This window comes from Nycticebus coucang, chromosome 7, assembly GCF_027406575.1.
Source record: "Nycticebus coucang isolate mNycCou1 chromosome 7, mNycCou1.pri, whole genome shotgun sequence".
NCBI classification, from domain to species: Eukaryota; Metazoa; Chordata; class Mammalia; order Primates; family Lorisidae; genus Nycticebus; species Nycticebus coucang.
Window position 1 is genome coordinate 114,066,115 of NC_069786.1, and position 72,089 is coordinate 114,138,203.

Here is a 72,089-nt window from a genome sequence, read left to right on the forward strand (position 1 = left end):
TCTCCTTGGCTTGCAGATGTCCAGTTCATATCTTTCTATCCCTTTCATGTGGTTGTCCCTCTGTGCACACATATACCTTTGGTGTTACTCTGCATGTCCAAATTTCTTCTTCTTATAAGAACTTCAGTCCAAGTGAATTACAGCCTATCCTAACATCCTTATTTTAACATAATCACCCCTTTCAAGCCTTTCTCACCAAATGCAGTCACATTCTGAAGTACTGGGGGTTAGGGCTTCACCTGTGAATTTGAGGGGGACACAATTCAGTGCATAACAGAGCCCCACCGGAAAACATTGGAAGAATTAAATAAAAGTTCAGGAGAATTGATAAGAAATTAGTAAGGTAGCCTGATACAAAAGAAATGTAACAAAATTAGAGCTGTAATTCATCTGAGTAACGACCTATTGAAGAATACAATGGGGAAAAGTTAACTATTCATTCTACATTTGTAGAAGTGTTTCTACACTGGGTAGAGAGTAAAGGTGTCTGGTGACTCAGGGCTTCATTTGGTTACCTGGGAATAGAAAGAACACAGTTTGCAGCCAGAGTCTCATGTCCCCAATCCTCCAACCACAGGCTCAAATTCTGAGTGTGCTGCTGTTGGATGAGACATAAATGGCCCATCATTTCTCTGTGTCTCCATTCCTTTCTCAGCTAGTATATACATTCTCAAAAACCTTCTCGTCCTGTCTGCAGCGCTCCAACATAGGCATATTAACACAGGCAGTATTATCCCCCTGAAAGAACTTTCCCCCCTGCCAACCACATCTCAGGCACAGAAGACAGTCCATTTATATCATTAAAAGGCTCATTTGGGAAATTTCCTTCAAACAAAGAGACTCTATGCTAAAGGACTGTTGATGTTTCCATTTATTGCCAGATAGAAATTGCTTGCAGCTTGAAGAAATTTTCAAAAAGTTAATTATAGAAACAATGCATAATAAAAGTCAAACAATATAGATAAATCAAAAGTCTTCTTTGTTCACCACTTAATTTCCCTCTGCTCCCCAGAGATGATCACTGTCAACAGCTTGGTGCAAATATTTCTAAAAATTTACAAAGTGTGTATGTGTGTATGTACACACATACATCCTTACATATATAATGTATATTCACTCACCTTATCTCTAAATATAAAAAGTTTTATCCTCTTAAATTAAATTGGTATCATAATGTATGTATTATTTTGCTTCTTTTGACCCTAATAATATGACTTGAAAAGCTATCCATATCAATACACAGGTGTATGTGTGTGTGTGTGTGTGTGTGTATATATATATAGTTGTATATTTATAAATATACAACTATATATATATATATAGTTGTATATTTATATATATACAACTATATATATATAAAACTACTTTCAAACTTCCACAGAATATATAATGGTAGAGATATATTTACTCTAATGACTAATCCCCTAGGGGTGTGTTGCAATGGAGAGGAGCACATTAGAGTTCATAGCAGTCCCATTTTTACTAATTAACTATGTTAGGTGTCTCATTAGCTTTAAATGCTGCCATGGATACTTCTTGTGCAGAGGTGCAGGACTTTCTCTGAAACAGATGCTATTTTAGTCGGTTTGTGCTGCTATAATAAAATACCTGATACTGGATAAGTCATAAACAACAAATATTTATTTCTCACCATTCTAGAGGCTGGGAAGTCCAAATCAAAGCACCAGTTCTGGTGTCCAGTGAGGGTTAGTCTCTGTTTTCAAGATGGCACTTTGAATGCTACAGCCTCTGGATGGGATGAGTACTGTATCTATGCAGGGGAGAGGCAGAAGGGTAAAAAGGGGCCTATCTAGTTTCCACCAGTCCCTTTATAAGGCACTAATTCTACCCATGAGAGATCTTTTGTAGCCTAATTACTTCCCGAAGTCCTCACTTCTTAATACTGCAGCATTGGAGATTAAGTTCCAACATGAATTTTGGAGGGGACACAAACATTCAAACCAAAGCAGATCCCTACATGTAAAATTTCTGAGTCCAAGGGTTTGCCCATTTGCAAACTCTTTAATTCTTCAATTATTGAACTTGAAAATTTATTGTTATTATTTTTTGTAGAGACAGAGTCACTTTATCACCCTTGGTAGAGTGCTGTGGTGTCACACAGCTCACAGCAACTTCCAACTCCTGGGTTTTGGCGATTCTCATGCCTCAGCCTCCCGAGTAACTGGGACTACAACACCCAGCTATTTTTTTGTTGCAGTTTGGCCAGGGCTGAGTTTGATATTTTTTAGTTTCAATTATTATCCATCAAGGTTTGAAAACCTTAGAGGCTGAGTTTCTTTCTGGCCAGCCCTGACAACAGCCCCATGCTTCCTCGCACAGTTTACGGGAACCCATGGGACTTGTTGGACACCATGCTTAGTTTGTCAGATTTTCTTCTTCCGATCAGACCTCAGAGCCATAATCTAGTTGCCCACTCATGTTTAAAATCTAGTTTTTCTTGGAGGCGGAGCAAGATGGCAGCCGAGTAACAGCTTCCTTGCATCTGGGCACCGTGAGTCTGGGGAGATAGGACTCCAGGCATCTCTGGCTGGTGGGATCGGCCTATCATCACCCCTGAGAGGATACAGGGAATCAGCGAGAGACTTCTGGACCCCAAGAGGAGGACTAAAACAGTGGAAAACCGGCAAGTGGTTGTGTGTGTTCAATCCGTCTAAACCCGCGCGCAACTTCCACAGGCACGAGAACTTAAAGAGCAAGAGGAAGTGAAAGGAAAATTAGGGCAAGGAAACAGATAAAAGAAATCACTCATGAGGAAGAATCAGCAGAAAACTCCAGGCAACATGAAGAACCAGTCCAGAACAACCCCGCCAAGGGACCATGAGGTAGCTACTGCAGAGGATTCCACCTATACAGAAATGTTAGGAATGACAGAAAGGGAATTTAGAATACACATGTTGAAAACAATGAAAGAAATGATGGAAACAATGAAGGAAACTGCTAATAAACTGGAAAATAACCCAAAGGAAATTCAAAAACAGAATCAAGTAAGAGATGAACGATATGAAGAATATAAAAAGGATATAGCAGAGCTGAAGGAAATGAAACAGTCAATCAAGGAACTTAAAGATGCAATGGAAAGTATCAGCAACAGGTTAGACCATGCAGAAGAAAGAATTTCAGAGGTAGAAGACAAAGTTTTTGAGAAAACTCAGATAGTAAAAGAGGCAGAAAAGAAGAGAGAGAGAGCAGAACGTTCACTGTCAGAATTATGGGACTTTATGAAGCGTTCCAACATACGAGTTATAGGAATTCCAGAAGGGAAAGAAGAATGCCCCAGAGGAATGGAAGCCATACTAGAGAATATTATAAAAGAAAATTTCCCAAATATCACCAAAGATTCTGACACACTGCTTTCAGAGGGCTATCGGACCCCAGGTCGCCTCAACTCTAACCGAGCTTCTCCAAGACACATCGTGATGAACCTGTCCAAAGTCAAGACAAAAGAAAAGATTCTGCAAGCTGCCAGGAGTAAGCGCCAGTTGACCTACAGTGGCAAATCCATCAGAGTGACCTCGGACTTCTCTAATGAAACTTTCCAAGCAAGAAGACAATGGTCATCTACCTTTAATCTACTTAAACAGAACAATTTCCAGCCCAGAATTCTGTACCCTGCTAAGCTAAGCTTCAAAATTGACGGAGAAATCAAATCATTTACGGATATACAAACATGAGGAAATTCGCCACAACAAGACCAGCTCTACAGGAAATACTTCAACCTGTTCTGCACACTGACCACCACAATGGATCGGCAGCAAAGTAAGAACTCAGAAATTAAAGGACAGAACCAAACCTCCACACTGATGCAAAAGATAAAACTAAGCAATGGACTCTCACAAAATAAGATGAATAGAATACTACCACACTTATCAATTATCTCAATAAATGTTAATGGCTTGAATTCCCCACTGAAGAGACATAGATTGGTTGACTGGATTAAAAAACACAAGCCATCCATTTGCTGCCTTCAAGAAACACACCTGGCTTCAAAAGACAAATTAAAGCTCCGAGTCAAGGGTTGGAAGACAATTTTTCAGGCAAATGGAATTCAGAAGAAAAGAGGAGTTGCAATCTTATTTTCAGATACATGTGGATTTAAAGCAACTAAAGTCAAAAAAGACAAGATGGTCACTTTATATTGGTCAAGGGAAAAATACAACAAGAAGACATTTCAATTCTAAATATCTATGCACCCAATTTAAATGCTCCCAGATTCTTGAAACAGACCTTACTCAGTCTGAGCAATATGATATCTGAAAATACCATAATAACAGGGGACCTTAACACTCCTCTTACAGAGCTGGACAGATCCTCTAAACAGAAATTAAACAAGGATATAAGAGATTTAAATGAGACCCTAGAACAACTGTGCTTGATAGACGCATATAGAACACTCCACCCCAAAGATAAAGAATATACATTCTTCTCATCACCCCATGGAACATTCTCCAAAATTGATCATATCCTGGGACACAAAACAAATATCAACAGAATCAAAAGAATTGAAATTCTACCTTGTGTCTTCTCAGACCATAAGGCACTAAAGGTGGAACTCAACTCTAACAAAAATGCTCAACCCCACCCAAAGGCATGGAAATTAAACACTCTTCTGTTGAATAACAGATGGGTGCAGGAAGAAATAAAACAGGAAATCATTAACTTCCTTGAGTATAACAACAATGAAGACACAAGCTACCAAAACCTGTGGGATACTGCAAAAGCCGTTTTGAGAGGAAAATTCATCGCTTTAGATGCCTACATTCGAAAAACAGAAAGAGAGCACATCAACAATCTCACAAGAGATCTTATGGAATTGGAAAAAGAAGAACAATCTAAGCCTAAACTCAGTAGGAGAAAAGAAATATCCAAAATCAAATCAGAGATCAATGAAATTGAAAAAAAAAGAATCATTCAGAAAATTAATGAAAGAAGGAGTTGGTTTTTTGAAAAAATAAATAAAATAGATAAACCATTGGCCAGACTAACGAGGAATAGAAAAGTAAAATCTCTAGTAACCTCAATCAGAAATGATAAAGGGGAAATAACAATTGATCCCACAGAGATACAAGAGATCATCTCTGAATACTACCAGAAACTCTATGCCCTGAAATTTGACAATGTGAAAGAAATGGATCAATATTTGGAATCACACCCTCTCCCTAGACTCAGCCAGGAAGAAATAGAGCTCCCGAACAGACCAATTTTAAGCACTGAGATCAAAGAAACAATAAAAAATCTTCCAACCAAAAAATGCCCTGGTCCAGACGGCTTCACTCCAGAATTCTATCAAACCTTCAAGGAAGAGCTTATTCCTGTACTGCAGAAATTATTCCAAAAACTTGAGGAAGAAGGAATCTTCCCCAACACATTCTATGAAGCAAACATCACCCTGATACCAAAACCAGGAAAAGACCCAAACAAAAAGGAGAATTTCAGACCAATCTCACTCATGAATATAGATGCAAAAATTCTCAACAAAATCCTAGCCAATAGATTACAGCTTATTATCAAAAAAGTCATTCATCATGATCAAGTAGGCTTCATCCCAGGGATGCAAGGCTGGTTTAACATACGCAAGTCTATAAACGTTATCCACCATATTAACAGAGGCAAAAATAGAGATCACATGATCCTCTCAATAGATGCAGAAAAAGCATTTGATAAAATCCAGCATCCTTTTCTAATTAGAACACTGAAGAGTATAGGCATAGGTGCACATTTCTAAAACTGATTGAAGCTATCTATGACAAACCCACAGCCAATATTTTACTGAATGGAGTAAAACTGAAAGCTTTTCCTCTTAGAACTGGAACCAGGTAAGGTTGTCCTCTGTCACCTTTACTATTCAACGTAGTGCTGGAAGTTCTAGCCAATACAATTAGGCAAGACAAGGAAATAAAGGGAATCCAAATGGGAGCAGAGGAGGTCAAACTCTCCCTCTTTGCTGATGACATGATCTTATACTTAGAGAACCCCAAAGACTCAACCACAAGACTACTAGAAGTCATCAAAAAATACAGTAATGTTTCAGGATATAAAATCAATGTCCACAAGTCAGTAGCCTTTGTGTACACCAATAACAGTCAAGATGAGAAGCTAATTAAGGACACAACTCCCTGCACCATAGTTTCAAAGAAAATGAAATACCTAGGAGTATACCTAACGAAGGAGGTGAAGGACCTCTATAAAGAAAACTATGAAATCCTCAGAAAGGAAATAGCAGAGGATATTAACAAATGGAAGAACATACCATGCTCATGGATGGGAAGAATCAACATTGTTAAAATGTCTATACTTCCCAAAGCAATCTACCTATTCAATGCCATTCCTATCAAAATACCAACATCGTACTTTCAAGATTTGGAAAAAATGATTCTGCATTTTGTATGGAACCGGAAAAAACCCCGTATAGCTAAGGCAGTTCTCTGTAACAAAAATAAAGCTGGGGGCATCAACATACCAGATTTTAGTCTGTACTACTAAGCCATAGTGCTCAAGCCAGCATGGTACTGGCACAAAAATAGAGACATAGACACTTGGAATCGAATTGAAAACCAAGAAATGAGACTAACATTTTACAACCACCTAATCTTTGATAAACCAAACAAGAACATACGTTGGGGAAAGCCTCCCTATTCAATAAATGGTGTTGGGAGAACTGGATGTCTACATGTAAAAGACTGAAACTGGACCCACACCTTTCCCCACTCACAAAAATTGATTCAAGATGGATAAAGGACTTAAACTTAAGGCATGAAACAATAAAAATCCTCAAAGAAAGCATAGGAAAAATACTGGAAGATATTGGCCTGGGGAAAGACTTCATGAAGAAGACTGCCATGGCAATTGCAACAACAACAAAAATAAACAAATGGGACTTCATTAAACTGAAAAGCTTCTGTACAGCTAAGGAGACAATAACGAAAGCAAAGAGACAACCTACACAATGGGAAAGGATATTTGCATATTTTGAATGAGACAAATCTTGATAACTAGGATCTATAGAGAACTCAAATTAATCCACATGAAAAAAGCCAACAATTCCTTATATCAATGGGCAAGAGACATGAATAGAACTTTCTCTAAAGACGACAGACGAATGGCTAACAAACACGAATGGCTAACAAACACAGAAAATGTTCATCATCTCTATATATTAGAGAAATGCAAATCAAAACAACCCTGAGATATCATCTAACCCCGGTGAGAATGGCCCACATCTCAAAATCTCAAAACTGCAGATGCTGGCGTGGATGTGGAGAGAAGGGAACACTTTGACACTGCTGGTGGGACTGCAAACTAGTACAACCTTTCTGGAAGGAAGTATGGAGAAACCTCAAAGCACTCAAGCTAGACCTCCCATTTGATCCTGCAATCCCATTACTGGGCATCTACCCAGAAGGAAAGAAATCCTTTTATCATAAGGACACTTGTACTAGACTGTTTATTGCAGCTCAATTTACAATCACCAAAATGTGGAAACAGCCTAAATGCCCACCAACCCAGGAATGGATTAACAAGCTGTGGTATATGTATACCATGGAATACTATTCAGCCATTAAAAAAAATGGAGACTTTACATCCTTCGTATTAACCTGGATGGACGTGGAAGACATTATTCTTAGTAAAGCATCACAAGAATGGAGAAGCATGAATCCTATGTACTCAATTTTGATATGAGGACAATTAATGACAATTATGGTTATGGGGGGGGAAACAGAAAGAGGGAAGGAGGGAGGTGGGTGGGGCCTTGGTGTGTGTTACACTTTATGGGGACAAGACATGATTGCAAGAGGGACTTTACCTAACAATTGCAATCAGTGTAACCTGGCTTATTGTACCCTCAGTGAATCCCCAACAATAAAAAAAAAAAAAATCTAGTTTTTCTTGATGACAAATCAATCTCATGCTACAGATATGGCTCTCAATTTTCAGATTAGAGCTCAAAATCTTAGTATGCAGTTTCTATGTTGGAGAACTATTTATAGGCACAGAGCTTAGTACAACTTAACACACGGCAGAATTAAAAGTGTTAGGTTTATGTTTCACTCTTTGGCTAAAATTCCGCTACCTCTCTTAGACCTGAGTTTGGAGGATGTCAAGTGCTTTCCAGTGGTGTTCTAGGTGCACACCTTCCCAATTCAGGTTCTGTTTTTTTCTGCCAGCGGCTCTAAGTTACTGCTGGCTGGTTGCTTACTCTGTCAGTTACTTTATCAAAGTTGTCTGTGTTCCTGTCTTCCCCAGAATTACCACCCTGGAGCAAATCTCTCAAGTTCACTCTCTCAGCTCAGATTAGCTTTCAGATTAGGTTTGAAAGATACCCCTTACTTTTTGAAAGCAGAATCTCTTTATTTTGCTCTAACAGCCATACATTTTCTTTTCTTTTCTTTTCTTTTTCTTGCTCCCACCAGCACTCTAGGGCAGACTGCAGTCCTCTTCAGGTCTGATCAGCTTTCTCAAAGGCAACTTTATAGTTATAAGGTGACTATATTTGCAGTGGCAGCCACTCTACACTCCATGAAAAAATTGAGCATGTAATTGAGAAGGAATATATAATTAATACATTTGTGTATTAACCATATATTTATTATGTATTCAGGTATGGTGGTGGATGTTGGTAAGGTAAGGTCAGTGACAAATAAATGAACAAACCACAACCACAACCCCCAGCTTCAAAAAGCTTACAGTCAGAGAATTACATAAGAACAAAATTGTGAATGTGAAAAGTGATATTAAAGGCCAGGGGTGATGGCTCATCCTGTAATCCTAGCACTCTGGGAGGCCAAGGTGGGAGGATTCCTTGAGCTCAGGAGTTCAAGACCAGCCTGAGCAAGAATTGAGACCCTTTTTTTACTAAAAGTGGAAAAATTATTCAGGCATAGTGGCAGGCATCTGTAGTCCCAGCTACTTGGAAGGGTGAGGCAGAAGGATTGCTGGAACTCAGGAACTTGAGGTTGTGAGCTAGGCTGAGGCCATTGCATTCTACCTAGGGCAACAGAGTGAGACTCTGTCTAAAAAACATAATGATGTTAAAGAGCATACACATGTGTGCATTAAGAGTGTAGAAGAGAATCTGACCTCTCTCACACCCCTCGGTGGAGGGATGGTTGTGGTGGCAAAGCCAGGATGACTTCCCTTACAGTACCCCCATGCACGGTTCCTTTTTATTCTGATATTTTGTTTGGTCAGAACTGTAACTGGTTCCATAAGCACTTTTTTTTTTTTTTTGCAGTTTTTGGCCGGGGGCTGGGTTTGAACCTACCACTTCTGGTATATGGGGCCGGCGCTCTACCCCTTTGAGCCACAGGTACCACCCCCAAGAATACATTTTTAAAATAATTTTTTGTAGTTCTCTTATGTTTCAGGTTCCCAGACCAATAAGAGTCATTGCCCAGAACTTTTCAACTTTCTTTTATTATTATTATTATTTTTTTTTTATTAAATCATAGCTGTGTACATTAATGCAATCATGGGGCACCATACACTGGTTTTATAGACCATTTGACATATTTTCATCACACTGGTTAACATAGCCTTTCTGGCATTATTGTGTTAAGACATTTATATTCTACATTTAGTAAGTTTCACATGTACCCTTGTAAGATGCACCGTAACTTTCTATGGCGCTGACGCATTCCCTTTTGAGTTTTTTCCCAGGAAGGTAGGAACCTTCTTGCAGCCATGAGATAACTACTGAGCCTCACACCACCTATGTGTTCAGAAGAGACAAACATGCCACCACAGATAGTGCCTGAGGACCCACTGAGCTTGCGCACAGGCTGAAAGAACAACCAATATTAACCCCTACTTCATTTTAATATGAAAATTCCTGTCCTGGGAGGGACTTATCCAGGGAAATATGTGTACTGGCATGATTCCTCACTGTGCTTGCGTGGGCTGCTGTCCACCCCAAACAATAATGGTGTTCACTCCCTCATGCGTTATTCATTCTCACCTCCATAAAAGCCCCCTGACCCTGTTGGTCATGGGGGTGGATTTGAGGCGGTCTGTGTCTCCCTCTTGCAGCAGATGCATCTTCTACAATAAACCCTTTCTTCTTGACTATCCTCCTTGTCTCAGTAATTGGCTTTTTGTGTACAAGCATGACCCTCCGCCCTTGTGAGTTCATAAGAGAACTAGGGTTTTTTGCATCTCCCAAACTCTGGTTCAGTGCCTTTCCCCTTTATCACCTGACCTTGGCCCTCATTTTCCAATCTAAACATGCAAGGCTGGTCTAGAAAAGTCTACAGTCCTTTCTAACTTCTTTCTAACTTCATTCTCTTCTCCCTCCTAGTGGAAGATGCAGGAGCACTTGCCAGCAGCATCAACTCTACCCCTCTGCCCATGTAGTCAACACATTTTTGTTAAACAACTATTATGTGCCAGGTACTCTAGTGGGAACACAGTGGAGTGTGAGACATCACACTATCTGTCCTCATGGGATATTCAGGCCTGGAGAGGCAGTTTGGGTCAATGGAGCCCTCTTCTATCTTCTTTGGCCAAATGGTGACATTTAGAATTTAGGTGTGTGAAATGAGCAAAACTGGGAACTCCTGGTGTATACCTGAGGGACCCAGGACAATGTTTTTCACCTGTCAGGTACCTTCACTTGGTGAACACCTATTTCTTTCGTGTTGCTGTTTATGTCCTACTCACCTTAGAGGTGTACAACCTGAAGGACACAAAGGGTGCCAGGGCCACTCTTTTGACATTAGCACCAGTGTGTGGCATTGATGGCCTTTTACTCCACAGACATTTCTGGACCATGGGTGCCATCCTGGGTGACTGTGGGAAACTATAAATACAGAATAGACATTCCATAACCTGATTCAGTGGGGAGGATACTATCCTGAGAGGCCTTGTGATGAGCAACATTGATGAGACAGAGCTGGTGATGGCTCATCTTCAGGGAAATCAGCTCTCTTAGGGCCATGAGACTCTAACAGCTGTAGCATTACTACATCCATGGGGAATGAGGACTTCTAGAAGGGAAGCATAAGCCCAGGGAGCCAGAAGCTGTGAGGTAAAAAAGCCCACTCTCTTCTGCTAGGGTTGATTAGGAAAAGGTCCTTGGAGCTGTGCTTTAAAACTTGGGAAAAGTTTCAAAAAGAGAGGTGATAGTTAGAAATGCAGGAGTCTCTTTCAAAAGGAGAACTTTCCCTTGATCTTTAGGGTCATTACCTTTTAGTGAAACCATGCAAAGTCAAGTCGATCTCTAGAAGTGCAGGTGCTCTCTGGCATCTGAGAGCTTTAGGGTCTCACCCCTGTATCCTCCAGCTGCTCAGTAGGGGTGAGAGCAGTCTGTGTTGCCTGCTGGCACAGGAGTGTCCTCCGAGCTCTGTGATGTTTTGAGTTCCTGTGTTCTCATTGAGGAAACTGAGGCATGGAAAAAATGGGCCCACTTTAAGCACAAAAAGTTTTAAAAATGGAATTTAATTAGTTAAAATGCAATCTAAAGGAAATGAGAAGGAGACATCTCTCCTTTGTTCAAGTCTCTGCTCTTTCCCCACACCTGTCTCCACCTCACAGGGTGTCTCCACCCACAGGCCCTACAATGTGCCAGACTGGGCCTCGGGCCAGACTTTCTTAGATGAAATCGAGGCTGCCAGATTGCCCCGCCCGGTTCCCCTACCCCACCCCCCGCCCTGTTCCCCCAGCCTGAGGCCCCACCCTCCCTTCTCCTGGGAGACACAAAGGGCTTCTGTGACTCAAGCACGCTCACAATCCTCTCCTTTCTAGCAACACAGAGTGAGGCCCTGGGGTGTGTCTCTTGGTGGTAACCTTTGGCCGCCTTGCTGTGTAGTGAGTGGAGTGGAGGTTGCCCCTCCTCAGCCCCTGGGGCAGCTCTCTAGACACGGGACACATGCACTTACTTTACTCACAATAGACCATTTTGCAGAGATTTCAGAGGACCCTGTTTGGTTCCAGCTAAGGTTGAGGGGAGTTTTACACATGGACCCTCTGCACATCTTCATACTGATCCTAGAAGATGTTTTTAATTCAATTTTACAGAGCATGTCACAGAACCCAGAGAAGCTAGGTAACTTGCTCAAGGTTACATGAACTGTTAAGCTATTATGATAAGATTTTAGTCTAGAGCGGGCTGTTGTGGAAGCCCTTTGGTCTTTGTTAGAATTTGTTACTTAAGGTCTGAATCAGCTGGCCCTGCCTCTGCCAGGTCAAGAGAGATTAGACATATCATCCGTCTGTTGCCTCTGCTTGTTTTCCACCCCCAAGCATCCTGTGTCTGCTATCAAAATTCCTGTTCACTTTGGACACTGATGGGGATTATTGTGGGGACAGCCAGACTAGGGTAAGGAGGTGAGTGGCACAGAACAGAGCTCGAACTTTGGCCGCTGTCACTAAACTCAGTTCATCTTGAGCGTGTCTTTCCCAATCTCAAGGCTTCACTCCCCCCACAAGCAAGTCAAAGATGCATGGCTGAAGAGTTGAGTGCACAGACACGGAACATGGCCTGCTTCAACCCCCAACTCTGTCGCTCACTAACCATTGACCTTGGGAAAATTGAACTTTCTGTGCCTCAGTTTCTCATTGGTAAAACAGAGATCATAATAGCATCTACCTTATGAGATTGTGATGAAAGTGGAAGAAGTTTTTATGCATAACGTTAAGAGAGTATCTGGCACAGGTGGTTTACAATTTTTGCTATTATTTCTGGATTAAAATTTCTGAATTCTATTATTTTCAAGTAAATATAGGGAAAATAACAGTTGGAATTTAAAGTTGAGTACTACTCCCTTGATAAGTTTTTTTCTACTTTTTGCCTGTGCATGTACATGTGTGTGAATTGGCAGGTGGAGATACAAGATCATAGGGAGCATTAGAAGTTATCACTCTCTCTGTATGTGTAAGACATAAGACTTCCCAATATAGTGAAAAGAATAAACATTTTTAAATTTTTATGTATTAGATGCTCATAAGCCAACCTGCTTTGAGTCTATGCATTAGGAGCTAAAAATTGTCCCAGAAGAAAGTGTGTATGTATATATATCTATATATATCTATCTATATATCTATATACTTATACAGTGGTAGGCAAATTTTCCCCAAATATCCAGCAAGGATGACTATGAGACCAGTAAGAATAATAGAACAGAATACAGCAACCACCTTCTAAAGACAAAGATTAAACTATCAAGACAGAAAGAGAGAGAAAGCAAATTGGAAAGGTGAGGGTAACCATGGATTTTGTTCGCACAAGGTCTGGCAGGAGACATTGCTCCGAGTGGCAGGAATGGGAAGCATGGGGGATGGGGTTTCTGAACTGTGAAAATCCAGGGATGCCCAGGCCAGCTCTGTTCAATAATAATACATATTATGTGAGTCTCAGACGTAATTTCAAATTTTCTTAGTGGCCACTTCTTAAAAAGCTAAAAGAGACATGTAAAAATTAATTTTAATTATTTTATTTAAGCTAACCTATCTAAAATATTAGTTTAACACAAGGAGTGTAAAAAATGAGATATTTTACATTCTTTTTTTCAGACTAAGTCTTTGAAAGCTGGTATGTATGTCACAGTGAGAGCACATCTTGGCTCAAACTAGTCATATTTCACCTGCTTGGTGGCTCCGCGTGGCCAGTGGCCCCCATACCAGAAAGCAAAGACCTAAATTAACCCTTAGGAGTGCAAATTGCCTGCATCTGGCGGAGCATGCACGTCTTGCTTCCCGGACATCCAGAGTGGCAGGAGTGGAAGGAGGGAAGAGGGTAACCGTGCTTAGGAGTTAGGCAGAGAGATATGCAGGGCCCTAAGGTTAGGGACTCCTCCACCCATCCCGACTTCACATCATTGTACTCTTGGACATGTCAGCCTTCATCTCAGATGCTCCCAGAGAGTCTGTGGCTCCCAGGCACAGTCACTTTTGTTGAGGCACGACTATAAAGCTTGCACGTTGGCAGGTGGGCCTGGCCATCCTTCCGGCATCAGCTCTGCAGCACCGTGCTCTGACACTCTCCTTGCTGTCCTCCTCCTACCATGATACAAACTTTCTATATGGGGGAAAACATAGTGTTGAGAATGAAGGCATCTTCTGGTTCTGGCAGTGAAAGTAGAATACAAGGTCTGACAATTAAGTTCACAAACTCATCCTGGGAAAAGTGTTTGGAAGGGTGGACTTAGGCGCTGGCATCAGTGCACAGCTTCCCAAGGGGAGTATTTCAAAGGTGACCATAGTGATGTTAAGTAATGAGGTATGTAGCACTTTTTCTAGGATGAGTTCATAAACTTAATAGTCTGACCTTGTATATGTTATGTATTCTATGTACATTCTTTGTGCTAAGATATCCATTTTATAGGAAAAACTGTGTTATAAGTGTGTTCGCAGATTTAGGGATTCAAGAACACAGCTGCTGCGCGCTCAGTTTTTACCCTCTGTTTTGTAGGAAAGTGTCTTCTCGAATCTGCTGTGGACAGCATCGAGCCTTCTTTGGTAATAGTCTCTGGATTTTACTTTCAGAACCAGCCCTGTCCACTGCAAGGCAAGGTTGACCATCATTTTCTTGGGACTAAAGTTTTAGGGGAGTGATGTAAGAATGGAAAACAATCAGAGTCATTTCAGTCAGAAGAGTGCCCTTGAGGTCCTATCTGATGCCTACCTGGTGCCCATTTTGAAGTCCAGTTATCCAGCTTTTCCTTCTATTCCCTGAGTTTTTCCAGGTCCTTCCAGTAGATTTCATTCCCTGCTACCTTCCCCTCACCCTGACCCAAGTTAGCTGGAATCTGTTTCTGTTTGTCTCAACCAAATGCAAACGATGCACATTCTGAGCAGCAGGTGGGGTGTGATATGGCTTGTGCTTTGTTGTCTGAGGGAGCAGGTGGAAAAGGAAAATGCGGAGGGTTAAATGCTCAAACCAGAGATCCCTCCCAAGCCTCTGGTGGTGGCCAGGGGGTAGAAGCCTCAATGTTTGCAAAGCACTTTCTCATCTCCTCTCTCACTTCCTGGCCCTCTTCATACTTTGGATTCTGCTTTCTGTGCTTGGAGGAGAAGTTAGAGGGATGCCGGCCATGAGGCTGCGTGTCTTTCATCTCATCCTTTAGAGTCCCAGGACCTTTTCTTAAGAATTAAAAGGGACCTTAGAGAGATCACCTCTTCTCTCACTTCTTTCTTATGGTCTCAGCTCCTGATAAGGGTAGTAAATTGTGGTGGAAGTTTGGATGGAGCTGGGGCCTGCTCTTTGGTATTTGATACACATCCTTGTTGCTCACTGTGTGGTCCTGGGATCAGCAGCAGCAGTACCAGCTTCTCAGAAATACTTACTTTCTCAGGACCCTGGACCTACAGACTCAGAATCCCCATCTTACCAGTATCCCTGGGTGAGTCTATGCACGCCCAAGTTTCAGAAGTGCCATGTACACCTGCTGCACTTCTGCTCATCTGTGTTCCTGAAGGAATCAGTAGTTCACTAAGTGAAGGTCCAGCTTTCAGTCCTGCTGATGGCTGTGTCCCTGCTGCAGCTCTTTCATTTTAAATCACTTTTGAGGATGATCCCTGATTGTGAAATTGGATCCCTTTGTCTTTTTAGTAAAACCACCTCTGTGTAGACCTGAGGACTTTATAGCTAATTAATTATAGAGCTGGCTTCCTGTTGCTAAGGGGAAAAAATTGCTCATAGTAATTGATGAGTTTCACTACCCTATGCTTGATCCTTTTCCACCAACATCCATACTCAGATTTTATTTTTTATTACATATTAAGAGGTGGATTCATCAATTTGTTTCTCAAGATGCAACAGCTGTTTGTGTGTTCTGATGTGATCCTATGTCCCTCATGGGTGTAAATGACTTGCTCCTGCTTCCAACAGTCTAGTTGGGGAGATATTATCACCCTCAACTCTTGCATAGGAGAGAAAAGCAGGCCCCAGGGAGATGTGGGTACTTTTTGATCTCTGGACCTGGCCTAAGCAAAAGGGCCTGGAGAGGTTGAGGTCACAATGGTGGTCTGGGGCTAGCTATCTGCAGAGCAGGCAGGTACCATGGTGGGGGGTCTGTCCACAGGTGGAGAGGACCACATGTGGTGTTACATCTTGGGCCTCAGGTCTGGGATTCAGGGTCATGCATAATCAGGATCAGAGAGGCATAATGAGAGCAGAGAGAGAAATGAGAGGGCATACAACTTACTGAAGGCCTAGAATTCATAGCGTTTTAAGTTTTTACAAGCACCCCGTGAGGTAGATTTGATGACTGTTATTCTGTACATATGGAAGATGAAGCTAATGGAGGTTATAAAATTCACCTCAGATCACACAGTTAGCAGAGTGGGCATTCAGGCTCAAGGCCAATGGTGCCAGTGCCCACCTGTTTTGTCCTGTGCCCTACTGGCTACCTAATGTTCTGTCCCTTCTGATTGAGCTCAGGCTTGGTAGCAGTGATGGTGGAGTTGTACCCTTGAGGGAGATGACATGGTCCCAGTGGGAAGAGAGGAGGTATACAGAAGCTGGGAATCAAACAGAACTAATAGGGCTGATCAAAGTCATACACTAAGAATTGTCGGCACTGATGGAATCCAGATACTTGGATTTTGATTCTGGACTCGCTCTTGTACCATGATGCAGGGGGACTGTTATCATCTGCACCATTCAAGGGGTACTGAGCTCTGATGGCAGGAATGACGGTAGGGCTCAGCTTGAGGAGAGACTCATGGTTAGAATGATGAAAGGTTGGAGGGAGAGAGAGGCTTGGTGGGGCCAGACACAAGGAGAGGCAGTCTCCGTTGAAGTGAAATAGCTGGTTCCCACACTCTTATAAACCAGGAATTGAGAGGCTGCCCCTTTGGGTGTCCCTAGGGTAGGGCTGGTAGTGACTGCTCAGATTAGAAGTCAGCAAGTGAGATAGTTTCCAGCCGCTGCTGTTCTCTGGTCTCACAAGACCGAACCTGGCCAAGCCCCAGGCCATGTCTGGTGTGTACCAACCACCCCAGAGCACAGGGTCCCCTCCCAGCTGCCATTTCTGGGCCTTCACTACCTCGCCACAGCTCTGAGCATTTCTCCCGAACTTCCTGTTTGCCTACAGTCTCACAGATGCAGCTGGTCCCACCCAGGGTCATGTGGAAGCAGTCTTGCGGGATAGGTGGGAGCTGGCTTTGCTCTCCACCCACATGTGGGTCATCTGGGCCTCACCACTCCCATTGGGCCCTGAAGCCAGGGGAGCTGAGGCCCTCTATCCAAGTCAGCTCATTTGAAGGTCAAGGTGACCCAAAGGGGCTGAAGGCCAAGACTCTTAATTTTTCTTTTTTTCACTTTCCAAAAAATCCACACAAATGATGGCTTCAGGACATCGTGTTCCAGAAAAAAACTGTGGAGGGGAACAAAGTTTTCCTTGGTCAGGGAGATGGAGGGATAAAAAGTGTACCAGGAGTGAAGTCTTCAAGTCTTTGGAATGAGCATCACCACAGTCAGAACACTACGTGCACCTGGCAGGGGCTGGAAAAAGGGACCAAACAAATGTCCCTGGGGTGGGGTGGGGGGCACTAAGTCAATGCTAATACTGGAAAGTTTCCAACATGTGGGCCTGGAAAATATTTGCACTGTAAAACAGAGTTTCTGGGCAGCTGCCATTCCTTCACAGCCTAGAGGGCAAAGACTGAGGCCACTGGATTTTGTCCGCTCTGACTAGTCTGGGCTCTTCACCATGACCTGTCCTAATAAGTAATAGATTCTTTCTGTGTTTAGACAATTGTGAAAATACAATAACTTTGTCTTAGAACAGTATATGGCATTGGTTTGGAGGTAGTGCAGTTATGCAAAAGATGTGAAGAGGTTTTTCCAGATGAGGGCTCAGGACCCCTGGGCACTCAGCTTTGAGCCCCTTTCCTGGCTCTGCTTTGCCGCCCTGCCATGTGCTCCTGAAGGGACTTAGGCCTGTGACATCTCATGGAGGAAACAAGCAGAGTGCTAAAGTCCAGGGAAAGAAGAAATTTTTCCCACGAAGCTGTACTAGCTCTAACCATTGGATTTTTAGAGCTATTCTCTGACATTGATGTCCTGAGAGGTGCCCTCTGGTGTCCTGTGTCTCCTGGGACCCCTTATCTGCTGGCTTCTGATTGAGTTTGGCCAATGAGAACAGTAGAAGCAGGAGATGAGAGAAATGTCAGGGTGTTTTTTTCCCGCCTCTGAGACAGACAGTATCCGTGGTCCTCCTAAGTACATATGGTTTTACCAGGAGGTCCATTCCCCACCACCCTTCTTCATACTCATTCTGGGTCCTGTACTGCTGTTTGGTTCTTTAAACTGTCTTAGACTTAAGGGTCTGATGCCACTGTTACTCGGCTTTAGGTGTCCCTCCTTTGTAGATATTTCCGTGGATAAAGTCTCTTCATTTGGACCATCTGTGGGGCTCTGTTTTCCTGCAAGCTCCTGATGGAGCACCTTGGTGAAATGACTTGGGTTTTTAGGTTGGAGAGATCTGAGAAATGAATGTTCCTTTTAGAGTCTGACCCACAGGGACCCCTTTTCCAGGCTGGCACTCTGGTCATAAGGAGTCTCCTGGGAGAAGTAGATGTTGCACTCTTTGTATCGCTCCTGTTCTGGTTTGCTCCTGACTATTGAGTTTGTCTACAGCGGTCTTTGTGCACATTGGCAATCTGCATGGGGCGGGGTGCACAGTGCAAAGGGGTGAGTTGTGACAAGAGAATTTGAAAGCTCAGGGCACATGTTTGTAGCCAGAAGTACAGGGCAGTGAGCTCTGCAGAGGCGGGGGCGTGGGAAGATGGGGCTGGAGGCTGAGAAGGGATCCAGCCTACCTACAAGCAATTGGGATAGATGTTGAGGTGAGGGTGGAAGTCCAAGCAAGAAGCCCCCTCAGGCTCTGCGGCAGAGGCTACCCCTTACTAGGGCAGCTCAGCCTGGCAGGTGGGATACAAAGGCCTGGCCATTTTGACCCCACGTAGGGTGCTTGAATTGGCTATACTTCCTGATGGACCAGACAGTGCTTTGTTTGATTCTGTACAATCCTGCAGCCTGCCCATTTCCTTCAAGTACTGGCTTCTGAGAAACACCTTGCATTCACACACTACCTCCCGTCTCTGCTTCCTGAGAAGCCGACCTACGAGGGTAAGCTTAGAAGGACTCATAGCAAGAGCCGCAAAAGATCCACATGAAAGTTACAAGTTTTATTTTTTGGATTTATTTTATGGATTTTGTGTGTTGCAAGGAGCTTTCAGATTTTCTTTGAGTAGAGGCAGAGAAAGTCTGGGAGGCAGAAGAAGTCCAGGGGGCAGATCTGGCCACTGCCCATCAGCTAGAGCTGTGTTCAGTCACGCTATGGGGAGGATTATTTGGGACTCATTGGAGAAACAGGGACGAACAGAAGGAATATCCAGTAGGTGAAGTAGGCATTGTCCTTATCCTCATTTTACAAAGGAGGAAACTGACAGTGATGAGGGAAACTGAAATTCTGTTCCAAGATGAATTTGAACGATCTGTATAGCTGATGGGGAGATGATTTTTCACATGAATTTGAAAAATGGTTCTGAAGAAGTGTATACATTCCTTAGGGTTGTGATTGAGGACCAAGCACCTTGATGAAACGACCTGGGTTTTTAGCTGAGAAATGAATTTTTTAGAATCTGACCCACAGGGATACCCCTTGTCAACAGTTCCTGTCCTGACATCTACGCACCCGTATGGGACTCAAACTGTGCCCTCCTCTCACACAGTCTTACTGGAAACTATGTCCAACCTCAAGGCCCCTCATTTCTTCTTGCATGTATTCCTTCCTGCTTCCTTCCTGGTTCCCTCCCCAGAAAGCTTTTTGTGTGTCTCAGTTCTATCCTGGTGCTTCTACTGAAGCAATAGGAATAGGAAGCACTTAAAATATGACCCCCCCCCCCAAGTGGGTGAATGCTGAGATGGTATCTAAACCATATTACAATGGCCAAAGTCAATCAAGAATTTGAGCCAGTGCTATAGAAATGACCAGTAAAGAACTTCCAGGCACACCAGACCAAGGTTCATTTATGACATCCATTTATGACATCAGAATTGTCAGAGTTGTGATGATCTGACTTATCCTTTCAACAAGGCCGGAGGAGTCAAGGACAAGACTGGAAAAGTCAGAGTGACAGGGTAATCTCTGCATCCCTAAACTTCTTGACAAGAGGCTTTTGCCATCCTTTGGCGCATTAATTGGCACTGATTTTCCCTGTGATAACCTAAATATGGTGATTTAGGCCTGTTTTTAATGATTTTATGTGGTGATCGCCGAAACAGGCAAGAGAAATGAGTTTGCAAAATTTTAGTTTGCAAAATTTTATTGAGATGTTGGGGAGAAACAGCCAACATATACATTCCTCATTTCATCGCGACTGGCATTTTGTCCGCACCCCATAGGCTCTCCTCTGGCTTTGGTCTGTTGCGTTCTCCTTGGCAGTCCCCCTTCTGTTCTCTTGCTGCTGCCTGGTGCTGTTCAAGGTCCACCAGGGCAGAGCCCACTGGTGGGTCACAAGTGGGAGCGGTAATTGCGATTGGCTGTGGGAAGACAGGTTCGCAACAGGGATACGCGTTAGAAAACACCTATCCATAAATAGCCTGGCCCCGGTCTGAACTTAGTCCCTGGCAAGAATCTCAGGCTGAGATTTCAGGGTTGTAGGAGGGCTGCCTCCAGGAGGTGCGTGCCTGGGGCAATGTGCCCCTGTTTGCCCACTCGCTACCTCATCCCTCACTCACCATCATCGCCCCTTTTCCTACTTTTCAGGCTGCCCTTCCGGTATTTTCTCTTGCTGCCACCTCTCTTGACTCCCTTGTGAGGAGATCGGTTCTTGCCCCTCCTCATGCCATGACTCTTAAATTTGCGGCTGGTCGTCATTGTAATTTCTGCCAAAATGAGGGGCTTTGCAGGGCCCGGAGGCCGGGAGTCAGGGTATTTAAGGCCTTGGCCATTGTGAGGGTGAAGGGTGTGGTCCAGCAGGTGGGTAAGTCCCTATTGTGCTGTCACTGGCCTTTGCTGCACTTTGGTCATATATGTGAAATGGCCCTTCATGGCAGCTCAAGGCCTGCATTTGAGTTTGAGGTCCTTTTATGTGAAGTGAGGCTTTCCAGACAGGTGCTCTGGAGCAACTAACATCTCAGCCCTGTGTCAGGCACTGAGGGAGTCCAAGAAACCACCAAACTTTGTCTCCTGCCTGTAGGAAATTTGATCATCAAATGTGTGCATGAGTGCTCAGTCTCCCAGCATCCAGAGGTGACAATGTATTTCTATAAGGACTTGACCCTAGGAAATCCAATGCAGTATGATCACAACAGAAATACTACTTCTCTTTCATCTAACTCAGGGTTTCTCAATTTCAGACTCCCTCAATGCCTGACACCATGGACTGGGCAACTTTCAGTGGGTTCTGTGCCTCCTAGGATGTTGGCAGCACCCTTGGCTTCTATGTCTTAGATGCCCCCACAGCTGTGAAAACTCAAAATATTTCTAGACATTGCTACCTGTCCCTTTGTGACTCTGGGGGAGTGTGGGGGCAAAATCATACTGGCTGAGAACCATTGACCTAGCCATTTTTAAAAATTCAGTCATAGATATTGATCATAGTTTGTGCCATGTACTTGGGTGGTGGGAAAATAGTGGATAATAACAGATATAGGTACTGTGCTCATGGAAGTTTCTGCCCAGCAGGGGACAAAGCTGTTAATCAGGTGTCTACTACCTACACATCAATGAATATGTACTTGGAGGTTCATTTTGGGTTGAGGGGGGCAGAGAGCCTCCCAACATGCGGCAGGATAAGATTAAAGAGAAGCAGGTTAAAGCACACTCACATACCTTGGGAAGCCTTAAAAAGTATCAAGGTAATGGTACCATGAGAGCAGGGGGCAATGGCTAGATTGGGAGGTTGTGCGAGTAGCAGTGGCTCAGCAGAGAAGATTTCATAATAGCTTAGACCTGGGCCAGGGAGGGTGTTGGCTGAGATAGAGAGGAGACTTGGGAATTGATCTGGGGACAAAGCAGATAGTGTTAAAGGTGTGCTCCTGCTTTTCTGTTAAAGCAGCTATGTAGGTGCTGTTACCACACGGGGACAAAGAGCAGGCGTGGGGATTTTGGTGATAATGCATTTAGAATATGATGGTCTGAAGAGCCTTTGAAGTTTCCATATAGAGGAACTAAATGATTGTTGAATGTCTGGGTCTGGAGGTCTTGTCATCCCACCTTTTCCTTATTTATACCTCATATAGGATGCTTTGAAACACATTTAAGCAGAACTGTCCTTCTCTCTTGCTCCACTGCCATTATCCTCATTCAAGAACTGAGCACTTTGCATGCAGGAGGTTGTTAGCAAAGGCTGGTCGACTGGAAGAGAGAATATCATTCAAGCCTCACTCCCTGTATTTGTGATGTCTGTAGATAAGATGACAAATCATGTTTTGAAACCTAGATTCCTTCAGTGGCGACTATAAATGACAATTTTCATTTTTCTGTTTCTTGGCAGGTCTCTCTGGAGACAAATGAGAAGCTCTGGCAAACAGGCTGCTGATTTGCCTCTGTTGTGTCAGGACCCCTCTGTTCACTCCAGCCTATCTGTACCTCTTATGACAAAGCCGTGCCATAGCCGGGTGTCTATGAACACAGGAATTTAGAACACGGGTTCAGCCCTGAATATTCCCTGGCTGTTAAACAGTCCTCCACAGGATGGATGCCCAATACATATTTGTGGAATACATTTGCTTAATAAATAAAAATACCTTTTATTTTTTTGAATTATCCTATTCCTCCCCATTTTGTCCCACATCTCTGAGGGAGCCTTCCCCAACTCATCAAATTTTCATTGTCCATTGAAATTTCCTCAAAGTCCATGGTCCCTGTGGGTTGGTTGAAGACAGCCAACCCTAATTGTGTGAAACCCTGTCTTGTGTCTGAATTGCCATGTCCTGTGTGTTAGGTTGGTCTAGCCAGGATGTGTTTTGGGCTTTAGCTCCTTTATTTCATACATAAACAGGTTGACCTAGGGATCTTTGAGCTGACCTGACTTTGGGATCGTCTCCTTGCAGTTAGGGACCGGATCTTTTATTTCTACTGCTTTTTCCATGGGGACTAGCATCATGTGCCGTAGGTGGTCAGTAAATATTGGTTCAGTCTAGCTGCTTTGGGTATGTCATGAGGATAGGCAGTCCAACACTCTTAGAGTCACTTTGAACAAGTGGGAGCTTTTCTAGGTGGAGAAAGGAGAAAAGGACGTTGTCTCCAGATCAGGCCCCCTGGGGCTCCGTGCTGCCCTTCTACGTCTGACTCTGCAGCTAAAATTTTTACAGGGGAACTGGCCTCTTTGCTTTGAGAGGCATTTTCTGGATGGTCCTAAAGACTGGATACTATTTCTCTCTTGACTCCTTCCCACCCCCAAAAGACCTCTTCTGCCAAGGAGAAGCTGAGCTCACAGGGAAGAAGGGAGCCAGACTTGAGAAGTGATGAAGAAAAAACAAAAAAGCTCCCTCTGTGTAGGGTTGAGGGAGCAACTCTGGCTCCACACACCTGTGCTGAGAAACTGGAGCAGCAGAAAACCCCGTAGTGGCAGCAGCGGCCGTGGGGGTTCACAGGCCAGTCACAGTGGGGCTGGTGGGGAGTTTTGGGTTGGCTGGTGTGTCATACTCCTGGAATGAGGGCAGAGCAGGGTAGAGCATTGGCCATGCTGCCTGTCTCTATTTCTCTTTCCACATCTGCCTCAGCATCGCCTGAGGCAAGAACCATTTAGCTAGAGCAGTGAGCTCACTTCTGACCTTCTCAGGGCCCAGAGTAAGCTCTTCCTTGAGAAGAGTTAACCCAGTCTGCTGGCTGCCTGTGTCCTTCCCCTTTGTTCCTGCTATCTTTGCACAGAGAGGACACATGAGCTACTTCAAGTAACTCAGCATGGCAGCATCAGGGACAGCCCAACAGACCTTACATTCTAGCTTCCGTAGGGGAAGCTTTTGTTCCTCCTGATGGAAAAAAAGTGGCACGTGGAGAGAGAGAACTAAATTCTTGGCCTTCTTAGAAGAGGAGCTATCTGGCCCCTTTCTCTTGGAGCTAAGTGGACAGGCAGATGGACAGAATGGTGTCTTTATCTCCTAGAAGATGGCCAAGGCAGCAGCACAGGGAAGGCTGTGAAGGCCTGTCTCTCGCTGGCCCCATTCCTAGATCAGGAAGGGCAGGCTTAGGGTGTTACTGTTTTGGAAGAGTCTCTAGTTGGATTCCATGACCTCTCTTCAATTCAAACTCACTCCATTAATTTTCCTGGGAAGTCCGAGACTTGGGGCTTACTAAGAGGGAACATGGAAAGATGCTGGCAGTTCTTACACGTGTCAATGACTCAGTCTGAACCCCTCTCTGACATCTAAGTCTCTCTAGATGTTGGCCTCAGCTGGGAAGTGGGGACCTTCCCCTGTGGACACGCACAGCCTGTCTTCTCTCTACTGTTGTGGCTGCTATTGTCCAAACAGGCCTGGAGACTCAGGGGCAGCCTGGAGGAGGTGGTGGCTGCTGGGGGAGGTGCCTCACCAAGGCATGGAGCTCTCGGAGCTCAGAACACAGCTAGTGTCTTTATTAGGGAATAAAGAGAGACCAGAGATCAAGGCCAAAGGGTGGCTTTCAGAGAAAAGGGGAGGAGGGACATCAACCCCACTTACCACTCCCCACCCAGTTCTGGGAAATACAGGAAGCATTTGGCTCTAAGGAACCTTGGAGGCATATATGGCCTTCTGGGTCCTTGAGTGTGGTCTTTAGACTGTATCCAAATTTGAGAGAACAGATCTTTTAAATAAAGGGGTTTGCTCTGTGAAGTTTGGATTTGGTTGGCGGGCCACACTTGGGGGTGTGGATGTCACATGTGGCTTTGAGGCAACAGGCTCCCCACTCCACTTCTGGCTGGGGTCTGCTTGAAGATTTGTTGATGTTTGTTCCACTTTCCTGTCAGGCTTCTTTCTCTCCCACCCCTTCTATGGCATTTCCAAATTCCTTAAACAATTCCTGTTTCTTCAAGAACAGAGTGGTTGGGATGCTTAAAGGTGGGGACTCATTACAAAAGCAGTGGTTTGTTTGGGGGGTTCTCAGGGGCCACCTGTCCTGCTCCTTTGGGTGCCAAGAGGCCTGGCTAAGGGGTTGCCCCGGGCATGGAAGAGGGAGGAAGGGACACAGACTGCAGATCCCAAGCCAAGCACTGCCCACTGCACCACAGTGCTTTCCTTCCTTGGCTTAGAAAGAAATCTGGCCTTGACTCGCCATCTAGAGAAGGGATCTAGTGTTGGAGAGTGAGGGAGAACTCAGAGAAAGGAGTCAGTTACTCTTCGAGGCAGAGTGAGAATTTGGGAGTCCTCTGGACAAAGTTGAAGTTTTCACTTTGAGATAATTCAAATGTTCATTTGCTTTTAGTTATTTTTGGACTTCTGAAAAATTATTTGGCTATTTCTATTCCTTTTGTCTTCCTGAGTTACTGTGAACAATAAGCCCACACTGTGAAGCAGTACACAAAGAAAATCCAAATGTCTGCTTTCGTGTTAACCACTCCCCTGCCTTCACTAACCTTAATCCCCACCCATAGCAGTGACAAAGCGTCCCTTTCTAAATACTCTGGGAATATAGCTCCCTTTAGGTGTAAGATAGAAGTGCGGCTGCCGCATAGGATGTTAGAAAGGGGTGTTATGGTATGAAAACATTACATATTAAATTGTTTGACTTCACAAACATTATCTTTGGGGATAATGTCTCTTAACCATCTTCTAGCAGGAGTAAGGAGCTTTGAATTGGAGGGTGACTAGAGAACAATTTGATACATAGGCCTGGGAATGAAGGGTAACTTAGCCAAAGTCATAAACTTGACAGAGCCAGATCTCAAGCCCAGATTGCCTAATTCCCAGCCTAGGCTTCTTGCCACCATGCCACGATGTGCTGCTATGGAAATTCCAGCCATCCATCACACTTTTTTTGCCCCTGTGTATTTTCTCTGTTTTTCCCCTTCATGTTCTAAGAGCCATGTGCCTGGGTGCTCTTGCCCTTTAGAAATCATCCTGCCTCCCAAGGGCTACAAATTCATTGAGTCTGAGGACACCTAGCCCTTTGAAAAGGGAAAGGGTTGCCACCAAGAGGGACAAAGTACCAGAAAGAAAGACTGAAGTTACTGCATGAAGATCAATGCCTTCATATTACTGATGATTTCAAAGTGTCGTGACCATTGTGCTGGTAAAGCCCACTGAACAGAGGGGATCTTTCTGACTCTGTTGAGCAAAGATGGGTGAAGAGAGACCATCTCATTGACTTTGTCTCTAGCATGGTTTGCCAAACCTCTGTTTCCTAGTCTTAGTGGTTATCAGTGGAGGGTGAGGAAAAGAAGAAAGGTTGAAAGAATAAATGCCCTTTATGTTCTGAGACTCTTGAATGATGGGGTTCAGTCAAGACAATGTCGGGGCGGCACCTGTGGCTCAAGGAGTAGGACACGGGCCCCATATGCCAGAGGTGGTGGGTTCAAACCCAGGCGCTGGCCAAAAACTGCAAAAAAAGAAAAACAAAAACAATGTCTCTGCCTCTGTGGTTGCTCTGTTGTTCTTCTGGAGGAACTCTCATACTTGGAGATCTCAAAAAGTAGGTTTGGTTGTATTTATACTATAGACAAAGAACAGAGTAACTTTTTGCTGCTGTTTTCTAGGGCTGGAATTACAATCCAAAGCATAGAGGTGGATAATACTTCACCCTTCACACACCCCAGTTCTGGGAGAGCAGAGAAATCCCCAAAGCAAAGCCTTCACTTTTAGTAAGAACGAAAGAAAGATGCAGATGCTTTTGAGTATTGTCGTGATCAGATTTTATTGGTCAAGAAATTTCTGCTACTGGGCAGCTTTATTTTTTCTGTGAAAAATGTGGAAGGTGATGCTACAGAGATGTTCTTGGATTCTGATGAGAAATGTGTCAACACGTGGAAATATTTGTTCTCTTGTACTGTCCTATGAGAGTCATAGTGGCGTTTTCTTAGCACTGCAAGGAAGCAAATACAAAATTGAGGTTAAAAAAGTCCCTGTTTAGAGAGGGAGAGTCTCAAGAGTTTCTTTGGCTGGGCACACCAGGCCAACTTGACATTGTCCAGACTTTCCCTTGTGATGTTGTCACCCTGTCAGCTATGATTTGGTTTAGATTACTTGCTACTGCCTGTGACATCTACTCTGGGTAAAACAGTCATGTCTCCCCAGAGCCAGCTATGTTCTGCAAAATGAAGACTCTGGCCCCTAGCTAAAACGTTACTAAGAATTTTAAGATGGTGACAGAAAAGCATAAGGCTGGGGTTAGGGTGGCCAAGGAAGTAAAAGCGAGCACAGAGATGTTTGTGACACACAGATCCCACCCTGTAAAGCCTGCCCTGCCTCTCCCTCCTCACTTAAGATACTTCTTACAGTAAACACCCAGATGAGAGACTGAAAAAGCCCTACCTCATTTATCTTCATAGTGCTGGGAAGCTGGTCAAATGTCTTGTTCATGAGAGAGAGTTGATGGATGCCCGTCAATGGCTTGCTTCTCCCGAGCCTGTGCCATGTGTCTGGGAAGGAACAGCGCCTGTCCAGTACTGGCTCTGTCACATCTGCCCTCCGTCCTCAGGCTGGAGCTGCCATCGCTCTCTCCATTCCTCCTAATGTCACAGAGCCTTGCCGATCTCTGCCGCTTCCTCTCCCCCTTGCTGTCCTTGGTGGTGCTTTTTCCCCAGCTCCTGCAGGAAACCACAGAGTCCTGGGGTCCAGGACATTCTGCTGTGCTCTGTGTGGCTGGACACACATCCAGTGCTCACAGGGAGTCCTGGGAGATGTTAAGATCCTAACAGGGGCTTCCTGGTCATTTACCTGAAAATAGTATTACTGTAAGTCCTGAGATAGAAGGAGCCCACCTGTTAGTCACTAGGCCACTGTGACTTGGCTTTCTCCACTCTGGGATGTCACAAAGTCCATATGAGGTCAGCAATCAAATCTCCAAGAGAAGGGCTGAGCAGGGCAGCCAGGATGATTGCATCCAATTGTTAGATTTTCTGGATCCAAGGTTCTCAACTGAGTAAACATGGGCAAATCATTTCACTTCTCCTGGTCTTAAAAATAGCCTGCTAGTTAAAGAGAGGAAGGCTCAGATTTAATGGCAGTCCCGCTACTTTACTAATGAGGAAACTAAGTGCCTGGTTGGTGTGATCACCTCCTTAAAGACTCAGTGCCTCAGGAAATTGCACAAGGACAAAGTCTAAGCAGCAGAGCTGGTATTGACATCCCCACATCTATTTAGTGTTAGCGTGGGCAGTGAGAGATGGATAGGTACAGAGGGGGTTTGAACCCCAGACTTCCGCCCTAAGTGATTGACTTCTGAGCCGATTCAGAGGCAGGAAATACATTTGGTTAGAAAGGACTGGTTTGAGTTTTGTGCAGTTGAGATGCCCATCAGACAGATCCAATGTCCGTGTGGTGCTGTGCAGACAAACTCGAGGGACGTCTCTGCAGCTCAGAAGAGCACGTGCGACTGGTGATCCAGGCTTGGGCATTGCCAAGGTAGTTTCATGGGGACAAAGCTGTGGGATTCTTCAGCCCCTGGAACTTTCCAGAGGAAAAGGCTGGGAAGGAGACTGAGAGAGCAGAAGAAAACTCAGGAAAGAATGGTGTTAAAATGTACGGGAAGGATTTCAGTTCTGGAATCTGCCAAACATGGGGTCATTATAGCACTTACTGGGGACCAGGCACTGTGTGGGGCAATTAAGGAACCTCATCCCTTGTCAGTGCTCACCGTATTTTATTTCACTAGAGACACAGTCGGGGCTGCGGGCAGAGGTGCAGGTAGGGAGAGGCGGCTGGAGAGGTGGTGGAGGGTGGAGGGTGTTGTGAACAGGGCAAAATAAGTTTTTCTCTAGCAGCCACCCTTCCATTCCCTTAAGAGCCAAGCTTCTCAAAAGAAGGGCTTTTATTCAACGATCATTGCTCTCCCATTGAAAAGAAAATGACAGGACTTCATTTCCTTGCCTCACCTTACCCTTATGTCTTTCACTCTATCTGGCTACACTCCCCTCTCTCAGCTATAACTAAGTCTGCAGTTTGGAATGAGACTCTGCCTCGACTTGTCTAGTTATCTTCCCTTTCTGCCTTCCCACAGGTAACTTAACCTCTGGGAGATCAGAGTCAAGACAATAATCACTCGTGCCTTGACCAGAGCCTGCAGTGAGTACTATCTAATCTACACATCGGCTCTACGAAACGGATACCATCCTTGCCATGTGCCAGGATCTGTGTGGTTAAATAATTTTCCCAAGGTCCCATTGCTAGTAACCAGAGCATCTGGGGTCTTTGTGCATATGACATTGAAATAATTTCCCATGTAATTTTGTTTCTTTCACATCTTATATTTCTTTTTCTTTCTTTTTTTTGAGACAGTCTCAAGCTGTCGCTCTGGTAGAGTGCTGTGGTATCATAGTTCACAGCAACCTCCAACTCTTGGGCTTAAGCAATTCTCTTGCTAGTCCCAAGTAACTGGGACTACAGGTGCATGCCACAACACCTGGATATTTTTTGTTGCAGTTGTCATTGTTGTTTAGCTGGCCCAGGCTGGGTTTGAACCTGCCAGCCTCGGTGTATGTGGCTGGTGCCATAACCACTGTGCTACGGGTGCCGAGCCACACATCTTACATTTCTTTTTAAATACATAAAGGTACACCATAGGTTCTCAATAACTCTGGGCCAATTGAGAGGTGGATTCCTATGACCCATCAAAATGAACTTCTTCAGTAAGGATATGGTGTTTGTCAAGGGAGGATTTATTTAGGCTGCTAGTGGTGGTAATGAATGTTGATGGTATCTAGTGGGTTCTTTTAAACAAAATTTGGGATCCCAGCAGAGCAGCTCCTCTCACTTCCCTCCCACTGACTCACACCCCTTTGCAGGTCTAGAAAACAGCTCAAAACACAAAGGCCAGAGGCGAGGTTAGAGGGGGTCCTGCAGATCCACAGCACAAATTTCAAAGAATAAATTCATTGCTCTATCGAATCATTTCTAGGATGTAAAATTATGATCATAGATGCTGATCCCTTTGGCTGAAATGTCTGTGTGCTTTTGGTGTGGAAAAAACTGATAGTTGGTAACTTCTGACAGAGAAGGGGAGATAGAATAAATTTTCAGCCTTACAGATATATGCACACCTGTCTCAAACCCAACTCCACTTCCTTCTCTTTGTTCCTCTCTCTTTCTCCTCTTTTCTGCCTTTGATGCTTTCCCCAGGATTAAAATCTTAGGTCTTATGATAAAAAAAAAAAAATAGTGGGGGAACTGTAGAATTCTTTGCCTTTAAGAGTTTGCATGAGGCAAGAATAGCAGAGAGGCTGTGGGAGATGCTCAGATTATCACCTCTCTTGTCCCCACAAGAGGGTGGTCTTTCTGGAGGGGTGAATCATTCTAGCCTTTGTTCAGGGAACTCTTCTTTTACAGTCTGGCATTGAACCAGACTGTAAGGAAGAGAGGGGATGACTTATCTCTCGTGGTCTCTTTGCCAACCTGTTCCTTCTGGGTGGCAACACCCTGTGGCCACATTACTTAGGCTTGAGACTCTGGGACCTCCTTGGACTCTCCCCTCTCCTTGGTGGTCTTTGTTGAGTCTCTGTTCATGAGGCCCACATATTGAGGATCCAGGGTGGCAGCCCCTGGTCTATCCTTGTTACTTTGGGGCTATATTATCGGGGAGGCAGCTTTTGTCTCTTGTTTTCATGCAAACTACTGCCCCAGTCAAATTTCCTAAAGCAAATCTAATCATGCCCCTCTTCTGTTCAAAGTCTGGGAAACTCCTTACTGTCTACATGTCATAGACATTTTTAACACAATAGTTCAGTTTTTATGCCCACTCCCTAATCCCAACCTCACTTTGCAGCTATGTCTTTTATTCTACTGCTCAGGTAACCTCTGCTTTTCTAGCCACATTGGGTTAATTTAAAAAGTAGAAAAAGTACAGATGTTAAGGGGAAATTCAGTGAATTGTACTATTTTTTGCAGCATTTTTACCTGTTGAATTACTGTACATCCTTAAAACTCAAAATGAAGGGTCTACATTCTGTGGTTACTTCTTTCCATGAACTTACAGAATATATTTTCTGGGCACAATTTTATATCATTTGCCAGATTCTGTCTGGAATTTTTTATTTGTGTATGCGTGTCTTCTCTTGCCAAACATCACACTTCTTCTTCTTCTTTTTTTTTTATTAAGTCATATACACATAGATCATGAATACATTTATGCATATGTGGGGTGCAATGTGTTAATTTTTTTATACAATCTGACGTGCTTACATCAAACCAATTAACATAGCTTTCACCTCATTTACTAGATTATTGTGTTAAGACATTTACAAACATCACACTTCTTGAGGTTGAAGATATATCTTTGGGGCTCTGGAGGATAGGGCAAGGTAGTGGATTGAAAAAATGAGTGGGACTAGAGCTTTGAATTCCACATTATTGGAGGTTAGCATGGGGCTTGGGAGGAGCAGGAAGGAGAGATTACAAAAGGGGCACAAGGAATTTTCGTGGGTGGTGGATATACTTGCTTTGTAGTGATATGCTCATGGATATATATCTGTCAAAACATCAGAGTATACACTTAAAATATGTACAATTTGTTGTATGTCAATTATACTTGAATAAATTCATTAAAAACATTCCACATTGTTCAAGTTCTTGTTCAAGAGCCCTTTCTAGAAATAAGACAGTGAAACTAGGAATGTATGCCTGAAGGTATTACCCCGTTTCCCCGAAAATAAGACATCCTCCTAAAATAAGACCTACTTACAGGAAAAATAAGACATCCCCTGAAAATAAGACCTAGCGCATCTTTGGGAGCACACCTTAAAATAAGACACTATCTTATTTTTGGGGAAACAGGGTAGAAGACAAAGGCTTTGAAAAGGCTGGACTTGTGTTTGAAAAGCAAAGAGAATTGTACATGGTTTTCCTCATTCCTGGGAGTTCCTATGGGCTATACTGATGGGCAGCCAGCTGGCTCAAGGAGTCCTTACAGATGCTTTCTTAATTTTATCCAACATCTTAGTACTCACCTACCTACCTACCAAACTCTCCTGTTGACCTGTAGCCATTGTGACAAGGCATCTTGTCTTTTTGCCTTTTTGCCAGGAGGGCCCATGTCACAGCCACATATATAAAGGAAGTGATAGATGGACTACTTCAGACAAATGGACTTGGGGTGGGGGAAGGGAAAACTGGGGGCAGACAAGCTGCTGTTTCAACCAGAACCCCACTGCTGACCAGAGCTGGGGAACATAAGAAGATGGTGAAACTTTGTAGATGTAGGTGTTCAGAATGTCATCTGAAGGATTCCCCACAAAGACAAAAAGCAAGGAGGTTATTTCAGAAAAGGAACAAAAAGATAAGGTATTGGTTACATTTTCTGACTGCAACAGGGACTCTCACAACAGAGGAATTGTCACCCTGGTTTGGTTAATTTTCCAAAATGTAATGGCTTTGTCAAAAGCAGTGCTGTCCATTCATTTACCAAAGCATGGCCTCCATTTTCTAGCCACCCCTTCCTGCACCTTCCCCCCAAATCTCCACCAACTGTTTCCCCACCAGTCCTGTGAAGAGCCAGGCTATCTGTGTTCCCCGCCTGTCTGTGCTGTGGAGCCTCCCTCTGAGCTTGCCCACTTGGGGGACATATGGACTTCAATCTCTGGACCTGGGAAGTTGGAAGTCTCAAACTTTTTGAAATCCTGCATCTGACAGATTCCCTGGGAAATGGAGTTGGGAAGGTCCTTATATGAAAAACACATGGGTCTCTAGAATGCAGATCTTAAACATTCTCATTTGTGTCCTTAGTCAGCAGGATACATCAATGTTCTGGTTGAAGAAGCTGTTAGGATCCACGATTTTCCATGTCACGTCTTCTTCCATGGACAACACCACACAAGGCTTCCGGTTCAGGCCCAGGACCACCATAATCATTGTCGATTTTTCCTCTCTGCCCCAAGCTCTCTAAATAAAATTTCTCTCCTTTCTCTGACAAATGGTATTCTTAGTGTTATTGTTTAGTCAAAGAGTGACCTTGGGTGACCTTAGTAACTTAGCCTTTTTCTTTCATGTAATAAGAGTGTGGTGAGTGGAGGAGAACCAAGTGAGGCAGGAGGAAACATATGGTTTCTTGGTTTTCCTGGTTTTAGATATTGACTAATGAAATTCTGAGATGCTTTCTGGATGTGAAAAGAGCTTTCTTGCTTTGATAGACCCTTTAAACTGGGCCAGATGCAGGCTAAGCCCAGGGAAACAGCTCCAAGTCACCATCAGGTGACATTTCTAGTTCCGTTTGTTGGCAGCAATGAAGATACACATTTTTTAGGAACAAGCCCAGGTCACACCAACATGAAGCCCAGGAATTGTAAACATGAGGAAGAACAGAAATGTAACAGAGGCCTAGAATGGCATGTATGTATGAATTTGGAACTTTTTAAAGGACAACATCCTTGAGCTTCTCCTAATAATTTACTCTAGATATCACACAGTGTTGGGGAAATAATTTTTACAGCTGTTTGGAATCCCTTGTGTATTTGAACTTGAACTTTGTGTAACTTACGTAAAGGTGCCAGATCATTTCTTACCCCAGTCCATTACTACTAAACTGCAGAAGTTCTGCTAAGCACAGTTTGCCTCTCCTAAGGGATCATTAGTACAATCTTTGAAAACCATATGCCAGCAAGGCCAAAGCTAATCTGCAAGGTTGAGGCCTTAAAACTCAATTCTCCTTATCTTCTTTGGAACATGAAAGATAGAGAAACTTGAAAAGACATAAACTGTATTTTTATTCAACCAATTTAGGTAGACACCAGCATTTTTCTTATTTCTAAGATACTGGTGAGCTTCTTGGGTTTCTTTGATCACCTTTCCAGTGGTAAAATTTGGTCTTATTCAGTGTAGGGGTGGGAAGACATGGCAATTTATTGCTTGAAGATGTGATGGCAGGTGGTCATGGGTCCAGAACAGATCATCTTGAGGTACCATGGAATAGTAATATATTGCTATTATAATTAATAGCTATAGTGCTATTAGGTTGTAGTAATATGTTACAGTTGTATCATAGTGTATCTGTTGTGGTAGTAGGTTGTAGGAATGTTGTGTACACATTGGTATAGTCTTGGGGACAAGGCTTCATTTGGGTGCCAATCAATTCCACCCTCAATATTTTTGCTAAATTTACATAGAACATGTTTTTACTATTGAATAACTCCCATGTGCCAGGCACTCTGCCAGGTCCTGTTCACATGTACATATCATACATATGGTCTAGGGGAAAACCAGAGGAAAGCAGAACAAAAGTAACAGGGAGATCCACCTAGCAGTTGTCCAAAGAGCTTGACAGAAGAAAACTTATCTTGAAGTTAATAAGGAAAACTTGGGATATAAAAAGTTTGAATCTAGCAACTAGGACATCCAATATTTATTGATGAAAGCCCTGTATGAGGTAAGCAATTGTGACCCGTAAGACATGTGAAGTGATGGGGCCACTCACTTGCAAGAGTCCCTTCAGAGGTAAAGGGCCAGATAGCACAGTTCAGTCTTTTCAGGAGAAAGTGAGTAAATGGTCATAGCCGTGTTCTAATACAGCTTTATTGCATTTGGTCTGTGGGCTGTAGTTTGTGAAGCACTGCACTAGAGCTTATGCTAATTATTTTATTCATCTCCATTGTACCATGGAGGTAGCCAGTATCCCAATTTCATAAATGACATAGGTTGAATTATTAGTTTGTTTTTGAAACAAATCCATCAGTATCAATACCCATTTGCACATTTGGTAGCAAAACTCAATGGAAAGTGAGAAGGTGGGTGGGGGCAGAAGGGCTAAATGTGTACCTCTACCATACAGTGGTCACTATCCAGGTGAGGGGCACTCTTATAACTTTGACTCAAACTGTACAAAAACAATTAATGGAACTGAAACATTTGTACCCATGTAATCTGAAATAAAAAACAAATTATATGGCTTACAATGTGCTTGACTCAGAACCCAAGTTGGAGCGATACTATTATACCTTCCAAAAAAATCATATGCAGGTAGAAGCAGACCTGCTTTTAGCTTTCCATCTACCCTCATCAACTCTAGTCTCTGCCTGGGGGAGGGGTGTTGGATCCTTTTTTGGGTCCCATCGAAGTGTCAATAATAATGCTTCTTTTTCCTAAGAGGTTTGTTAACCCTTGGTGGCAGCTTGTTCTCTCTGTTCAGGGGCTTTTGCCTCTTTCTGTGGGCTATATTTCTCCTTGACTTGGGCGGGGGTTGGTAGTTTTAGACTTCTTATAAAAGGGAGACTTTGGGAGATGGGAGTAAGGAAGTGGGGACACAGAACCTACTAGTTCTACATGAGATGCTACTCAGGCAGTTAAGCCAGGGGCAGGAAGAAGACAGCGAATAGGTCCAGGGCACATCATGCCATGACAGCACTGTTATCTTTTAAACCTCATAATAGGTGCTGAAACTGACCCCCAAATTACTTTAAAGATCATAAGCTTATAAATATGAGTGCAGTCCCTCTTACCTATTTACAACTCATACCGTAAAATCTGTCTAGTCTTTCTGCTTTTCAACATTTCGTAGTTGCCTATTACTAAGGGCTTTTAGTCCATTCTCCAATCACAGAAGGTATTTTTACTCTTATAACTCACGTCAATTGTTGGCCTAGGAGGCAAACGTAGTCCACAGCCATGTTTTCTTCGACATACTATGCAGCTCAACATGGGGTGAACAAAACACATTTGAACTAGTTGTCATCAATGAGAAGTCAGAACATTTATATACCACGTAAAATCTAGATATTTGGCTTATTATTGCTCTTGAAAATTTTCAATGTCTGTCAAAACTTGATCCTAGCTGGCTAGAGCTCTGAAACATCTGTCAGATGGGCATGGGCATGCATACTTCAACTTGCCGTTACCTCTACAGTCTCCTACTTGTGTTACTTACACTACCCACCTGGACCTGAAGACATTTGACTTTGTAACCTCTGTCCTAAAACTTTGGTTGGTTCCACATGTCTTTTGTCTGTTTTTATCAAACACTCCAGAGGCAAGTCCAAATTTCCAGGCAGGGGATCCAAGGATAAGAATGTGGGATTTTGTACAGGGCCAATTTCTTCCCTTTGAGTTCCTACTCAGAGTCCTGGGACCACATATTGCCAGGCTCACTTCCCAGCTTCAGAATCCCCCCCTTTTCCCCTGAAGCATAGTTTGAAATAATGAAGAAATTCAAGAAATTATAACCAAGGAAAAGAGGACCAGCTGTCTGTCTGGATGTGACTTGGGCTCCAATTTGAAAACGGGAAACTCATAACTAATTAAAGTCCTCTTGCCCTTGGTGTTCAATATTATATTTTGGTGGGTATACAGCTGTGGTCTCTAAAGCCCCTTTAAGTAGCTGGAGTGACAAGAGAATTATGTTAGGCTGAGGAACTGCCTTAAACAGGTACAGCTCTATGAGTCTTTTTGCAGGGGTAATGAGTCCCCAAAGAGGGACCCTCTCTGACCCCTATCTGCATCCTTGGTGTTTGACAACAACAATGGCAGTGAGGATGGCAATGTTGGGACAGGCTAACTCACTGAATTAGTTTGTATATATTCTCAGTTCATATCCTCTCCTTTGTTTTCATTTTGAGTTTTCTTGCTTTGGGTTGGGGATGAAACGGAAGCTTTTTGTACATCACTCCCATCCTGAATTTATGTTATTCAAAAACCTGAGCTCAAGGGGGGGATATATGTTTTGGGGAGTGCCTTAATTTTATCTCACTTGAATCTAGGTCTTATAGAGGAAAGTAGATTGTAGACAGCAGGAGGGAGGGGAGAGTGCATGTGGGACAGAGAAGGAAGCATATACAGAGTATGTTACAGAGCTGATTGCTGTCGTCAGCTGCTGGGGTCCGGTCCTGCTGGAGACCCTCTAGGAACTCTGTGGAACGCAACTCAGAATTATTGCACCAGATGCTGGGAGGCTGAGACGTTTATGCACTGATTTACATCCCCTACTAGTTGAAGATTTTCCCTGGGAATGTTATCTGCCCCCTTTGCAGGCTGCCTAGTACCCTTCGTATGTGAGAATTCTTGTTCTCTGCTATTTTGTTCTTTTATATTTAGTATATTTATAATTACTTATTTTTATTAAAATACTGCATATATACAAAGCTTTATATCTTTATTCAGCAGTTAGTATTTTTTAATATTTTTTTAGGATACAACATAGACGTAGAATTATATGGACAAAGGGTATAAGTTTTTTTCTAACCCGCTTTTTAGAAAGGTTTTACTGGCCTATAGGGCCCTCAGCAGTGGGATGGGTGAGTAAGAGAGGTTGTAAAATCTTAACTGCTGAGAGGACTTTCAGCACAGTGGAGACCTGCATGTACTTAGGAGAGGTTAGGAAACTATTCTACATGAAAAGAAAAGAGATAGAAAACATTCATTCTGTTAACACAATAACTGAGAAAATGAGGTGAAGGCCCTGTTAACCAGTTTGATGAAAGTATTTCAAATTGCATCTAAAACCAGCAGATTGTACCCCATAATTGCATTAATGTACACAGCTATGATTTAATAAAAAAAAAGAGAGAGAGAGAGAACATTTATTCTGGATTTCTTAGCTTCCCTGAATTTTGAAAGTGCTTCTTTATAGTAGGAGCTGGAAAGAACACGTGCTCACATCTGTGTACATCTGTGTACATGCAAAACAAGTAAAACAAAGTCTTCAAAAATAATCCTAATTTGGGAGGCTTAATTGAGTTTTCAAAGCTTCTATTTCTGCATGCTTATTTTCTGTGTATCCATGTATTAAATGGGTTCCCAGGTGTTCCATGATCAAATTTCCAGGATTATGTGGGAAATGTTAGGACTCTTGGAATTTCAATTTATTAAATATGTTACCAAATGCTTTGAAGAAAATCTGACAAAGAAAAAGCTTAAACTATTGACCAATAGAATTGGAAAAGACTTAACTTTCCTTTGTCCCTTTCATTTCCCATGATTTAAACTAGTAATTCAGAACAAGAGATTAAAACATGGAGATCGAGAAGAAATAAAAGAAGGAAAAACAAAGACTGAGATAATCCAAATTTCAATTCGTCCCCTGGATTACTGAGTACAGACCATATTTCTTGATTCGAACTCAGGTGAAGGATCAATACAGCCATAGCTAGATTTTCCAGTGTCTCATCTGTCTTCCTTTCTGGCTTTCCTGCCTCTTTTATTTTATAGGTTCAGAGCACCTTCCTGTCTGTTGTTCACAAAAAATGGGCCTGGCATCATTAGAATTGTGGACAATGAAACCCAGGGATAAACTCTGACATCTCTGTTATGTCTAAGGCTTCCCACTAGATTTCTTAAAATGTCCTTTGTAGCCAGGTGTGGTGGCTCGTGTCTGTAATCCTAGCACACTGGGAGGCTGAGGAGAGTGGAATGGTCGAGATCAGTCTGAGCAAGAGTGAGACCCTGTCTCTAAAAATAGCCAGGAGTTGTGCCAGGAGCCTGTAGTCCCAGCTACTCGGAGGCTGAGGCAAGAGGATCACTTGAGCCTGGGACTTTGAGGTTGCTATGAGCTGTGATGATGCCACAGCACTCTACCGAGGGTGATAAAGTGAAACTCTGTCTCAAAAAATAAATAAATAGAATAAATAAATAAACAAATAAATAAAATGCCCTTTGTTATTTTTTTGGAAGAATTAAGCTGGTTTGGCCTCCCACCAGTGTTCTGAGAAGGCCATTCCTCCAGAGCCGCAGGGGGAGCTGTGGTGCCATCTAGTGCTGGCACTCATCTCTTTCCAAGGGCAGTCTGGACACACAGTGCACAGTGTACATACACCCCATCACGACTCAAGTTTCTTAGGACATTAGGACATGGTCACAGAGAGCAGGATATTTGTAACTAGGATGGTCCTAGAGTTGCCAGCCCTATGGTGGCCAGTGGGGAGCATGGGAAAAAACACAATCTTTATTGTGCTTGTGTTCTGTTGCTTTCTCAAACATTCCCTTTTAACCACAACCACATACTTTGTTTTGTTTCATGATGAGGTCTGCTGATAAAATAAGTGAAAAAATGAAGGCCCCCTCCCAGTAGGTAATAAAAAGAGTTGGAGGGAAGAGATATAGATAAAAACCTTTCTGCCACAGTCTAGCTTATGTTCTAGGTCTCCCGATTCCCTGAGATATTTACTCATTGATATTTCCCAAGAACTTGACCTGTGGCTGGGACAACAGAAGCTCAGTACATACTCAATGAATGAAGGACGGCACCGATGCCAGGGCTAGTCCTGCCAGCTTTTGATCACTTTGTCATCAGAAGGTCTCTTTTCTCATCTGTTAATGTCTGATCATGGAGGGGGCAGGGAGGTTGTACCAACCAGTCTCTGGAGTCCTCTCTGTTGGGGATGGTCTGTAGTTCCCACATTCAAGGTCCTTGCTGGTTAATTGCCTTAAGTAGGCATCTTCTTTATTGTCTCCCATAACCAAGGAAGCTGTGTATAAAATAGAAATGGTGCTATTCCTCCTGCGTATGGCTTTTGGGTACGGACATGTTGAATCAAAATGAAAGAGGTATTTTTCAGTTTTGGCTTTGTCCTATGTTGATGTCAAGTTGCCCCTGGAATCCACACACACTGCAGATAATGTGGTTGTAATGTTTCTGAGGATGAACACATTTAATCCCATCTCTGCAAGGTCACGTCACCCCTAATTTGGCTTTGCCAGGGCTCCTTCCTGTTTGTTTCTGTTCCTCATTGCATTTCCTGCTCCTATTGGTACCATGCAGTAACGCTTCTTCGCCCCGGTACTGGTAGTTCCTTCTTCCAGTAGCAGCAGTGATTTTAGTTTGCAGTTTTCTCAGCACTTACAGAACTGGGTCAGATCCACTGTTCTCCCCCAGAAATACCATCAACAATAACCTGGCTCCCTTTTTCAGGGGTCTGGGTCCAGCTTTATGAGTCCCTCCCTTCAGCCGCTGTACAGCAGCAGCCCCCAACTGTGTGCGTGTGTGTCTTTCCAACAATCTTTTGAGTATTAGTAATTTTAGGACATCTTTTTGTTCCCTTAGACTAAGGATGTTAGCTGCTTTCTAATTATTACCTTAATGTTCCCTTTGGCGTTTTCTGTTATAAATATTGAGTTAATAATTTTTTATATTAATATTTTCTCTGTTAAAATAACTGACATGGTTTCTGTCTCCTGAGACTAGATTCTGACTGATAGGTGCCTTGAAACAGGGGAAACAGGGAACACCCATGAGGCCACAGGCTCTCAGGCATGGCAGGCTTCCAGCTTGGAGGCTGGTGAAATGTAGCCCTCCAAGGAAGAGTCACCATTATGGGATGCTTGAGAAGAAATGCATACCAAGCTAGGAGGAGTGTACAAAATGGATATGAGGGATCTGTACAGAGATGGTGCTTTCAGCTGTGCGGACTCACAAAAAACCAGCTTCTAATACAGACAGATAGGCTGTGGGAGCCAGGTGGGCGACTCAGGCAGCTGCTGCTTTGGGAGTTCAGGGAAGGGAAGCAGCAGATGAATCAAGAACAGTCAGAAAGTTTCTCAGAGGAGGTCAAGCTACAGAGGTGGGCAGGGTTTTCTGGGCTGAGAAATCCGTTGTAAGAACAGTCAAGGCGAGTCAGAGGCACAGGCAACTTCAGCGAGCCTCATACTTGAAGCCAAGGAGCTTGCTTAGGTCTTTATGCTGGTTCTGTGTGGGAATCATCCTCAAATGAGGATGTCATCCTTAAAATTCATATATATATATATATATATGACTCAGTCACTGTCAATACCTCTCGGCAGGCCCCAGCAATAAGTCAGGGTTGAGACAAAAAGAAAGGGCCCCATCTTTCCTGGGCCAGCTCTGGATGATCCTGAGTCCATGCACACTGTCTGTGGGCTCCTCTGTGAGGAGACACATGACTTGGTTTATTTTTGAGATAAATCTGCAGTTGTAAAGGGGATGGCAGACACTGGGAGGAGTGTCGACATGTGATCTGCAGGGATTGCTGGTCACATTAGGCTGCCCAGCCCATTTGGCTTCCTGCCTATGTTGCCTTGATTTCCTTAGGTAAATAATTGAGCAATTGGATATAGCTTGTCTGAACGCTTACTCTGCTCTCTCCCAGATTCAGCTGGAGACAGTGTATGTAATTTCCTTACATAAGAGATTTTCCAGAGAGGTCCCAACTGTAAATATGTTGGTTTGGGAGTGTGGTCAGATGGCTTGGTCATCCACACCATGCTCTATCAAAAGGCGTAGTTGCCTCCCTCAAAGAGCCTGTGGTTCCGTGGGCCAACCTGCCTTGTCTTGCCTTATAAGCTGGTGCTTTGCCCACTTGAATAGTTCCATTTGTCGTTGGGACTGGTGGGTGGTGGAGAAAGGCAAGACAAAGGGCCAATAAAGTGTGTGTTTGCCTACTTGGTAAAACAGAGGGGTTGGGATCCCTGTGCTGGTGACTGCACCCTGCGGACACCCTTTCGTTGGAGGGGGCTTGGACAGAGAGGAAGCGAGCATGCAGGAAGCTGCTGAGCCCCTGGAGAAGCGAGGCTTCCACTGAGACTCTCAGATCTAAACCCCACTTGCTTGGCATGGGCAGGGCTCAGGAACAGAAGTGGACTGGGTGGCTGTGGAATGTGGAACCACTAAAAGGGGTGGAGGGAGGAGGCGGCAGTTCTGAAGAGAGAATAGAAGTACTTGAAGGGGAGGCAGGGGCAAATGGCGGGAGGAGGAGAGGTGGGGAGGCGAGAGAAAGGGGCAGGGGCCCTGGAAGGGGAGGGAGGACAGGACCAGCTGGAGCTCCCTTCTCGGCTTCCTGGGGCCAAGGCAGAGGGTTGGGCTGTGCACCTCGGCTGTCCTGCCAGCCCTGGCAGAGCTCATCACCCCTAGGCTTCCCAGGCCTCAAGTGGGCCTGGGAAGGAGATCTGGGGGACAAAGTCAGGAGTTTTGCCAGAAGTCCGGGCCTGCCTCTGGGTGCAGGAATTGCTACAGGCTGGGGCAGATGTTCATGCCCCTTCTGCCTCTGGGGGCTTGGCCCACTGGCTGCTGGCTGCTGGCACTGAGAGCAGGGCCCAGGGCTCTCGCAACCTCACACCCGCAAACCAGTCATCTGCCACCTTCTCCTCCCCCTCAGCTGCCCCTCCCCTTCTGGTTCTCAGAACTCACTCCCATTGGATTCCAGGAAATGGCTGGTGCAACTTTGTAACCAAATCCACTCAATCCCTTTGTATATCTTTTCTGCTCCCTGCCCCCTCCTTGGTGTCCTTCATGGCCGGGTCTGGTTACAGAGTTAAGACTGACCAGGCCAGACTGGCCTGGCACATGTAGACAGATCTGAGTCAGGCAGCAGCACCAAACCAGCTCGCTGTGGAGTGGGCTGTGTTCAAAGTGGGGGCCAGGCATATGCCCAGCTCCACTAAGGATTAACCGTGAACCACCCAGCATGTCCTTTTTCCTCTTGGGATTTCAGCATTTCTCACCTGCAATACCAGGAGAATGTGCTTTTGACCAGCCCCATGATTTGTTGCTGACAGCCAAATGAGAGAAAGCACATGTGTCTGGGAGGACACCTGGAGGACAGAGGGGGCATCACTTTTGTGTGGAGACCCACAGACCCACAGAATGCCAGCCTGGGTGGGGTCTGTGGGCACCCTGACCATCTCTCACTTGTGGGAACTGAAGCTCTGAGTAGTGACTGCATTCGCTGAGTCCCCTTCCTGATCACATGGGGGAGCATTAAAGACAAGTAAGGGGTGGGAGTGAGGGAGAGAGATGACTTGATAAAGAAGAGTAAGTAGTCCTCTGTCATTTGAAAGCACAAATAGTGATAGGATCTAGGTTGTCTATCTGTAGGGCCACTTTCTCCTCAAAAAAAATTTGTGGTGTTTTCCCCAAACCTTGGTGTATATGCCAGAGACCTTGCTCAGAGGTCACGCACTGACCCTCCTGCTAGGGCTTCCCACTTTAATTTGGGCCAAGTTTGAGACCAGGGCAGGAGGTGGCTTCTGGTATAGCCCGGGCTAGTGATATTGGCTGCAGTGGCATCTGGAAGCCCTATGGAGAGATGACTGAGGACAAGGTTCTGAGAGGGCACTAGCATGCCCCCAGGTGAAAGAAAGGAGGCCAGCTGAGGTGTTAAAAAATGCATTGAACAAATTCTGCTTAAATCTTAAGTCCAGGGAAGAGGCAAAGAGAAAGAAACAGAGAAGTGGAAACTGGGGAAAAGTTGACAGCTAATAGTCTTCAGACAGATAGTTACAGGTTTAGATGTGAGTAAACTTAGGGCTTGAGAGCCAGAGGTTAAGAATGAAGTCTTCATCTGTTTAGTGCACTGTCCGGGGTAATGGGAAGAACAGAGCTGGGCTCAGGAAAGCCTGCAGGTGCAGCTTGGCATTGCTTTCCCTGTCATGGACCCAGGGAACTCTAGTGTGGGAAGGAGCTTGTGGAAAAATTCTTTAGTTCAACCCTTCATTTCACAAATGAGGAAGGTGGAGCCCAAGGAGGCTCCTCAGCACTGTACTACTCTAGATTGTGGGGAGAGGGTAGGGAGTCCCTGCCCTTCTCAGGGGCTTCCTTGGATGCAGGGTCCTGTGAGCAGTGAGGGGGATGAACCTAAGGGGTAGCCAAAGGACAAGCCCAGGGTGGGGCTGGATGAAATAGGTTTTGTCAGGGGCTGGTGGCAGTGGTTCTCAGGGAGCAGCTGCGACAGTGTCACCTGGAAACTTAATGAATATGCAACTTCTTAGTCCCTCCTTGGCCTGCATCAGGATCACAGTGATGGAGGGAGCTCTCCAGGCAGCTCTGGTGCTCGTGGAGTTGGAGAGCCTTCAGCCCAGAGCATGCAGGTGAGGCACGGGAGGTGCCACACCCCCATCTGAACAAGAAACCACTTGTGAACCACGAAGGAGGCTCTTGAGAGAACTTTCTCTCTGTTCTTTTCTGCCCTCTCCAGTAGCCACAGCATTCTTGGGTCTCTTTCCCACTGAGCACATCCCAGTTACCTCTCTTGGGCCACAGCTTTATCTGCTGGTCCCAGATAAAGAGGGAATTGGCCTAATCAGTCTGACTGGACAGGCTGGCTCCAGCAAGGTCTGTGGGTGTTGCCGCTGCCAGGACTGGAGCCGTTCACACGGCTGACCCCCTCCGCCACCCAGTGGGCCCCATTACCCCATCTCTCCTCCATAACATGCTGGTCTTTGGTTGGACTCTCCCTCCTTCCTAATCAGCTTCCAGCAACCTTATCCCCAAGAAAGATAAGGGGTGACTATCTAGGGCTTCTATGAAAATCACAGTGGCAAAAGCCTCTGTCAAGGTCAGGCTGTCTTATGGTGGCTGCTGAAGGAGACGATGAGGATTGTACTGAAACTTTCTGGTACTGCCACAAAAATAAGTCTTTGTATCTTTGTAAGTTTTATGTCAGTGGAGAGAACTGACACTTGGAATTATTGTGGATTCTCTGGAGGAGGCTGACCTCCCCTTAGCCACTGCCTGGTTCTTCTCTACAACACAGGGTTAGGTGAATTGAAAGGGCAGCGTCACCCCACGTTGTGAAGAGCTGGAAACAGGCTCACAGACATTTCCTGACTTCGGGCACTGAGTAAGCCCTGGGCTGGAGCTGGGACCAACCTGGTGGTGTTGCAGGAAGCAGTGTTCATGCCTGTGAAGCCCCATCTATGAGGGAGGTCAGCTGGAGGACTGGACGTGCCGCCCAGATGGATGTTCCTGTGTATAATGAAGGATCAGTTAAAGGGATTTTTAATCCCAGGGAAAATGGTTGTCATTCAGGACTGGCTCAAAAGTTGGTGAGGTCTGCTGTGAGAGGCACAAAGTAGGGCTAGAAGGTACAGAGGGGTTTTCATTAGCTTTTGTGCATCAGCTCTGGGTGAAGGTGGGGTCCTGGGCTGGGAGGGAGGGATGGCAGGGGTTGTCATCCAGGACATGCAAATTGTGTAGTGGCTGACACAGTAGTTGCGCAGGCTGCCCCTGCTCTGCTGCTCACTGTGGTGCTTGCTCCTCTCTGGGCTTGAATTTCCTCCCCTAGCTCCCTCCCTGCTCCAAAGCTGGAGCCAGGTAGACCAGGTGTGTGAGGAAGAGCATCTGGTCAACCGCCAAGTTCATGGCAAAGGCAGAGGGCTCTTTAAGTGGGGAGAACGATTTAGGAAGTGGCTATCTGACTGTCTAGAGGGGCCAGAAGCAAATGGTGGAGCATTTGGAAATATGTCAGATGAATTTTTTTGTGCCCGCTCAGTAGAGAGCACAGGGGACTCACATGGCTGAGGTGGGGATGGCTTTTCCATCATCTCTCTCAGTACCTCCTAAGGCACTTTGGAGGCCCCCTGGGGTCCCATGAGACACAATTTAGAACCCCCTGGAGAAGTTATTGGGTTCTCTGGGGGTCTGTGTCACTCTATGAACCCCCAGGGGGCTCCATACTCCCTCAGGAGTCAGGTCAAGATCAAATAGTGGTGGGGCTGGTTTACTTGACTGGGCTGCTGTTCCTCAGCACAGTGCTCAGCCTGCTATTAGGAAGACTGAGGTGGACGCTCCTTTCTGGGGCGAGTGCCCTGTGGATCCATTTCCTCTGGGGGCTTTGGTGGGGGCACAGTGCAAAGAAGCCGCAGCTGGGCCGGTGAGAGCTGCTGTGTTTCTGGGTCAGCCTCTCCTTTCTCCGACTTTCCCAACTCAGGTCTCAGTATCCTGGACTTTGAAGTAATTTCGCACACCGGCTCCTCAGGACAAATGACTCCCTGGTTCTTTACCTGCTTTTTCCCCCTTCCATCCATAAAGCAAGGTTGATGAGCCCTGCAGCCTCTAAGCCCCTGCTGGCGACTTGCAGCACCTGCAAGCACACACAGTGTCCTGTGAAGTCCTGCATGAAAGAAACCCATTTTCCTTTGCTGAGCTGGGCTTCACTTTTGAGACTCACCTGTCTGACATCCCTGGAGACTGGGTCCTAAATCACTGCCTCCTTACACTACAGTCAAGTCTGTTAACTCACACAGAGCACAAGGTCCCCCACTATGGGGCTTCTTGCTGTACACTGGGTCTCTTCCTTCATAGAATCTAATCTCCATGAGAGCAGGACTTTCCTTAACTTAGAACAGCACTTAGCACACAGGGAACAATGAATACTTGAGTGAAAGTATCTAGGGGTGGTCTGGATCCTGGGGAAGATAGCCCTTTGTCCTGTGCTGTCCCTCCCACCAGCCAGGAATGTCCTCTCTGACCTCTGCTCTCCCTATGCCCTGTCCACCACTTCTCCCCAGGCTCTGAATCACTGTGTCTGTGGAGTCATCTTGGCCGCTCAGCCCCTGCCCCCATCCACCCTTGGCCATGCTCCCTTTGGGCACCTGCTCCTGCTTTATCAGATCCTGGTTGCTTGGCCTTCTTCTCTGGGTGAATTAAGGCGAGCAGTCTCAGTTCAGGGGACAGCCTGGATGCTGAGCTGTAGTGGCTGACTGGGCCAGTCTGTGGTACTGCTGAGGACCTAATACACATGCACAGCCCATGCCCTCTGTCCAGCGAGGGCTGGCTCATGGAGCACTGGAGCCAGATTCTACTGGGTCCCAGTTGTTAAATTTTCAGGAGCTTTGCAAGCTGTTGCCAAACACAGCTCTTTGTCAGATCACAGTTGAACTTCAACTGCTTTGTGTCAAATGCTTTGTCAGGGGAGAGACAAGTGCTGTGTGATTTGGGGGAGAGAAATTTACTTGGTCCCAAGGGGCAGGAAAGCTGATATCAGAGTTGGTGAGCTGAGTCCTGGAGCTGGAAATGAAATGAGCAGTGGGGCAGGGGCCTGCAGCCTTGTTCCCCGTCACAGGCCAGCACCTGTTCCCCAGCACTTGCTGCACCAGCACCCTCAGCCTCTTTTGTGCTCCAGAATGCTCTGTTCTCTTTCTTGGTTCTCAAGGGTTGTGTGGCTGTTCTCAGCCTCCCTCCAAATCTTTCCCAGGAGGGAGAAGGAAGGCATGAGGGGCCTGGGCAGGCAAGATGTATGTGAGCCTTGCCTCGCAGGGCATTCTGAGGGAACATCTGCTACAGCTGGGCTCCGGGCTGCCCAGACACCCTTCAGTCATGCTGTGACAGATGCATCCAAATAAATCAGTTCAAAGCAGGAAAGGGCTTGGAGAGTTCCAAGTCTGCTGAAACCAGATCTGGCCTGGAGGGGCAGAGAGAGCCAGGAGGAGCAGGTCCCAGGCCAGATAGGTGCTACTCCTCTGCTGGGCACATTTTGTGCCTTCCTTATGGGATACTCCTGGCCCCCCTCCTCCCTTAATTGTACTTTTGAGTCCCTGATTGGGGTGGGCTCTGTGTGTACAAGAGCAAGCTGTTTCCTAATTCCCGTGTGGGTTCCTAGACCTGCAGTGCCAAGGCGGCAGGCATGGGAGGGGTGGAGGGCAGCGTGATCCACTGGGTCATGTGTGTTGGGGTGGCAGGCCTGGGCGAGGCTCACCTGCAACTGGTTGGAGGAACTCGAAGCCCACTGTTTTCCTATCACCTCCGGAGCAGGGCATAGGAAGACCTTTGTGTTTGAAGCTGTCCTGAGGATGTCGTGTATTCCAAGTGGACATTTGGATGTGCTCTGGCTTAGAGTCACAGGAGCTCCTCTTTTCAGGAGCTTGCTTTCCCTTGTCTCTGGGTGCTAAAGCAGGACAACAGGGCTGTCTGCAACTCCCTCCAATGCCTCTTACACCGTGAAGGTAGCATGTAAATTCTGTTGCCTAGTTCAGGCCTCTTTTGCTAGGACTACAACATTTTCCCTCCCTGAGCTCAGGGTGGCTGGCTGCTCGTGCCAGTTTCCTTTTTCAAATTTGGAGGAAACACCAAAACCTATATCCCCTCACCCTGAGGCTGGCTGCTTATGTTGGAGAGGGAGTGACAGCAGTGGAGAGCAGGTCTGGCTTTGCAGGAGAGTTGTTCAGGCTCATGGGGCATCTAAGAAGGGGTGCTAGAGCTCTGGACTGGGAGTCTGGAGCTCAGAGAGATGGTGGAGTGGCCCTGGGGAGCCAGGTCAGGAGCACTGACCACAGGCCAGCACTGGCTTGCTGCATGCCCTCTAAATGACGCCCACAAAGCAGGCCACTGACTGCTGTCTCTCCAGGAGCCACCTGCAATAAACCTGTCTGGTTACTCCTGCCCTGGCCATCCCATGGGTGCTGATCTGCACCAGAGAGAGGCCAGGAGCCAGCAGGGGAACTGTGGCCCTGACAGGTTTACCTCACCCTGCTGGCCTCACAGCTGACCCAGAGAGCGGGGGCTGGTGTCATGCAGCCTCCCAAGAGCCCCTCGGCAGCTTCCCCTCTGAGGGTAGACCAGGCCAGGGCCAGTCACACTGACATAACAGAACCTGGTGGTGCCTGGTGCACATAAGATGGCCAAGTGCAAAAATAAATGCTGTTGACCTATAATGGTTTGAAATGCAGTTTGTGGGGGTGGAAATGGGCAGGTCTGTCAGCAGCCGGTATCACTGATACCAGTAAGGAGCAAGAACCAGGCCAAGGCCATTGGAGGCCTCTCCTCCTGAGCACCACCACCACCACTACCTATGGGCCCCGCTTACAACATGGTTTTCAAATTATGTTTCTATAGAGAACTGTGCTGAGCACCAGGTGAGAGCTTAGGAGGGGCTGGGTGAGTCTGTCATTGACACTTTATGCCTCAAGAAGCTGAGCCACAGGAGTTTAGTGAGGGGCTTGGTCTGTAAGAGGCAGAGCTGGTTCCAGAACAGGGGTTCTGAATCCAAATTCAGAATTACTCTCCTAACACCTTTCCACCAGCTGTCCTCTGCCCTGTACCCCCTGCTTCATCAACCACCCGCTGCTTAGATCAACGCCTGTGGACCTGACTAACCAATCCATGACAAGTTTATCAGGAATGAATGTGGTCAGAGATGGAGTCTGTTGAGTGAGTTGTGTGGCTACTTTTAGTGCAGTTATCAGAATTAGCAAATAAAACTATGGATTCCCAGTTCCATTTGAATTTCAGATAAACAATGAACACTTTTTTTTTTTTTAGCATAAACATGTCTTAAATATTGCATAAGACATACCTTATACTAAAAATCTGGAAGTGAAATTGAATTCATGTCCTGCATCTTGTCTGGAGATTCTATTTTAATAGAATTCCCCTAAACTGTTTCATAGGAACATTATTTTGCTACTAAGACCATCTCTATGTTATGATACTAGAATTTGCTAACCAAGGAAGATGTCTTAGAAATTAAGGTGGTTACAGTGACTTTCAGAGTGGATTCAAAGTTAATTCTAACTAGGGAATGGGGGAGGGGTTGAACTAACAGCCCTAGGATCCTTCCAGAGTTGATAAACCACTACATTTCCAGCCATTGGCTTTTATTGTCTTACAGCTCTTAGATACATTCTTCTGTTTATTGCTTCATTTTTGTTATGTTTCCTATCCTTTGCCTTTGTTTTGCAGTTTGTTTAATTTCTATTGACCCATCTTCAAGTTCACTGATTTTCACCCTGGCTGTGTCGAATCTGTGGATGAGTCAGCCACTGGTTTTCAGCAGCAAGAACCAGCTTTCCAGAAGTGGAACAAGACTGTAGCTGAAGAACTGACCATAAAAAAGAACTTCCTCTGGTGGAGGCTGTGCTGTTCTAGAAGAGAAGACCTGGGGATCTGATCTCCAAATCAACTTGCAAGGCATGTGAGGAGGGAGGCCAGTTCGTTACAGCCCAAATCATTTCCTTCACTGTGTTTTCAGGAGTGAAGGGAGGGGTTTCTCTGCTGTTACTCCTAAGGTGCCAAAGCAGATTCCACCAGGAAATTGGGGAAACCCTAGAGCCCAGAAAAAGGTAAATGGGAAATGAAAAAACATTAGAAAGAAAAAGCCAAGGTTAGCAAAACTTTCAACATTAGCAAAGAATCTTTGTGGCCAAATATGGGGAAGGGCTGGATCTGCTGGGTCCACCCTGAAGTGATTATGATATTGGTTCAGGGAGAATTACAAAGTAAGAAGGTGTCAGGGAGGCCCTGGAGGTGATTGCCCAAATTCCAAAGACCACAAACACCTGGTCCTTATTGAGTGCCTCAAGAGCTGACCCCCTGTGATAGCAACTCTGGTGACTATAATGTTAGTAGGACTCAGTCCCTGCTCTATGCAGCTTTTTGTTTAAGAATACATGGAATATTTCCCCAGATCTTTGTTATTAATGCATTTCCCCCCTATTATTCAGGTTTCAGCTGAACTGTCAATTACTATGGCAAGCCTGTCCTAAAAGTCTAACTTCCAGTACCTCCTCCTTCATTTCGCACAGTCCTATTTCAACATCAAGACCCCGTATTTTCTTGTTTATTTATCGCTCACTGACTATGTCCCCCTTCTTAAATGTAAGCCCCAGCAAGGATCTGGAGCAGGCTTCTGTTCCCTGCCTAGCAAATAATAGGTATTTAAGAAAGTTTATTTAATGAATGAATGAAGAAAAGGAAATGTCTCTGACTACAACTTGCTGTGATTCCATGAGCTAACAACATTCAACTTAGAATTCCAGAAAACAGAAGGCAGAAGACAGTCTCAGCCTGGGAGCTTTCAGAGGAGTGTGTCTACACGATTCTTTTCTACAGTGACTAATAGAGCCAAGCTTAACGGATGCTTTTCAGACTGATTGATTAATTAAGGTTTAAGCGCAGGGAGGCTCTGACCCAAGCGCAGGGAGGCTCTGAAACATTCCTCTGTGAGCAGCTGTTCCTCTCCTCACTACAGCCCTATGTAGCAGATGGATGTTGAGTTCCTAAAAGCCTTAGAGGACAAATAACATGAATCCACAAAATAACACATACACAGGAATATACTTATCAGATTGAAAAAGCTACAAATTTATATTTAAACAAATAAATTTATAGCAATTCTTGATGAAGCATATCTCTTATAGGAAGTATAATTTTAGACATGCAAACACATAATAAAACCTAGAAATGGTTGTCAGTTCTGTTAAGTCTCTCTCTGATGGTCTGGCTGAACTGCCCGAGGAAACAGAATCCTTTGCAGTTTTAAGGTCAAAGGCCCTGAAGCTACAGGTGCTGGGGTTAAAACATAATTTGACCCCAGATCTTGCGAAGCTAAACAGGCCTGACTTTTTGCCCAAAAGAAACAGGATGAGGGAGTGCAGAGCGGGGAGTGGAACAGAGAGACCTAGAGGTGATTGATTAATTCATTGGTTTAGTCAGTTATTTATTCTACCATGTTTATCCATCTCTTACAAAGTGCCAAACACATTGCTGGGCCTTGTAGGGCCCGACAAGATGAATTAAATAAGAAATTTGCCTCTACAGGCTGGTACCCTAACAGGGAAAAGGTTGCAGGTGTTGGAGTTGGTCTGGGGGAAGACAACAGACTTGGACTGAGATATATTGGTTTGGAGCTGCTGGCAGGACACTGAGCTGGTATAGTCAGTGTATCAACCATAAACAGATCTTTCCTCTGGGCTCTAGATTCACAAATCAACCTACCCAGCTGCCATTTCCTCTTGGACACTTTAAATTTGTTTCATCTACATCAGGACCTCCACCCATGTGTTTCTCCTCTGTAGCTCCCCTTCTCCACAGGTAGCACCATTGGTTGGTCACCCAAGCTCAGGAACCTGTCTGACTCTTCCCTCTCCCTCATTGTCCATTTCCCACTCACCTAACCTCAAGTCCTGCTGAGCTCATTTTCCATCTATCTCTTGAATCTCTCTCTTTTCGCTTCTCTCTGTCTTAAATCCTAGTTTGGATTGTGATCGCTTTCTATCCAGCTTCCAACCACAGCCCTTCCTCTCGAGGGTCTGCTTGGCCCACTCTGGCCCCCTCTCCCACTCTCTTTCTGTCACACAGCAGCCAGAGTGTCCTTTCCAAATAGCAACATGATGACTCTGATGCTCTGGTTACCAGGCTTCAGGGACTGTCAGAAAGATGACCAAATTTCTAGTGTCACTTCCCAGGCCCATGAGGTTGGCCCTCTGGCCTGGCTGCTATTCTCTTCCTTTGCTCTGTCTCAACCATGTGGACCTTTCTCTGCTCCTCATACTTTCCTTGTTTTCTTCTGCAAGGCTTTTGCAGACATGATCTGTGTTAGGCAGAATAGTGGTCCCCAAAGATGCTCACATTTCATCCCCGAATCTGTGATGATGTTGTATTGCCTGGCAAAGGGGAAGTCAGGTTGCAGATGGCATTAAGGTTGCTAATCAGCAGACCTTAACATAGAGAGACCATCCTGGGTTATCCAGGTGGGTCCAGTGTGATGACAAGGGCCCCACCATTTTATTCAGCACCTGCACAGGGTCTGGTGTACAGTTGCAGGTACTTACTTCATGCACAGAGAATGATGAATGAACAGATGAATGAATTCAGAACTGGGTCTGAAGATACATGTCAGAAATGACTCTTTTCCCAATTTGATTACTCTGAAGGCAGGGTTTCTCAACCTTGGCATAAGTAACATCTTGGGCTGGGTAATTCTTTGATGGGGGGCCATTGGTGTGGAGACGGTCGTGGCTACTGAAGGATATTTAGCATCACCCCTGCCTTCTACTTGCTAGATGCTAATAGCAACCTCCTACATGCTCACTAATTGTGATAAGTAAAAATGTTCCCAGTCATCACCACATGTCCCATGGAGGGCAAACCACCCACTGTTGAGAACGGCAGCTCTGACAGTACAGTCATCACACCAAGCAGCATCTAACTGTAAAGGTGAGCATCGAGGGCAGGGCTGTCCTCTGCCTTGTCGGCTGGCAGGCCCTTAGGAGGTGGCTGCCACATGAATGCCCAGTAGTTTATCCACCTCAGCTCTGCGGCTCCAGGTCTCTGAATATAAGAGTGTGGTTTGGCATGAGGAGGAGGGTGGGATTGCCTTTGTTAAAGCTGCAACACGATCATTTTCTGAAGGCAGGGAGGGTTTATCTCAAAGCAGATAGATAGTTCTTGAACTTTTCAGATGACAGATCTTCATGCTAATCTAAATGCCAGAAAGATTTGAATAAATGGAATAAAATTTTGGATAAGCAGATGACATTCACCTTTGGCTTCATTATCAGCTTGAAATACAAGAAACCCAGTGGTTACTTTTTTTTTTTTCTCTAAGTTATTCTTTTTGAATGTTGTTTGGCCTCAGAAAAAGTCAGCTTGGGTACAACGTGGCAGATAAATATATTCATTTCCTGTATTGAGTGCAGAAAGGGATGACTAAAGGAGGTAGTGAGAACCTCCTCTGCAGAGAGTTATATCATCAGATGGGGGTGCTGTTTCTGTGGATGGGACTTTCTAGAGGGGGACACAGAGGGGGACAAACTCCCAGCATCCTTCAGGGAGGGGATTCTCTGCTGTGCATGGCTGTGGGATTCCACAGGACACAGCAGTGGGCCACCCTTAGGGATTGAGAATCCACATGTCTTTCCACTCCTTACACTGTGACCTGCAGGCCTTTATTCGATGGAAAAGAAACCTGAAAATGAAGACTTTAAGAGGGAAGCAAGATAATCCTGACCTCTATTTAAAAAGGGGTCCTGAGGAAAGAATGAACCAAGAGCAAAGTCAAAGGTGCCCCAGAGAACCTCAAGTAAAACCAGTTCTGCCACTCACCAAGGCAGCTGCAGGGGTGGAGGAGAGAAGCTGACCCTCCCCAGGCAGCTTAGAAGAAAACAAACCCAGAAAAAATCCCAGGAATAGGGCTGAGTCTATTTTTGAAGTAGAGGCAAGCCAAGTTAACACAGCAGGTCTTGTGCCCCAAGAGAGGCCTAGTGACAGGTCACTTTCTTCAGGGTCCCATTCTCGGGGACTACACTCACTACTGTCCCTAGGAATGCAGCAGAAGTCAGCAGTATAGAAACTAATCTCAGCCCTAATTCATACCTGCATTTTACATGTGCTTGCATGTGACAAACCTCAGTTAAGGTTTATTGATGCCATTTTTTTGTTTTTGCAAATTGGTGGGTTGTTGACGGGGTAGAGTTGGTGGTTGTGCAAGCCATGGGAATGGTGCCCAAAAGAGAAAATGGAAGAGCTGTGTTGAGACTGATGGAGATCCTGGCAGGAGGCTGAATGTGATCTTAGAAGGCAGGGCTAAAGTGGCAAAGGGCATTATAAAGGCCATGGGATGTTTTGAGCCTAGAAGATGGAATGTGGCCAGACTGATCAGCCTAGGCAAAATAGAATTGGAAATCTAACAGATTTCCTTTACAGGCAGGGAAGGAGGCCCAGCAGGGAAATAACTTGCTCAAGGCCAAATAGCAAAGCCAGTAGCAAAAACCCATCTCACTAGGAGTCAATTGCTTACTGTAGACGGCACCAAACTGCACTTTGGAGCTTCATCAACATTCAGTCTGCTAAATGGTCTCTGAATCAACTGTACAAGATAGATAGGGAGTCATTTATAATAATAGTTTTAGGTTTTACTTTTATCGAATAGCAGTTTCTTAACAGGAGTTGCCAAGAAATTTTAGGACTCTTTGCAAATAAACCATCAACACTATTTTCCTATGTAGTGTTTTCATTGCAGAAGACAGAATCATTGTTAAAAAGAAATCATTATGAATTAATTGTATATATTTTGTTATTAATAATAATGCATAGGCTTGGCACCCGTAGCTCAACAGTTAGGGCGCCTGCCATACACACCAGGGCTGGTGGGTTCGAACCCGGCCTGGGCCCGCTAAACAACAATGACAACTACAAAAAAAACAAAACATATTATTTTATTAAGATCCTATACTTAGGTACTTTTTACTTATGGAAGGGGCTCAGATCCACCTGTGTGAAGAATTTCCAGTACGCGATCTGCAGGGCCAGCCTTGGGGTGGCCTCCACCACACTCCTCTCTAGTTCTTGTACCCTCTCTTCTTTCTGTCTTAGGAAAGTCAACAAGAATGATAGCAATGTTTCCATTGTTCTCTCCCTTCCTCAGACCTCACATGGAATATATGATTTACCTCTGGGAATCACATTTTAAGAGAGATACATTCAGACATTTAAAAAACTGACTGAAAGAAGAGAGAAAGGAGGAATCTGAGGTGTTATCAGGAGAATGGGGCGAGACTCAGAGTTGTTGGACCCTTTCTTTTCCTCAAAGCTTGTGTATGTATTTATTTGTTTTTATGCATTTATAAACTTATTTGTTGTTTTATTGTTTTGTTTATTATTTTAATGGCACCAGAGGCGAGTTCTGCCAAAAGGTCTGCTGAAAATACTGAGACATGTTCTTTGGATTTTAAAATCCAAAGAGACCACAGGTGAACTCAGCTTTCAGGAGTAGAGAAAGCAGAAACCAGGTTTCAGCATAGTGAGGAGTACACCAGAAGTGTGAAAGTAGTTCAAGTGGCCTCCATAACTCTAAATCTATAAATTTATCCTCTTTTCTCACAATAATTTGTATCTCCCTTAAGCCCACCTATTGAGGGCCTGTGGCATTTGCTTTTGCCAAAGTGATAGGAGAGCATCTAGGCCTGCATTGCTTTTTCTCCCTCCCTCCAGGCTGGTCTTGAACTTCTGCTTGTTCTGGCTTCAGGTTACTACTAGACAATCAAGTTTTGCTCCCCAAACACTCTTCCAAGAATTAAAAATGCTGGATATGACTTGGCTGTCTGCCATAGCTTCTTTGCAGAGATCCCATCACAAGATTTCCTTCAGTAGCCATAAAAGCTGAAAACGAGAAAGTAAAGCCTGCTCCCTAGACCCATATTTGAAAATATTCCTTATAGTGTAATCATAAGTTTTAACATGGCCTGAATGAGTCATAAAAGAAAGACCTTGATTTTTTGTCTGTGTAAGTTTTAGTTTGTGGATAACTTTGTTTGATTTATAATCCCAAAGACAGTAATGTTTTCTTGTATTCCAGATTATTATCTTCGTATCTCAGTCCATTTGGTGTTGCTGTAACAGAATATCAGAGATTGGGTAAATTATGAAAAATAGAAATTTATTGGCTCACAATTCTGGAGTCTGGGAAGTTCAATATTAAGGTGCTGACACCTATTCAAGAGTCTTCTTGGTGTATCGTAACATGGCAGAAGGAGTCACACGGCGGAGGACCCGAAGACAGAGGAGTGAGAGAGCAAGAGGGGTGTCCCACTCCTGTGATGACGACACGCGAGTGATGCCGTCAGGATCCAAACTTAAAAGGTCTCATTTCCCAATACCATCACAAGGGCAATTAAATTTCAACATGAGTTTTGAAGGGGACAAATATTTATTTACTTTTCTCTTAACTTTTTATTAAATCATAAATATTTACATTAATGCATTTATAGGGAACAATATGCTGATTTTCTATACAATTTGGAATGCTTACATCAAACCGGTTAACATAGCCTTCACCTCACTTACTTAATTATTGTGTTAAGACATTTATACTCTACTCTTGATAGATTTGACATGTACCCTTGCAATATGCACCATAGGTGAGGCCCCACTAATCGCCCTCCCTCCAGCTGGCTTCCCCCCTCCCCTCCCCACCCACTCCTCTTCCCTCCTTCATCCTGGGCTATAGTTGTGTTTTATCTTTTGTATGAAAGTGTGAGTGATTATATATTGGTTTCATAATAGTACTGAGTACATTGGATACTTTTTCTTCCATTCTTGAGATACTTTACTGAGAAGGTATATTCCAGCTCCATCCATGTAAACATAAAAGAGATAAAGTCTCCATCTTTTTAAAGGCTGCATAATAGTCCATGGTGTACATATACCACAATTTGATAATTCATTCATGGGTCCATGGGCACTTAGGCTTCTTCCACGACTTGGCAATTATGAATTTGACTGCAGTAAACATTCTGGTGTAAATATCTTTGTTGTAAAATGATTTTTGGTCTTCTGGATATATATATAGTAGAGGATTTTGAGTACAAACCTCTAATATGTGTATTTATAAGCTACATATATGCTATTCTACCAATATTAAATATCAGTAAAGCTTCTTGTAGACAATAAAAAAAATCCATTCTCACAATTGCTGTCCTTTCAATGACATATTTAACTCATTTACATTTAAAATGATTATGAACACATTGTTGACCAGTCATGAGTCATCTGGTAACATGTATGGTTTCTGCATAAAATTGCTGGCCAACAATGTGTTAACATAGCAGCTGTTCCCTGATTCATTTCTCAAAGTCTCAATTCCAAGTTATCCCAAATAAAGTCTATTTTATTCTTTCTCTTCATCTCATCTCTCAGCTGCTTATAAGATAGAATCACTTAGCACCTCAAACATCTTAACACATTTTTGACTGGCAATTTTATGCAGAAATTATTTATGTTACCAGGTAACTTGTGACTCGTTGAAAATGTGTTAATATAATTGGATTAATATCTACTATATTTGTAACTGTTTTCCATTCATTTCTGTCATTCTTTGTTTCTTTTTGTCTTCTATTATTTTCTCTATCCTCACTTGTTTTAATTGAGCATTTTATATAAGTTTGGGGTATATACTTACAATTACTCCAAGTTCATTTTTAAATGACACTGTACCACATCATGGGTGGTGCAAGGACCTTGTAACAACAAAGTATTCTTAATTCTTCCTCTGGTCCCTTATTACATTGCTGCCATTTATTTCACTTATCCATAAGCTATAATCACCAAATACCTTGTTGGTGATGCTATTTCAACAAACTGTTATCTGTTAGATCAATTAATATAAGAAAAATAAAACATTTTATTTTACCTTCATTATACTTCCTAATTCTTGCTTTTTATATAGACATGAATTTTTGACTTAAATAATTTTTCTTCTCTTTGAAGAATTTTTAACATTAATTGCAAATCTACTAGTGAGAAATAACTTCAATTTTTGTACAAGAAAGCCTAGTCTTTATTTCTTCTTTATGTTGAAGGATAATTCTGCTAAATACAGAATTCCAAGTTGGTGTCTTTTTTTTTCTTTCCACATTTTATTTTTATTTTATTTTTTAATTTCCTTATATATTTATTTTTTCACATTTTAAGATGATTTTTTTTCTTTTTTATTTCTTTAAAAAATTTCAGATTAATATGAGGGTACAAATGATGAAGTTACATTGTTTGTGTTTCTGAGGTAAAGTTCAAATTGCAGTTGAGCCCTTTACCCAGGGGGTGTGTTGTATATTCTTACATTGTGCACATTAGGTAAGAGTTTACCAATTCCCCCTACCTCCTTCCTCTCTCCCCCTTTCCTCCTCCTCCTGCTTGAATATAATTGTGTTTTTCTCTCATGTGGGCATGTAGTTAATTATCTACTGGTTTCATGAGTACATTGGATACTTGCTTTTCTATTCCTGTGATATTTTACTAAGAAGAAAGTGCTTCATTTCCATCCAAGTAAATATAAAATATGTAAAGTCTCCACTTTTTTTATTAATCAACAAGAAAAGAGCAAACAATTTCATTTATAAGTGAGTAAGAGACTTAAACAAAAACTTTTTTGAAGGAGGCAGATGAATGGCCAACAAACATGAAAAAATGCTCATCATCCCTAATCATCAGAGAAATGCAAGTCAAAACCACTCTGAGATATCACCTCAGCCAAGTGAGAACAGCCCACATTATGAAATCTCAAAGCTACAAATGCTGGTGTGTATGAGAAGGGAACACTTTTATACTGCTGGTGGGATTGCAAACTAATACAACCTCTATAGAAAGAAGCATGGAAATCCTCAAAGAGCTAAAAGTAGACCTTTCTTTTGGTCCTGTAATCCCATTACTGTACATCTACCCAGAAAAAAAAAATCATTTTACCATAAAGACATTTGCTCTAGAATGTTGCAGCTCAATTCACTGTTTCCATGACATGGAATCATAACCTAACTGCCCATCAACCCATGAATGTCTTAATAAACTGTGGTATATGTATACCATGGAATACCATTTGGCCATAAAAAGATGGAGACTTTCAACATTTTAAATATTTCATTCTGTTCTCTTCTTGCTTGTGTGGTTTCTTAAGGGAAGTACAATCTAATTACCATTCTTGTTCCTCTGTAGCTAGGATTTCATTGCCTTATCTGGCTTCTTTTAAGATGTTCTCTTTGCCATTCCACAGTTCCAATATGATAAGCCTAGATGTATATAATTTGGTATTTAGCCTGCTTAGTGTTCCCCAAGATTCCTGGGTCTGTGATTTTATGTCTGTCATTAATTTTGAAAAATTGCCAGCCATTATTACCGCACATATTTTATCTCCCCCTTCTGTTTTCTTTCTCCAGTATTTTTATTATGCTTATAATGGTTCCACAGTTGCTGGATATTTTTTTGCATCTTTAAGAATTTTTTTTTCTTATTGCATTTTAGTATTGGAAGTGCCTATTGACATTGTCTAAACTCTCTGATTCTTTCTTCAGTTATGTCCAGAGCACTGATAAGCCCACCAAAAGCATCCTTCATTTCTGTTATAGTGTTTTTGATTTCTAGTATCCTTTGAATTCTTCTCTGCTGACCTTACCTGGCTATTCTGGTATGTTGACCACTTTCCCCATTAAAGCCCTTAGCATATTAATCATAGTTATTATAAATTCTCAGACTGGTAATTCAAAAGTCTCTGCTATATTTAAGTCTGGTTCTGATAATTGATTTGTCTCTTTGAACTTTGTCTTTACCCATTTAGCATGCCCAGCAATTTTTGTTGAAAGTCTGACATGATGTATTTGATAAAAGGAACTGATAGGCTTTGTGTGAAGTTTTTATAATCATTTGGTTAGGAGTTAGGCTGTGTGTATTATTTTCTGTAGCTTAGGTGTCCAAGGATAAAATTTCCTATAGTGTCCTTGCTTATGTCTCCCTGTTTGTCATTAGGGTTTCCTAGAGAACTCTTATATAGCTTGAGGCTTATATCTCTTTTAGCTACTACCACCTATTATTGTAGGAAGCACTGTTGATGTGTTGATGTGGTGTAAAGGGAAATGTTCTAGGGTATTCTGACTGAGTCTCAGTCTTTTTGTGATCAAAGTTGGATAGTTCCTATTCCTCTGGTTGGTTAGACTTTGGTAAAACCTCATTTGGTGAAGCTTTAGTAAAATAGTTTTCTTTGAGGGTAGACCTTGTTAAGGAGAATAGAGAGTTCTGTTCATATGTATTTCAAAGTTGTCACCCCCCCATCCCTCCCTAAGGAAAATTATCTCTGACATTTATAGTGAGAACCTGGAGGGGAGAGGCAGCACTCAAGAAAGTGTGAGTGAGACCCTTCCTAAGACTAGGTCTCTCAGAGATTTTAACTCGCAAGAAAATCTACACTGAGCCTCCACCAATTCATCAATTATAATTTAAAGCCTTCCTGCTAATATGGCTCCAGCTGTGGACTCCTTCTCCCAGTCAGCTGTGATTTTATGTATATACCTGTCTCTCCAGGGTTGGGGCAGTGGTTTGCCCTGTGACCTCAATTCTTCGAGGAATCTAAGAAGAATTTTTTTTTTTAGTGTATTTTTTTTTTTTTTTTATTTTGGCCGGGGCTAGGTTTGAACCCACCACCTCTGGCATATGGGACCGGCGCCCTACTCCTTGAGCCACAGGCGCTGCCCAGAAGAATTTTTAATAATCAGTTTTTTCTGCTTTTTTTCTTGTCATGAAGATGGGAGTGATGACTTCCAAGTTCTTCACATGTCAGAGTAGAAACTGAAGTCTATAATTTCTTTTAACTTTTTTTTTTTTTTTTTTGGTTTTTGGCCAGGGCTGGGTTTGAACTTGCCACCTCTGGCATATGGGACCGGCGCCCTACTCCTTGAGCCACAGGTGCCGCCCTCTTTTAACTTTTATTTTTAAATTTAAAAATACATTTTTTTCCCTGGAAGTTGAAGGCTTTGTTCTCACATCCCAGTAGACTGTCTTGCACATAACTCTGGGGTAAACAAATTATACCTCCTAGATCACTGCTCCTGACATTCTCAAAGAATGAGAATGGCTACACATTAGGGACTCCTGGAAGTCAAAAGCAGAACCAAAAATAGCAAAAGATGCCCAGGTCTCACCCCACATCAATTAAGGCAGGATCTTTAGGAAGGCATTCTTATAGTTCCAAATCTCTCAAGGTGATTCTAATATGCAGCTAGGGCTGAGAATCTTTGTTCTAGATCTGAATTTTAGACTCTTCTTTTCTTGCTGGTGCTAGGGCAAACTAGCATTTATCTATGGGCTGACTACAATTCTGTGGGTGTAACAGAATCAGCTATTCCTTCTCTGCTCAGGCTTGTGTTCTTTGTGAGAGCATCTCCTACAGCTGCAACTCAAGGAAGTGATGAGGGAGGCAGAAGTCTGAGATTTCCCTCAAGACCCTGTGCAAAGCTCTTCCCTTATATGTGGGTGGGTGAGATCTGGGAGTTACTTCTAATGGAAATAATAGAATATAGCAGGTATAATGAAGGTCTGAAATCAGTTAATTTTGAGTTAATCGACACCCACATGAAGTCTCTCTCCCTATTCCTTGAAATGAGCAGCAACACATGAGCCCCAAACCCAGGAATGAGGAACCTGGATCACCCATTGATTAACCCCTGACAGCACCATCAAGAGAGCTGTTAAGACCTATCTCTGAGGCCAATGTCCTTACCAGACATTGTGTCTGGCATGGGCCTGTGTGACCCCACAATCTTAAGTCACCCAGTGAAGGTCCTAGAAACACAGGTGTTACGCTTTCAGCACGCAGCCATCAAGCCTCATGATTGGACAAGTAACTATCACATGGTTTGTAGAGAAGCCTGAAGGAAGAAGAAACTGTTGTGATACTTGGGATTTGTGGATCCCTGCCCAAGAGGATATTGCATTCATAAAACAAGAAGAGGCTGATGTGAAAAAGAACATATTAGAGATCTTGGAAATTAAAAATAGGACACCTGGCAGCAACACATGATCAGAGCCCGCCCCAACCTCCGTAAGAGCTGCGCCCCGACCCATGATTGGCACCCACTGGGACCCCTGTAAGAGCTGCGCCATGACCCGTGACCTACACCCACAGGGCCTCTGCATGACCAGACAGGAACTCTGGGAGCCATGCAACCCCACATCCGCCCTCCTGTACCCTCCCTGCCTCTACACCCATTCACTTGTCTGGCCAGGGACTCCGGTAGCTGCATGCCCTCTGGAGTCCTCCCTGTCTCTGTGCAGAGCCCTTCTTCTGGCCAGAGAGTACTGGAGCCTTGGGCCCTCTGTGTCAAAGTGACAGGGCACCAGGCACTCCCAGAACTGTGTGCACCACCACCCCCCTCCCCACCCAGTTGCTGGATCCGGGTGTGTCACACTCCAGAGCTGCTCCCACAACCAGAACTCCCTGGCTGGGGCAGCCCCAGAGAAGCTACACAGGGTCATTACCTACAAAGATCTAGCAACGATAGAGGGATCCCGCTGGGGTCTAACCTTGGAGAGACACCTACCCAACTCTGAGGACGGCCAGAGGCAATGGTGAAAAACCATCATGAGACAAAATCAATGGAAATACTCTGGAAATACAAATAATCAGAGTAGATCAACTCCCCCAAGAAACAATGGGGCAGACAGAGCACAAGATCCCATGCACAAACAAATAGCTGAGATGTCAGAAATTGAATGCAGAATCTGGATAGCAAATAAGATCAAATTAGAATTACAAGCAATAACCCATAAGATGTCTCAAGAATTCAATGAATTCAAAGACCAAATGACCAAAGATTTTGACACATTGAGATAAGAAGTTGCAGCCCTCAAAGATCGGAGATACACAGTAGAATCCCTCAGTAACAGAATGGAGTAAGCAGAAGAAAGGATTTCTGACATTGAAGACAAAGCTTTTGAATGCTCCCAAACTCTCAAAGAGGAAGAGACGTGAAGGGCAAAAACAGATCACTATCTCAGAGAGCTCTGGGATAATTAAAAGAAAACCAATATTCATCTTATAGGGATCCCCGAAAGCGATGAAGTGGCTTCACAAGGCACAGAGTCTCTTCTTCATGAGATTATGAAAGAGAACTTTCAAGACATGCCAAGAGATTCTGAAATTCAGATAGCAGCCACTTTCAGAATTCCACCACGACTCAACCCAAATAAGATGTCCCTCAGACACATCATAATCAATTTCACTAAAGTTAATATGAAGGAGAAAATTCTGAAAGCAGCTAGACGAAAGAAAACCATCACCTAACAGGGGAAGAATAACTGCATATCTCGCTGCAGAAACCTTTCAAGCTAGAAGAGGATGGTCATTGACTTTTAATCTCCTCAACAAAAACTTTCAACCCAGGATCCTGTACCCAGCTAAACTGAGTTTCATTTATGATGGAGAAATAAATACTTTAATGACATTCACATGTTGAAGAAATTTGCCATAACTAAACCAGCTCTCCAGGATGTTCTCAGACCTATCCTCCATAAAGACAAGTGTAATCCTCCACCACAAAAGTAAACCCACCCAAAAAATTTTGATCAAATTCCAACTTCCACAGTCACAAAAGGATTAAAAATATCCACTGGAGTCTCGAAAAGCTTATCAATATTCTCAATTAATGTGAATAGTTTATTTTATTTATTTATTTTTTTGTAGAGGCAGAGTCTCACTTTATGGCCCTCGGTAGAGTGCCATGGCCTCACACAGCTCACAGCAACCTCCAACTCCTGGGCTTAAGTGATTCTCTTGCCTCAGCCTCCCGAGTAGCTGGGACTACAGATGCCTGCCACAATGCCTGGCTATTTTTTTTGGTTGCAGTTTGGCTGGGGCCGGGCTTGAACCCGCCACCCTCAGTATATGGGGCCGGCGCCTCACCGACTGAGCCATAGGCACCGCCCTAATGTGAATGGTTTAAATTGTCCTCTGAAGAGACACAGGTTGGCTGACTGGATACAAAACTCAAGCCAGATATCTGCTGCATACAAGAATCCCATCTTACATTAAAAGACAAATATAGACTCAAGATGAAGGGATGGTCATCTATACTACAGGCAAATAAAAAGCAGAAAAAAGCAAACATTGCAATCCTATTTGCAGATGCAATAGGCTTTAAACCAACCAAAATAAGGAAGGATAAGGATGGACACTTCATATTTGTTAAAGGTAATACTCAATATGATGAGATCTCAATTATTAATATTTATGCACCCAACCAGAATGCACCTCAATTTATAAGAAAAACTCTAACAGACATGAGCAACTCGATTTCCTCCAGTTCCATAGTAGTTGGAGATTTTAACACCCCTTTAGTAGTGCTGGATAGATCCTCCAAAAGGAAGCTAAGAAAAGAAATTTTAGATTTAAACTTAACCATTCAACAGCTGGACTTAACAGACATTTACAGAATATTGCATACCAACAAAACGAATACACATTCTTCTCATCAGCCCATGGAACATACTACAAAATCGACCACATCCTAGGCCACAAATCTAACCTCAGCAAATTAAAAAAAAATGGTGATTATTCCTTGCATCTTCTCAGACCATCATGGAATAAAAGTTGAACTCAATAACAACAGGAATCTGCATACTCATACAAAAACACAGAAGCTAAATAACCTTATGCTGAAGGATAGATGGGTTATAGACAAGATTAAGAAGGAAATCACCAATTTTTTGGAACAAAATAACAATGAAGACACGAATTATCAGAACCTCTGAGATACTGCAAAGGCAGTCCTAAGAGGGAAATTTATAGCACTGCAAGCCTTCCTCAAGAAAATGGAAGATGAGAAGTTAATAACTTAATGGAACATCTCAAGCAGCTGGAGAAGGAAGAACATTCCAACCCCAAACCCAGCAGAAGAAAAGAAATAACCAAAATCAGAGCAGAATTACATGAAATTGAAAACAAAAGAATTACACAACAGATCAATAAATCCAAAAGTAGGTTTTTTGAAAAGGTCAATAAAATAGATAGACCTTTGGCCAACCTAACCAGGAAAAAAAGAGTAAAATCTCTAATTTCATCAATCAGAAATGGTAATGATGAAATAACAACAGACCCCTCAGAAATTCCAAAAATCCTTAACGAATATTATAAGAAACTTTACTCCAAGAAATATGAAAATGTGAAAGAAATTAACCAATACATGGAAGTATGCCACCTACCAAGACTTAGTCAGAACAAAGTGGAAATGTTGAACAGGCCTTTATCAAGTTCTGAAATAGCATCAACTATACAAAATCTCCCTAAAAAGAAAAGCCCAGGACCAGATGGCTTTATGTCAGAATTCTACCAAACCTTTAAAGAGGAACTAGTACCTATATTACTAAACCTTTTCCAAAATATAGAAAAAGAAGGAATACTACCCAACACATTCTACGAAGCAAACATGGCCTTGATCCCTAAACCAGGGAAAGACCAAACAAGAAAAGAAAATTATAGACCAATATCACTAATGAATATTGATGCAAAAATGCTCAATAAGATTATAACAAACAGAATCCAACAACACATCAAAAAAAATTATACACCACGACCAAGTGGGATTTATCCCAGAGTCTCAAGGCTGGTTCAATATATGTAAATCTATAAATGTAATTCAGCACATAAACAAACTAAAAAATAAAGACCATATGATTCTCTTAATTGATGCAGAAAAAGCTTTTGATAATATCCAGCATCCCTTCATGATCAGAACACTTAAGAAAATTGGTATAGAAGGGACATTTCTTAAACTAATAGAGGCCATCTATAGCAAACCCACAGCCAATATCGTAGTGAATGGAGTGAAATTGAAATCATTTCCACTTAGGTCAGGAACCAGGCAAGGTTGCCCACTGATTCCACTGCTCTTTAATATTGTAATGGAAGTTTTAGCCATTGCAATTAGGGAAGAAAAGGCGATCAAGGCTATCAACATCAGAAGAGATCAAATTTTCACTCTTCGCAGATGACATGATTATATATCTGGAAAACACTATGGATTCTACTACAAAACTTTTAGAAGTGATCAAGGAATACAGCAATGTCTCAGGCTACAAAATCAACACCCATAAATCTGTAGCCTTTATATATACCAACAATAGCGAAGCCGAAAAAAATAGTCAAGGACTCTATTCCTTTCACAGTAGTGCCAAAGAAGATGAAATATTTGGGAGTTTATCTAACAAAGGATGTGAAAGATCTCTATAAAGAGAACTATGAAACATTAAGAAAAGAAATAGCTGAAGATGTTAACAAATGGAAAAACATACCATGCTCATGGCTGGGAAGAATCAACATTGTTAAAATGTCTATACTACCCAAAGCAATATATAATTTTAATGCAATTCCTATTAAAGCTCCATTGCCATATTTTAAAGATCTTGAAAAAATAATACTTCATTTTATATGGAATCAGAAAAAACCTCAAATAGCCAAAACATTACTCAGAAATAAAAACAAAACAGGAGGAATCACGGTATCAGACCTGAGACTGTACTATAAATCGATAGTGATCAAACAGCATGGTACTGGCACAAAAACAGAGAAGTAGATGTCTGGAACAGAATAGATAACCAAGAGATGAATCCAGCTACTTACCATTATGTGATCTTTGACAAGCCAGTTAAAAACATTCAGTGGGGGAAAAGATTACCTATTTAATAAATGATGCTGTGTGAACTGGCTGGCGATCTGTAAAAGACTGAAACTGGGTCCACACTTTCCACCATTAACTAAGATAGACTCTCACTGGATAAAAGATTTAAAGTTAAGACATGAAACTATAAAAATACTAGAAGAGAGTTCAGGGAAAACTCTTGAAGGAATCGGCCTGGGTGAATATTCTATGAGGAGGACTCCCCAGGCAATTGAAGCAGTATCAAAAATACATTACTGGGACCTGATCAAACTAAAAAGCTTCTGCACAGCCAAGAACATAGTAAGTAAACGAGCAGACAGCCCTCAGAATGGGACAAAATATTTGCAGGTTATACCTCTGATAAAGGTTTAATAACCAGAATCCACAGAGAACTCAAACGTATTAGCTAGAAAAGAACAAGTGATCCCATCTCAGGGTGGGCAAAGGACTTGAAGAGAAACTTCTCTAAAGAAGACAGATGCACGATCTACAAACACATGAAAAAAAGCTCATCATCCTTAATCATCAGAGAAATGCAAATCAAAATTACTGTGAGATATCACCTAACCCCAGTAAGACTAGCCCACATAACAAAATCCCAAAACCAGAGATGTTGGTGTGGATGTGGAGAAAAGGGCACACTTCTACACTGCTGGTGGGAATGTACACTAATACGTTCCTTTTGGAAGGATGTTTGGAGAATACTTAGACATCTAAAAATAGACCTGCCATTCGATCCTATAATTCCTTTACTGTGTATATACCCAGAAGACCAAAAATCACAATATAACAAAGACATCTGTACTAGAATGTTTATTGCAGCCCAATTCATAATTGCTAAGTCATGGAAGAAGCCCCACTGCCCATCGACCCACGAATGGACTAGCAAATTGTGGTACATGTATACCATGGAATATTATGCAGCCTTAAAGAAAGATGGAGACTTTACCTCTTTCATGTTTACATGGATGGAGCTGGAACATATTCTTCTTAGCAAAGTATCTCAGGGATGGAAGAAAAAGTATCCACCGTACTCAGCCCTACTATGAAGGAATTTATAGCTTTCACATGAAGGCTATAACCCAACTATAGTACAAGAATATTGGGAAAGGGCCAAGGAAGGGGAAGGGAGTGGGGAGGTTAGGGTGGAGGGAGAGTAATTGGTGGGGCCACATCTACAGTGCATCTTAGAATGGGTACAGGTGAAACCTACCAAATGCAGAATACAAATGTCTACATACAGTAACTAAGAAAATGCCATGAAGGCTAAGTTGAACAGTTTGATGAGAACATTTCAGATTGTATATGAAACCAGCACATTGTACCTCTTGATTGTACTAATGTACACAGCTATGATTTAACAATAGAAAATAATTTGTGTTAATCTAAAGCAAAATTCCCCTATGGAGGCATGATTTAATCAGGTGACGGCCCTTAAAAGAGGAACTGGGCTCTTGCTGAGAGCAAGACACTACTTGCTGGTTTGATAAAATGCACCAATCAAGACTCTAGATGAGAATGCATCCTGGCCAATGTCTTGCTTGCAACTTGGTGAGACCAAAGCTGCCCAGTTTGTCGTAATTGGTTCCACAGCAATGGAAAAATGAATACAGGCATTTGTCATAAAGGAAAATTAACTTTTGAGTTAAATATACTTGGGCCCAATTCCTAGCTATACTATTATGTTATCACCGGTGAATTATTTAAGGTCTCTGAGCTTCAGGTTTCTCAGAAACAGAAACAGTTCCACAGAAAAAACAAATTATTCTTCTTTGCATGTGTGGGAAACAGGTTTCACACACAAAAAATTATTCTTGCTTTGCACGTGTGGGATGGGGATTATGAGGAGAACAGATACACGCACAAAAGCTTACTATCGATATGCTACTATGGACAGTCTACTGACATAAGTTCTCAATAGCTGAAAGCTGTTACATTGTCATCACTAAGATCACCATAGTTATTAAAGCGGAAAATGAGTAAGACCAGTTGTGTTTCTGAAGGTGCCCTTAATCTGAACATTTCCACTTCGTCTATCTTCTTTCCAAAGGGAAGTGACAACTCTTCTTTACCCTCTTAGAAGTGGGAAGATCTCATGCAAAGCTCTCTTGAGAAGGAGTTTTGATTAACTTTCTTTCAACTTCTTTCAAATTTTGGCAGGCCTTATTGGGGTGTCAGTCTGGGAGAGGTGCGGGCTTTCTGATGTCTAATTTGAATCTCTTTTGCTTGCAGTGGAAATGATTTCATTTATATTTGTTTTCTAATAGAACTTTCATTTTACAAAATCACTTTTCAGGTTCCAAATTGACAAGAAATTTGGAGTTTTGGACATTAGAATAATAATTGCAGAACAATTTATAGCACATTAGTCCCTTTCCATAAACATCATTTCATTTAATCCACAAGGCTGTGGAATGGGCATTATTTTCTTAGCTTTGTAAGTAAAGGAATGAAAGCTGAGAGAATGTCAGTAACGTGCCCAAAGTTCCAAAGCTAAGGAGGGGCAGAAATGAGAATCAATTTCAGATCCATATCTCCAGTTTATTGTCTTTTAAACCAGAGGGCTAGTTAAAGCTATTGCCAGTCCATTAAACCAGCTACCCGGTCACCATGTTTTCAGGGACTACATCTCATACTGGATTATGGACATATATGACCACCAGCATGAAGTCATTGCCATCCATCAATTATTAATGAGTCAAAATCTTGACTTTTCTTGGTTATTTCTTAGTCCTTTCTTAGTCTATTTGTGTGTATGTGTGTTTAGTTGTTTCTCTTAAGAGTATAGCAAGTTTGCTGAAAAAAAGAAACAAACACATAAAAACACAGTAAGAAAATTAGCTAATTTACTATTAGCAAACTTAAGAACTCAAAAAAAAAAAGAATATCCATAAAGAACTAGATAATGAATAAATATATTCACTACAATAATACACAGGTAAGATGTTCTTATTCAATGCTGTCTCTTTGTTAAAGACATTTTACACTTCTTGGTACAGTAGATCAATTATTATCCATGAAATTTCCATTTCTTTCCCTTGTTTGCTAGAACTTTTCAGGATTTTGCTTCCTGCTGTTTTATGACAGGCTGGATATCATTTTGCTTTGCTGCCTATAATGAGCGTGGTAAAAGGCACATTTTCTGCATCTGCTCACCACACAAATGGCCAATGAGATTTTACAGCTGGGATGCTAGGGCAGTCTCTGGAAGCACAGTGGGCCCAGAGAGGCCCTGGTAAGTTTGAATGTTTGAACACTTCAGTTAACTTTTACTAAACTTGCTTGGAAGAGTGGAGTGGGCCTTTTTTAAGCCTCCTTCTCAACATGTGTGATTGCAAAGGCTTAGCTCTGTGGAAGTCTTAACCAATACCCCTTCCCTCCTCAGAACCCTTCTTCCTAATACTCAGGGTAGGAGGGCCTCCCTATGAGATTTAAAACTTTGCCCTCGGCTGTTCTTCTCTCTTCTATAACTAAATTGCAAAATCCTCAACTTTTCTCTATTAATTTTACCTCCTTTACCTGTTTCTTGCAAAGATTAACCACTTTTTCTGATACTTACCAACAGAAGAGCTCACAATACATGACCACTTGAGACCTGAAGGACAAGGAAAACATAAATCATGAGAAGAACCATGGGCTACACATTCAAGTGTTCCATCGAGGGGGAGCTAGAAGGCCAGAAACAATCAGCATGTCTTGGCAAATTATAAAGAAAATTCGGCATTGGGCAAAATGTTATTAAGTTCCTTATGATTTTAAATCTTTTACAGAATTCTAAAATTTCTTTAACTAGTTTAAGTACAATTGTTATTGAAATATCCCACATTACAAAATTTATAGTTATACTTGAAAAAAATGTGATATTTTGAGATTTGTAAAGATTCAAAACAAAAATACAATAGAAACTCTGTGAGTTGATCACCCAAGGGACTATAACAAACTGGGCAACTTACTGAGGTGGTCAACATAAGGAACTAGCCTACTGCACTGATGCATGTCTGGTCTATGAAAATTAGGTCAACTAAGGAGGTGGTCAATGTAGGGAGGTAGTCAGCTATGGAGGCTCTACTGTAATACGATATTTTGAATAGAGATTCAAATGAATAAATCCATGGTTGACATTATAAAGATGTTTATGTATCTTATTGGTGAGAAGGAGGGAAGGGAACAGAGTACAAAGCAAAAATGGGCTGGATGACTCAGACACTGCCAGGTCATTGGAATGTACCTGAGTGTCAGATTACTCATTTTTAGAATGAGAGAATCAGACACCATGATCCCTCTGAATGTGTAACTCTAAAACCTGGGATTTGGGGGAAAAGTTGAACAAAGCTTAACAGTATTTTCCAAATCATCTAGCCTGTCTGATTCCCTCTTTCTCACCACATCTGAAAGGCAGTGTCCTTCCACACCAGCATCTGGACTGGCTAAAGGAAGGTCACTTAGTATTTAGAGTCACTTTCTCTTTCACCTGCTGCTTGGTGGTTTTCATGCCATAGGTCCTGGGCCACTTCCTTGGTGCAGCCTCAGAACTAGGCCTCTTCACAGCAGCGCCATTTTGGCCATGAGCCGCTGGAGCAGCTGCTGGCCGGGAGGGCTCTGCTCATGCCCTGAGCTGACACCTGACAACTTCTATTAGGCTGAGGTCCTCCATGGGAAGCCAGCGGGCCCTATCCGCCATCTCCCTTCTGTTACCCCATCTGCTGGCTCCCAGGGAGGTGGTCGCAGAGCTTGGTGTAGAGAGTACATCCAAGTGAGGCCATAGCAGAGGCCTGGAGGGCTAGCACTCTCCATCTCTGTCAGATGCTGCCTGGTGGGAGTGGAGCCTGTCCCTTAGGAGAAGATAGCGCGACTCTGGCTAGCCTGGCAGGTGCTGAGGACGTCCACTCTGCCTCCCGCCAACCCTGCTGGGAGTCTCCACATGGAAATCATATTTGCAGCTCGGGTTAAACATGACCAGGTGCTTCACACATGCAGTGCCAGAGGATTCTTGGCATGTCCTTTGCACTTGTTTGAATGTTGTGACTTTTAACATTGATTCTGACTCGCATGTGTTTGTTTGTATATGTGCGTGCATCTGTGTGGCAGCGTTTTTCCAGGGTCTCCAGTATGTCCCCCTATGTTGAACAGGAAAGGCTCCAATGCGTGGCAAGGGGGGCTGGGATAGGCATGGTGAGGGCAGGGCCATGTGTTCTGTGGTTAGTGCACTGGGCTGGCAAGGTCGAAGCCGCTGTGCTGGGAGCCCCTTTTACAGCCAGGGGTCCCGTGGATTCCCAGACGCTACAGCTTGAAGGGAGGGGCCTGACAGGTGATGTGGCTCAATGCCTTTATTTTCTGAAGAGGAAAATGAGGGCCAGAGAGGGCCGGTGACTTGTGAAAGGCACATGTATTTGGTGGTGGGAGCCGAACCATCCAAATCCAGGCTGCATGTGTGCAGACTCTTACCTGTTTACTCATAGCTATGTCATTGGTGCTGGACTGGTCCCAGTGTTGGGGTCCAGGAAGTTTCTATTGACTGAATGAATAAGGCATCCCAGGCCTTCTGCACCCCAAGTCTATGCTTACACCATGCCTCCTTCCCCACAATATTGGCCCCTAAGGTGTCTTGTGGTTAGCATGACTGTCTGTTCCCTTTTCTCCTGGTTTGCCCTTA

The 72,089-nt window shown here is 43.5% G+C and overlaps 1 protein-coding gene across 1 annotated transcript; it reads right to left on the reverse strand.

The window, feature by feature from the left end:
- Nucleotides 1-17,078: 17,078 nt before the first annotated feature.
- On the reverse strand, nt 17,079-20,870 carry TNP1 (transition protein 1). Its single transcript, XM_053596476.1, has 4 exons — nt 20,702-20,870; nt 20,359-20,466; nt 18,984-19,079; nt 17,079-17,170 (listed from the first exon to the last, which is right to left on the reverse strand). Exons 1-4 carry the CDS (start codon nt 20,838-20,840, stop codon nt 17,079-17,081), a joined length of 435 nt encoding a protein of 144 aa, XP_053452451.1. The 5' UTR covers nt 20,841-20,870.
- Between the last annotated feature and the right edge of the window lie 51,219 nt (nt 20,871-72,089).

Bases quoted from the DNA above. Each gene is read 5' to 3' on its own strand.
- TNP1 (XM_053596476.1), bottom strand. From the start codon at position 20,840: ATGACGACCAGCCGCAAATTTAAGAGTCATGGCATGAGGAGGGGCAAG. The intron at 19,080-20,358 runs GTGCGGACAAAA...TTACCCTCGTAG, and splicing joins GCCAGAGGAGAGCCTATGGG to GTCGGCTTCTCAGGAAGCAG. The intron at 17,171-18,983 runs GTACAGAATCAA...CCCTGGCTTCAG, and splicing joins AATGGGCAGGCTGCAGGATT to GGCCCAATGGGAGTGGTGAG.